Source organism: Capsicum annuum, chromosome 7, assembly GCF_002878395.1.
Source record: "Capsicum annuum cultivar UCD-10X-F1 chromosome 7, UCD10Xv1.1, whole genome shotgun sequence".
In the NCBI taxonomy this organism is placed as follows: domain Eukaryota; kingdom Viridiplantae; phylum Streptophyta; class Magnoliopsida; order Solanales; family Solanaceae; genus Capsicum; species Capsicum annuum.
In genome coordinates, this window is record NC_061117.1 from 21,427,938 (window position 1) to 21,500,026 (window position 72,089).

Sequence of the window (72,089 nt, forward strand, 5' to 3'; positions counted from 1 at the left end):
ACAGACAATATCTTAAACACCCCTGTCTTTACCAATGGCCATAGAAATATAGGTGTTAGGATTAGTCGAGTAGTCTTAGAGTCGTTGGAAGAATGCTCGATAAGGGATTTAAACCTATAACTAATAACTCTTGAAAACTAATATATGTCAACTGGATTGTTGGAATCGCCAAGACCCTAGACTTCTCTCTAAAATTGTCTTTAAACCTAAACATCTATACAGTTTGAATGATATTTTCAAGGCGTTCAAGTTAATCATAGCATAGATAAATCTAAAAGAGTTGTTTCTTTTCTTGAATAGTGAAATAAGAATTTGAATTAGACAAGTGATCTTCCAAGTCTCTATGGGTACAATGTCTGGAATTAATATCTTATACTACTTGGACAGCCACATGCACTTACGTACACTATTGGACGCAACAACTACCCCTAACTGAGGAAAAATATTAACCTTTATCTATCCTTTACTTTAATATTATTTAAAAATACTTGTACTCCTCAATGAGGTGGCTTATAGGTTGAAGAGATAAAGTGGCAACCTTAGAAACAGAGAGACCATAGTACATAAATTTTTTCACTTGCCAAAGTCTTGGTGGATAGAGTTAACTAATACTAATGCAAAGTGATAGGTAATAGATGGATTAGCAAGCTCCGATACAACCACTATCCTAAAAGAAAACAAAACCAATAAACAAAAATTTATCTAGGAATACGACCCTGGAATGTGGCCAAGTAATCAATGGAAGACAACAGTTTGAATCCAACATATGCAAAAAAAGCTAGATGATTTCTTTATATTGAAAGGAATGTTGATGAGATACCTTGATGCATGGAGTTAGATGGAATTTTTATCAATTAAAGAGTGCATGTATATGGTGCAATGGTTGAGGTGTGCAAAATGACTCTGACATTATCATTATAGAAAAAGATTTTCTAGAAATACCTTGACCAATAAGTAATCTAGAAATTCTTTGTAGCTATCAAAAGTATTCTAAAAGATATTTAATTGCTTAAAAAAACTTTGATATAAGTTGAAATGTGGCACTCATTATCCTCTGAAATTTACACTGATGTCCCTAAGAACCACATGTGACTCGGAGAAAATTTCAAGATGAGAATTTAAAGTCTACAAATTTCACAAAGTACCAAACTGATGGAGTGTTAGAAAAATCTAAGCTGGTAAGCCCTATATCATCCTATAAGGAACCTAGGATGTCTATAGAAGAAACTGGATTAAATACATACATCAATAACAGAACATATAATACAATTGTTTTTTCTTTATATACAGGCGTCACTACCTGAGACTACCCCCTAGTCGTAATATAGTTCTTAGAGCCACAAGTGACCCCAACCTAACTTATGGCCTGGCATAAGCAAAGAATGCCGAAGGAAAGTCATAAACACTGGTCGAAAGCTAACTGAAATAATCTAGTGATGAATAATAGTAAAGTCAATGCCAATACTGTATGAAATACTTAATGAAACTGAAAATCAAAACATTTGTCTGAAAGCCTCTAAGCATGTTGAGTTGTTGGAACGGGTCCCTAACTAACTCTGACTAATTGAAATAAAGGCAATACTGAAAAATAAACAACTGACAACTTGTCCTCAATTGATGAGGACTCACCAAGACTACATTTGAGTGGCGTATGGATGTGCTAAGAACGGTCTAGGTACTGTGTGTTCGAACCTATATTATGAGATAATATAAAGCTAAAGAGTATGCGATCAGTACTTTGAATGTAGGTAGTATGCGAGTTGGGAAACTATCAAATATGTATAAACTGAGCATGAATGCATGATCATGTAATCTAAATGCAAAACCAGGTAAAATCATGTGCTGAATAAAATGAATAAATAGATAACTAAGTAACTGAATATTGAACACTTGGTCAAGCAAACCTGAACTAAACATAACTAAAATTGTACTGAGGACTGTGGGAGCTAAGAATAACCAATATGCCCTATCTTGAGATAATCAGGGTTCAACCTGTAATCCTAGTTAGAAGGGTGTAAATACCTTGCCAAGGGTAACAACACTGGATGGTGTGGATCCACTAAATTAATGTCTAAAAGGACAAGGATGACATGCCTCTACTGATAGAGGACCCTTATAACCTATGGTGATGCTGTAGTTCTGGAACTTAGGGACTACTACTAATGGTCTCATGACTAAATGATGGGGGAACCTGTATCCCTGAGTTCACTCGGTGCTAAGTATTACTCTCATCTGAATGACACTAAAGTATAACTGAAATAGGAACAGATAACTGATTTACTCAAGTCATGGTATTTTGAAAATAATAATACATGTATAGTATGAACTACTTAATAACATCTAAGAAGACATATACATAATTTCCTAGGTATCGGGTGTTCATAACCCACCGACATAGACTAATGCAACTGAACATGATAATGTTTAAACTAATCATAGTACGAAAAGTCATGAATAATACTCAATATTTAATAACTGATCATGATATCGAAATTCATAACTTAAGAACTATGGAGACACAATCCTTATGGGGGAACCATGTTTTCATGGTTCATATATACAATAAAGTGGAAAAGTTAACCGAAACTCATATTTAACCCGGAACCTAATTTAAGAGGAAGGGAATTTCGGCTTGAGAATCAAAGATTTCTTGGGACTAAATGGGTGGAAGTGACTCACTGATGAAATTCCACATACTTGAAGGTAAATTTCTTGGAGAATTTCTTGGAATTCAGCTTGAACTTAAAGAACCCTAATTACGACTGGTAACGGGTCATTAGCTAATTCGTCGTCGCTGACAGCTGACAGACTGTTAGAAAAACATTTGCATAACTTTTTTCCACACTATTGGATTAAGGCGATATTTTTGGAATTGGAAAACTAATTAAATGGACTATGTTTTGATGGGTCTAGAGCTTGGAAAAATTAGGGTATTACAATATCCCCTCTTGGGGTCATTTGTCCACGAATGAAACTAACTAAGCTGGAGCATTTTGGGGAAAAGCTGAGATTTTTGCAATAAGCACTTTTGATCTGGAACATAGTTAATATCTGAATCTGTGACTGATGCATGGACTGAGTTGAATTTATGACTGCATGTTATTATATGAGGATATAGATGGATGGACCGAGATAGAAATAAAAGAACTAATTAATTAAGGAAAACTGTTACCTCAAGCTGTGACTGATCTCAAAGAAAAAAGATGGGGGGTACTTGGATCGCATATCTACCTCGGCTTTCCAAGTGGCTTCCTCAACTGACTGATTTTTCAACAGAACTTTCACTAAGGAGACTTCATTCCTTAGTCTATAAGCTGGTGATCAAGGATCTCAACTGGGACATCTTCGTAAGAGAGGCTATTTTCCACACCAATGCTTTCTAAAGGAACTACTAATACTCGGTCACTAATGCATTTCTTCAACAAGGAGATATAGAAAACTAGATACACTAATGCTAAATGTGTAGGAAAGTCCAACTCATATGCTACCTTACCAAAGCTGCTCAAAATCTTATATGGGCCAACATAACAAGGATTGAGCTTTCTCTTCTTACCAAATCTCTTCACCCCTTTCATGGATGAAATTTTCAAGTAGAAAAAATCTCCAACATCAAACTCAAGCTCTTTGCTTCTCGCATCTACATAGGATTTATGATGACTTTGAGCAATTTTTCACCTTTCTCTAATCAGCTAAACTTTCTCTATCACCTCATGCATCAAATCTGGCCTTATTAAAGCAGCCACACTGACCTCAAAACAACCAATAGGAGATCTACATTGTTGACACATAATTTTTACCCTCCACGACTAAGTTTAATACTGAGTTTCTTCAATTTCAAATAAATTTAAATATTTATTTCATCGGAAGAATTCTTTCTAAAATATCCATTTGGGTAAAATTTATCGTTATGTAACTAATTATATATTTTTGTATTCACGTATACGAGAACGTATAATTTTGTTACTTACATAACTATTTTACTATGAGATTTTAATCAAGGGACATCTCGAAAATTAATTTACTTGGGCAAAATATCGATTCGAATATAAATTTGGTTTTAAAAATAATTTATTTGGAAAAATATTTGTTTAATTTTATTAGACCAAGAAACTTGAGATTAAATTGTGGTTAATTTGTTTCAATTTCAATTAAATTTAGTAGATTTATTAAATTTGACCTTAATTAATATCAATTTGATCGCAATTGCAATGCAATTGAGCCAATTGATTTTTAAATAGGTTAAGATTTAAACATAATTGACAAAATCCCTAAAAATTAGGCTATTTAATAAATAGTATAAACATAATGTACCTATCCCCTTTTTCTTCTTTTTGGGCCAGCCGACCCAGCTGCCTAGCCTATTCCAGCGCCGCTCCATCTCACCTCAACCGACTTATACCCGACCCAATTTCCTCAATTCCTTATCCTTTAAAAAATAACAGCAGATCAGTAATGACTTCAATCCAACATTCAACAACAACTTCAATCGAACCTCCAATCAACAATGGCAATACCTGATCCAACTTCGACTCAAAAAAATCCAACCAATCCACACCAGAATCCGGCAAACCTGAACCCTGTAACCCAACATAAACAACCCAAAACTGCAAATACAACAGCTTTAACGACACATTTTCTTTAAATTTTCAAATTCAGACAAACACAATACAATTCCAACAAACCTTATCCTTATTGGAAATCCTGAAATTTCCCTCATATTTTTTTCCTAAATCGGCAGAAAGCTGAAAATCTACCCCAGCTAGCTTCTATATAAATGCTCTTAATTTCATTGTTCATGGAGGTCATGTTGAGGCAACAACCCCATTGTGAAAGCATTCATAAGTCATTGATAAAATAGGCTAGCCTTATGCATGCTCCTGAATGATTATTTGCTCCTAATGTTGCCTTAATGACATGCTCTTCTTTAAGCAGATGTCTTGTTTGTAGTTTAGAAGGTTGTAATTTAGTGAAGGCTTTAAATAAAAAATCATCATGAAGGAGATTTTCTGTTTTGCTTACAAGTATAGTGAATTGACCAAATTTGGATCTTTGATTTGATATATTCCAAGTTCATATACTAACTTTGAACTTGTGTATCTAGCTTGAGTTGGTCACTAATCTTTATTTTTCTTTTGAGGCATGTGAGACCAACCCGGGTCCGAATGGACTACCTCTTGTATCTTCCCACGTAACTAAGTCCCATTCTTTCTAGTTAAGCTCCATCAAGTCCGAAATGGATTAAAATCATGAAGAAACATGGTTGTATACAAGGATATACATAAAATATACATGGAATACAGGTTATATACAAGAAACAAAGTGCTGATATTCAGCTAGAGGAATCCAAGGATGTGTATATGATTGGTTTCCAGTCATGTATACGCAAAATATACACAAAAATGCAGTAGATAAAGGCTATGATATACAACTGAAAAAGGAGCTGAAAAGGCCTTAAAATGGGCCCAAAGGGCTGGCCAGATTTAAAAAGGGTAAAATTCAAAAATAGCATACTTATCTCTTTAATTATGAGTTTTATAGTAACAGTTTCATAATTACATAATATAGAAAGTTGTATTTTGTCTTTTTACAAACTATTGCTACAAAAATACAAATACATATGATTTTTACTATCCTTATGATCGATATGTATTTTGTATCTTTGCAAATTATTGCTACAAAAATACAAATACATACATACATATTCTACAAAATGTAATTTGATACAAGTGTTGTTATTTTTTATAATTTAATACTTAAGTATGCTACTTTATGTATTTTTTTCTTTTAAAAATTGGCTAAAAATGGGCCCAAATCTCAACTTTTCTCCCTTTATTCCTTGTATTGATTTGTTTATTTGTTTGTATATTTAATTTAATATTGATAAATTCTCGGGGAGTAAATTATATTGAAATAATTCACTTATGTTGGTTATTTAATATTCTTAATTTTAAGTCACTCTATTATGCAAACTTAAGCTCGTAGAATAACATGGGAATTTTTTCACATCCCTTCATAGTTATTAAGTAGCTTATAAAATTTAATTCAAATTCTTAATCCAGATAAATTTGTCAAAGTTAGAATTATTTTGAAACATTGATGTTTAGTTTATTAAATAGATTATTATCAAATAAATTCAAGATTTTTCTAAAATAAGTTCAAGAGTTTGATAACTTAATATTTTTTTTCAAAATTGGCCAAACAAGTTAAATTCGTCGGGAACCACACTTGGTGAAATTTTGAAAATGCCTAACACCTTCTTTCGAATTTACTTGAACCCTTACCTAGACTCTGGTTATATTTATAAAAGGTTTTCTTTAAAAATTTACATTTGTTAAATGGTTTTCTAAATTTTCTAAAAAATTAAGTAGTGACTCTAAATTATCTTTCAAAATAAAATCAATAGAATTCTCTTCTTTATATTCTCCACGAAGTTATGAAATGTTTTTGATTATTTTTTAAAACGGATCGTAATAGAATAACGACTCTTCTAGGGATTCATCTAGGTTCTAACCTTAAGAATTTCATGTGTTTGACTAATATTTGTATTATTGTTACTTTTGTAATTATGTGTCTAAATTTTTATAATTAATTAATTGTTGCATTTCATGGCATACTTTCCATTTGAAATATATAAATTGTTTGGGCTTTCATGAATGTCCCGGCCCTTATTATTCAATTTCAAATAAAGTATTGGGAATACGACGGTTTATCTGCACATGAGGCGTCCAATGGCTATTAATATTTCCAAACCTAAGTCATCCATTTGGGAACCTGGGTTCAAATCTACTCTAGACACCTAGGATAGAGAGAAACTAAAACCCTGTTTAGGCATGAGCCTAGGACGATCGAATGTCTGAGGGGGTATTGGGCCCATTAAAAAATTTGCCTTACGTCTATTTGACCACGAGTAATAACAGACGATCATTCTTTATGTGTTAAATTGAATGATATAATGTTAGATTGTACAGGCCATTGTGTCACGACCCAAATGGCCATGAGTGACACCCACACTAATCTTCCTATGGGGAGAACCATCTAAACGAAACCATTACCCAATAACTTAATCAATATTAAGATGATATTATTATAAAATCAACATAATAATAATAATTCGGGACTAATCATTATTAATGGGAAGTCAAAAAAACTATTTAAGAAAATCACGAAGACCCGAAAGTCATCGGACAAGAACTACTAACAAAGATCATTTCCAAAGAGATATCCAAAAATAAAGTAAATAAAGAATGTTTCATTGCCCGAAAGATGGAAAAAAACAAATAAGATGACCCATGGTAGCCTAGAGAGAGTGCTCACCCTTGGATCAAGACCTACTATCAAACTTGTAGGATCCCACAAAATCATGTGTCAAAATTCAGCTTCGTAGGCTCTTTAAAAGATCCAACACATAGAAAATTTTAGCGAAGTGTTCAACACTTAGTCTCATTTTATTCTTCAAATTTTGGAGATTTATTTCATGACCTTTTCGACCTCCATTTTTTGATTTTCAAGTTGCGTTATGATGGGGCAAGTCAATAGTACATTTCGGGTGATTTTTGGAATTTTTAGAATTCATTTATGGCATGTTTGGATTTCAAAAAAGTAGCATCATGCTATTAGTATGTGACACATGATAATCTCACAGGCCCTATCATGCGATAGAGCATGCGACACATAATCCAGCGCGGAGGACTAGAGCATGCGACACACGCTTCATCGCACGTTGTCGAATTTTTTTCAGCTTCCAGTTCAGCATATTTGGGGGAAAAATGGTCATTTCCCTACCCCTATATATATACTCAAAAGCACGGGATTTAACCCATTTTTAACCAAAATGCACCCATTTGTCTCAAAATCCACTCAAGAACACCTTAGGGTTTCAAATTGGAGGTTTAAGTTCAAGCAAGCTTCTCTGTTAAATCTTCAAAAATTTTTCAACTAAGGTATGTGTTGTGTTGATTTATGGATTCGTTTCATCCATAAATCTTAAGACCCCTATTTTAAATTGTGAATCATGTTATTATGTTGTGGGTTGATTATGTTTATGTGATTGATGTTGTATAATCCCCAAGTTAGGATCTTTATATGTATTTATGAAACTACGTTAGCATATGAGTTGAAAATCCATGAATTTGGGTGGTGTTGAATTGTTAAATTGATGATTACACCTATGCCTTAAGTGGTGCATGTAAGGTGTTTTATAAAATATCTAAAGGGATATAAAGTATGCCTTATAGCTAAATTGTGATCCAAATGACCAATGCATGTTTTATCTTTAAGCTCAAAGGACTTCCATGCTATTAGTGTACCTTGTAAATGTTGTTGGATTGTTCATGAATTAGCTTTATGAAATTATGCCATGCTTACATGAAAACCTATTCATGTACAAGATTATGACAACTATGTACTTCATAAAAATCCCAACTTATTATATTATGGATTGTTGATATTGATCTTGTACTCAAGAATGTCATGTCCTGTCAGTTTCATGCTACCGAGTCCTGGGGTTAGTTGTACTCAAAAATTTAGCAGTGTGCCTAGAGCCATGTCATATTTTCATGATACTCTCAGTCAATCCATGATCCTTAGACTTCAAACAATTTTAGGACTCAGGAAATCTCAGTAATCCCATAAACTGAGTCAGTTGTCATAAATCAGTAGTATTCAGTCAGTCAACGAAATTCAGTAAACTCAGTCTAAGTTCAGATCAGTTAATCACGTTCAATGTCAATTTATATGGGAGTAGGATTTAATACCGAGTGAACCCAAGGATGGGAACTCACCTGATAGTAGAGGGTGTGATTCTTAGAAGCAATCCTTGCATTTCAAAACTACGTCGCCAGCGTAGGTTGAGACATCATACTTGCTAGTTGAGGGTAGAAAAGGTGGCTTGACCGCTAGTTGAGGGTTCCTACCGTTCTCATTAGAGTAACGTGCTAGTTGAGGGTCACTTGCATGTTGTCCTTACCAGTGGTGCAGTATTGGCACCCTTTCAGTCAGGGCATAGATTGGACCCCAATTCAGCTATAATGCATCATTTGGGGCATGTAGATTAAGTGACTACCTCCTCAGTTTCAATATCAGTCTTAGTACTAGAACTCAGATAGTTCTTCAGATTTCAGGACTGTCAGATACATTCAATTTAGATATAGTACGAAACTCAGCTAGTTCCTTCATATTCAGTACTGTTAGATACAGTCACTCATGTTATCAGTTATATCAGTTATCAAAACTCAGTTATCAGTCATGTTAGTTATCAGTAAATTCATGTTATCACAATCTCAGATATAGGTACTATGTATTTATGCATGCATTCTCATATTCATGTTATTCAGTTAGCCAGTATTGTTCATGCATATGAACCCCATGCATTTAGCCTACCTCACATACATACCAGTACATTTAATTGTATTGATGCATTCGTGCTGTGGTGTTTTATACCATAGGTTCAGAGACACGAGCTCCAGAGCATCAGTAGATTCCAGATATCAGTAGTCAGTTAGCAGTGAGTCCTCATCCTTTGAGGATGACATGATTTGTTATTTCATTATTTCAGTACTTAGTTATTTTAGTTGTCGGAGTTATTTGGGGAAATGTCCCATAAACTCTTTATCCAGACAGTCATGTTTTAGAGGCTTTTCAGACTACAATATATTCAGATAGTATGTCAGTTTTGGGTGTTCTATTACCCCACGCAGATGTTATATTTTATCAGTTATGCAGTTTTAAACCTTATGGCCTTTCAGCCTCTATTTTTGTATTATATTTAGTATGTTATGCAGTGTACAGGTACATATCTCAGTCATGGGTTAGCTTCTGGTCCTTCGGGCTCGTGAGAATCGTGTAGCATACCGGGTACTAGATTTGAGGCATTACAAACTTGGTATCAGAGCCTAAGGTTCAATAACATCTTAGGAAGTCTGAAAGCCGTATCTAGTAGAGTCTTATACATAGGTATGTTGCGCGCCACATTTATGTACAGGAGGCTATAAGATATTTTAGGAACAATTTTCCTTTACTTTTTAGTAATCATGTCATGCCAGTGAGCATAATTTCAAGTCAATATCTCAGTCTAATCCATTTCTCCTCTTTATTTTAGAACATGCCTCCCAAGAGAAGAAATTAGCCTGTCTAAGATGATCCCTTGGATGAACATGTTTCTTAACTAGAGTTCAGAGCTGCATTCACTACTTTTTCTTAGTCAGTTGCTACTCATAATAAATGACCAGCTGTCATTCCGGCCAACCCAGTGGATAATCCAGCTGTAGCCAGGAATCAGGAATTCACCCGAATGAATCCTCCATCCTTTTTTGGGTCTAAGGAAGATGAGGACCCTTAGGAATTCCTAGATTAGGTGCAAAAGGTTACACATATAATGGGGTTTACTTATATTAAGAGTGCCGAGCTAGTTGCATATCAGTCATAGTATGTTGCTCACACTTAGTTCAAGCAGTAGAAGTCAGAGAGGGCAGCTGATGCAGGGTCAGTTGAGTGGGAGGAGTTTGCCTCTGCTTTTCTTTATAGATTCTTTCCCCTAGGGATAAGGGAAGATAAGGTGTTATAGTTTATCAATCTCAAGTAGGTAAACATAATGGTAAAAGAGTATTATCTTAAGTTTATTCAATTATCCAGATTGCCATTATATGGTTGCAGACAGTAGGGCCAAAATGAGTAAGTTCATTTCAGAGGTGAATGATATCGTGGTGAATGAGTGCAGGTCTGCGATGCTAAATAGTGACATAAAAATAGCTAGACTTATGACTCATAATAAGCAGATAGAAGAGCAAAATATTAAGATGAGGGAGAAGCAGAATAAGAGAGCAAGGTCAAGTAGTTTCAACTTTACTTAGCCTAAGTTAGAGGGAGGGGATCATTCTCAATTCTTTCCTAAGTCATCAGTTCTAAATTCTTTGTCATCAACTTATTTTCTACCTTCGGGCAAGGAAAACGATATCTAAAGGATGTGTCTATCATTTTTTTAAGTCAAGGACTCTAGTTCTAAAACTGTCAGTCTTGATTCAATCCCAGTCATGAATGAATATTCAGATGTCTTTCCCGAAGATCTTCCAGGAATTTCTCCCGAAAGAGAAATAGACTTCGGCATTAATCTTCTTCCAGACACTCAACCTATATCCATTCTGCCATACAGAATGGCACCATTAGAACTCAGAGAATTGAAAGAATAGTTGAAGGATCTCTTAGATATGGGATTCATCAGGTCCAGTATTTCCCCATGAGGTGCACCAGTCTTATTCGTGCGAAACAAAGATATTTCTCTCAGAATGTGTATTGATTACCGTACGCTCAATAAAGTCACGGTCAAGAATAAGTACCATTTCCCAGAATTGATGACTTGTTTGACCAATTTTAGGGTGCCAGTTATTTTTCTAAGACAGACCTCAGATCTAGCTATCATCAGCTTGGAGTCAGAAAATCTGACATTCCAAAAATAGCCTTCTGTACTCGGTATGGTCAATTCAAGTTCCTAGTCATGTCCTTTGGTCTTACTAATGCCCCAGTAGCTTTCATAGACTTGATGAACCGGGTGTTCAAGAAGTACTTAGACATGTTCATCATAGTCTTTATTGATGATATTCTGGTCTATTCCTGCAGTGAGCGTGATCATGCAGACCATCTCAAAATCGTACTCCAGACCCTCAGAGATCAACAGTTGTTCGCTAAATTCAGTAAGTGAGAATTTTGGTGAAGCTTAGTAGCATTCCATGGTCATATAATTTTCGGTGATGGCATTAGAGTATATCCTCTAAAGATCGAAGCGATAAGAAACTGGCCTCGCCCTGTCTCTCCATCAGATATCAGGAGTTTCTTGGGTTTGGCAGGCTATTACAGGCGGTTTGTAGAGGGATTTTCTTCTATTGTATCCCCAATAACCTTCAAACTTTGGGGATTTAATTTACAGCCTTCCCGACCTCTGTTTTTCGATTTTCAAGTTGCATTATGATGGGGCAAGTCAATAGTACATTCCAGGTGAGTTTTGGAATTTTTGGAATCTATTTAAAGCATATTTGGATTTTGAAACAGTAGTATCATGCTATTAGCATATGACACATGCTAATCTCGCAGGCCCTAGCATGCGATAGAGCATGCGATGCATGCTCCAGTGCGGAGGGCTAGAGCATGCGACGCACGCTCCATCGCACGCTACCGAATTTTTTCTAGCTTTTAGCTTAGCGTATTTAGGGGCAAAATGGTCATTTCCCTACCTCTATATATACTTAAAAACACGGGATTTAACCTATTTTGAACCAAAATACACCCATGTATCTTAAAATCCTCTCAAGAACACCTTAGGCTTTCCAATTAGAGATTCAAGTTTAAGTAAGCTTCTCCGTTAAATCTTCAGAAATTTTTCAACTAACGTATGCATTGTGTTGATTTATGAATTACTTTGATCCATAAAGCTCAAGAACCCTATTTTAAATTATGAATCATGTTATTATGTTGTGGGTTGATTATGTTTATGTGGTTGATGTTGTATAATCTCCAAGTTAGGATCTTTATGTGTATTTATGAAACTACGTTAGCGTATGAGTTGAAAATCCATAAATTTGGGTGGTGTTGAATTGTTAAATTGATGATTACACCTATGCCTTAAGTAGTGGACGTAAGGTGTTTGATAAAATTCCTAAAGGGATATAAAGTCCGCCTTATAGCTAAATTGTGATCCAAATGACCAATGCATGTTTTATCTTTAATGTCAAAGGACCTCCATGCTATTAATGTACCTTGTAAATGTTGTTGGATTGTTCATGAATTAGCTTTATGAAATTATGCTGTGCTTACATGCAAACCTATTCATGTACAAGATTATGACAACTATATACATGAAAATCCCAACTTATTATATTATGGATTGTTGATGTTGATCTTGTACTCAAGAATGTCATGTCCTGTCAGTTTCACGCTATCGAGTGCTGGGGTAACTTGTACTCAAAAATTTAGCTGTGTCCGTAGAGCCATGTCATGTTTTCATGATACTATCAGTCAAGACATGATCATTAGACTTAATACAATCTTAAGACTCAGGAAATCTTAGTAATCTCATGAACTCAATCAGTTGTCAGATATCAGTAGTATTCAGTCAGTCAATGAAATTCAGTAAATTCAGTCCATGTTCAGATCAGTTAATCACGTTCAATGTCAATTCAGATAGGAGTAGGATTCAGCACTGAGTGAACCCAAGGATGGGAACTCACCTGGCAGTAGAGGATGTGATTCTTAGAAGCAATCCTTGCGTTATAGGACTACGTAGCCAACGTAGGTTGAGACATCATACCTGCTAGTTAAGGGTATATGGAATGGCTTAACCTGCTATTTGAGGGTTCCTATCTTTCACATTAGAGTAACCTACTAGTTAAGGGTCACTAACATGTTGTCCTTACCAATGGCGCGGTATTGGCACCATTCCAGTCAGGGCACTGATTGGACCCTAATTCAGCTATAATGCATCATTTGGGGCATGTCAGTTAGGTGACTACCTCCCACAGTTTCAGTATCAGTCTCAGTACAATAACTTAGATAGTTCTTTAGATTTCAGGACTGTTAGATGCAGTCAATTCAGATACAGTACGAAACTCAGCTAGTTCCTTCAGATTCAGGACTATCAGATACAGTCACTCATGTTATCAGTTATATCAGTCTTCAAAACTCAGTTATCATTCATGTTTGCTATTAGTAAATTTATTTTATCATGATATCAGATATAGTTACTATGTATTCATGCATGTATTCTCACGTTTATGTTAGTCAGTTAGCCAGTATTGTTCATGCATATGAACCCCATACATTCAGCCTACCTCACATGCATACCAGTACATTCAATCGTACTGACATATTTCCGTTGTGGTTTTTATACCATAGGTTCAGAGATACGAGCTCCATAGCATCAGTAGATTCCAGATATTAGCAGTCAGTCAGTAGTCAGTCCTCATCATTCGAGGATGATATGATTTGTTATTTCATTATTTTAGTACTTACTTATTTCAGTAGTCGGAGTTAGTTAGGGACATGTCCCATTAACTCCTTATTCAGACAGTCATGTTTTAGAGGCTTTTCAGACTACAGTATGTTCAGAAAAAATGTCTGTTTCGGGTATTTTACTTCCCCACATAGATGTTATATTTTATCACTTATGCAGTTTTGAACCTTATGGTCTTTCAGCATCTATTTCCGCATTATATTTAGTATGTTAGGCAGTGTACAGGTACAGATAACAGTCATGGGTTAGCTTGTGGTCCTTTGGGGTCATGATCACCATGTAGCTTTCTGTGTACCAGATTCGGGGCATTACAAAACTCTAGAGGAAAGGTCACGTCTGAGCCTCTAGAACACTTTCTGTACTTAACAAAAGAAGAGAAAAGGGTAATATCCGTACAAACTAGTATGTACTGGTAGGTATCATAGGCCAAGTCAATTTAATAGCATGTATACAACATAAATCAAATAACTAGTAGATTGGCATCGTCACATAAAAAAAATCAATAAATCAACAATATAGGACCAAACAGGTCAAACAGTTCTTACAAGCAAGTCACATAAGTATCAACCATACAGTAAACATCCTCAGAATCAACACAAATATGTACACACATGCTATGAGACTTATTTTTTCCCAAATAGTCATGACTTGCAGGGAGCAATCTTTGTTCATGTATCGTGCCAGCAGTGTACCCGATCCACCATATACATATCCGTACCGACGTGATACCCGATCCAACATATACAAACCCGTACTGGCATGGTACCTAATCAAACATATACATATCCTTACTGGTGTGGTACCCAATCCAACATATACATACCTGTACCGGCGTGGTGCTCGATCCAACATATATACATTCGTACCGGCGTGGTACCCGATCCAACATATACATATCCTTACCAGCGTGGTACCCGATCCAACATATACATAACCATACCGGCGTGGTACTCGATCCAACATATACATATCCGTACTGGCATGGTACCCGATCCAACATAGACAAATCTGTACCGGCGTGGTATCCACCCTAAACAAGTAATATCAATATCAAATTTATACTACCTTACATCATACAATACGATGTACCAAGTTTACATGTACACTTAAAGTTATAAGACAATTCCATCAAGTAAATTTTCAATAAGTATTTATACACGCCCAACAATCGAAACATCATTAATTTTAAGCATATCCGAATAACAATCAACAAGTATCCAATATAGGAGCATACACACAATTAAATAATGTCTAAACTCCAATTAAACCGTAACCTACCTCAACCAAAAAAACCAAAAGCAAACTACTTTGCAAGGGTCTTGCCCTTTCGTAAACTTTTGAATGGTTAAAATCTGTTCAAATATATAATCTCTGTAAGAGCATGAACGAGTACGTCCAATTTTAATTAAAATGGGTAGGTATGTTATCTAAAATCCTTGATCCCAAAACCTAAATCTGTTATAATCGGCCTAGTCGAAAATCTGATTATTTAACGCTAAGTGCAAACATAAAACTAACCAATGCATTACTTTTATACGTACAGGAAACCATTAAACAAAACCTTCAAACAACATTGCCCAATGGTTAGCAATCCCATCACTTGATTATTTTCTTTTTCTCATGATTGCCTAATCATTAGTTGTTGTTCACTAATCCAATAATCACCTAAGGTGGTAATGTTTTTACACCTAACAATTTTAACCCACCTGAACACCTCACTGCCACAATTTCCATTATTTAATCATCTCCTTAAATCATTATACTAGGAACAAGTAACATCCTTAATATCATTCCATCTACGTGTCACAATATGCACCACGACCTAATTACCAATTACTCCTAACCCCACTAGTTTACACATAAGATTCAGTTCGTAAATTCAAATTCACCTCATATCAGTGTTGCGTGGGTGTAGCAGTAACAACAAATTCACAAAAATATAAACAAATCTAAAGCGGTAGTGAAGTGAAAATAGGGTTGTAACTAGCGTACCCCTCTTGCTTTAAACTTATGACTCTATTATTATTATAAATGATAAACCCTAACCACTTACTTTTATTCTTATATTGATCACATAAGTTAATAAATTAAAACTTTGACCCATTAAATCTCTAATTAAATTCATTATTTAAAATACCCAAGACTTTGAATAGATCATCGAAATTTATCGGGACCTCGGGAAAATAATCCACTAATAACTTAAATCACTTTCGTACATCTCAAAAATTGATACTACTCATCTCGCGGGGCATAAATTTACGTACACAAACTATGGGGAGAGCAAAAGTGCAAAGGACCAGTAAAATTCATGAAACGACTAGGAGGGTTGTTATATCAGATACCAATTAAACAATTGTTCGTCCCCGAATGGAAAAACAAGTAACAAGAAAGGAAACTAAAGAATTACCTGAATCATAAAAATATGTGCATACTTGCTACGCATGTCTTCTTCGGTCTCCTAAGTGGCCTCCTCAATAGGACGATTCTTCCACTGGATCTTCACTGATACAATCTCCCTAGTCCTCAACTTACGGAAAACCAAATACCTAGCCGAGGCTATGTGTACCCCTACCTCCTCAACTCGGAAGGTTTAATTAGTATACAAGAACACAAGTCATATTCTTCAACCATATATATGAAACCATCCTATACCAACTGATAAATATAGGTGCATACTAGTGATAGGCGATGACATACAGGAATGAATCCAAAGTACATAATCACTAAAATAACTCATCATAACTGTCCTCATCAGGACCATCATCATCGTAATCAACCTCCGGTCTTATCGGATATCAACACATCATCAATAGTATCCGCTAGCCTTGCCGGGTATCAACATATTATAAATATATCATATGACCTTGCCGGGTATCAACATGATTACAATAGTATCCTTCGGCCTTGCCGGATATCAACATATCATCATAATAGTCATTACCCAATAACATACACTAAAAATACACATAAAAAATAGTCATACCACCATAGAATATCTATCTAGTCAATAATTCCCAACTACTCGTTATTAGCTAACCAACACTTCTTATAATAGAACTACTAGCTTACTGGTCATCACATAACCTCTAATTATTAGCCTAAATATTATCCATCACATAATCCTTATTCACGGGATAGCAACTAACCACTATTTATTAATAGCGAACATCTAACATCTAGTTAAGGTTCATCACTAGACCAAAACCACCAGTTATCCACCATTCATTATTATCAACTAATCATCCTATATTTGTTAATCATTACTAGACAACACATTAGTACTTGTCACCTAACCATCTTTTATTAATTGACTCCATTCATTATCTAACCATCGTTTACCAACTAATCCTCGCTTAACTATTCATTAGTTAACCATTTAGCAACTATTCAAAGTTATTAACTAGTCATATCTTATTACTAACATCTCTTATTATCTAGCCTCATTAACACTCAACTCCTCGTTATCGACTAATCGACATCACAAACTTAGTCATCAATGCCAACTAATCTTCCTTTATGCTAGACCCGACCTCACCATAAGTCACACATTAACCATCACTAGCTACCATGTTTTAACTAAGCAAGATTTATTAACTAATAAATTAGATTCCTAGCCATCACTTGTATCCAATCAATAAGGTGGTAAGCAACATACCGTATCTTCCTCCGTCCCATATTGGAGATATATGTATACAAACATATAAGTATTCATAAACTGTAATTGTATCCTTTACACTGATAAATACTCCTCAAATATTCAATCATTATCATAACATAACCCTTGGCCCATTAATTTATTTGGAATAGTCACAACAACATAATCATGGCCTTAGGCCCATATACATATTTGAAACTCATACCGATAATCATATTTATAAGTCGTAGCATATCTCTAATCATCTCACATATAAGAGGTATCTCACATATTGGAGGCATAATATAGACAGATATGTAATCGTCTATAGGATATCTTGTATCGATAGGTCATACATCATGACTACGAGGAATATCAGCTCTCTAGGTCAATTTGCATATCTAAGAGGAAATAACATCTCTATAGGCCAATCATCAAGTTTAAGAGCAAATAGTATCTCTATAGGCCACATAATGTATCTATGAGGAATATCATCTCTAAATGCCCAAAATCGCTTCCACAAGAAGTATCATAACTATAACTCAAAATCCACAACCCGATAACATCAATACAAGTTACCAAGTTATGAAGTAACCTTATTCTAAGGTTTACTAGCCTCATCTATGTCTACCATATGCAACTAAGTCCATAAGACTTAACATAAGTTTAGTCCTAAGTGGGCCAAACGATCCCACTTCTAATCCTCAATTTTCATAAATAGGCACACTATACCCCAAACTAGACTAAGGTATCTAGTTCATCTTCTAGATGTCAAGTAATATATATTCAATCCTAAGATAGGAACTTCGACTAGAAACAAAGGTACTCTAGTCAACTCAACCCAACTTACAGTTTCAAGCCTACCATACTAGCCTAATAAGGCTAAATATACAAATCATGCTTCAAATGCTAAAACATATTCCAAACGTAGGTTTACATCATAACCATGCTATAACTAATCTAAACTAGAGAGGGAAAGCAATAGGATTCAAAAAGAGTATAAACATACCATTTTACAGGTCCCAATCCCACATCTAAAATCCAACCATCAATAATCGAGGACAAGTTATCCTACTCATAATCAAGCCTAACATCCATATCCATACGCAACATATATAACACATTATCTATGAAGAAAAGCAGACAGAAGCCTTCTAAATTTGATACTTAGAAACTTCGCATCAAGCTTTTTCTCTTCTAACAAACCCAAAACAATCCTTAAGTAATTCTTATGTTCCTTTTTCCTCTTAAAATAAACCAGAATATCATCAATAAATACAATCACGAAAGAATTCAAGTAGGGTCTAAATATCTCATTCATCAAACTCATAAAAGAAGTTAGGGCATTAGTCAGCCCAAAAGACATCATAAGAAACTCATAGTGTCAATATTGGGTTCGAAAAGCAGTCTTAGGAATATCGTCAGGACAAATCTTAAGCTGATGATACCCGAAGCTCAAATTGATCTTACAAAATATGGATTTACCTTGCAACTTGTCAAATAAATCATTGATACGGGGCAAAGGATACTTATTACGGAATGTAACTTGTTCAACTTCCTATAGTGTATACACATACAAAGACTACCATCTTTTTTCTTCTCAAACAGGATCAGAGCACCCCATGGAGAGGCAGCCGAATGGATGAAACCCTTACTCAAAAAATCCTATAACTAAGTCTTTAGTTTTCTCAACTCATACCCAAAATTATATCAAAATCTACCATGTCTAAAATCACAAAATCTGCCCAATTTTGATACCCCATAAACAAAATAGAACAAGAATGATAAATCCTATCAACAATAACAAAATCACTAATAAGAGTAGACACGTGAATTGGAAAGTCAAGTAAATCTCACACCATGTCCAAAACCATAACAAAATTGATAGACACATATGAGAAAGAAGAACCAATATTAAATAATACAGTGGACATCCGATCACAAACAAGAATAGTACCTGTAATGACAACGTCTGTTACCTCTACCTCAGTCCTACCGAGAAAAGCATAAATATGGTCCCTACTACTATTTTAAGCATCATTTTTATCAAGTTTATAACCATCTCGATGAGGTGGATTACCACCCCTACTTACCTGATGACCACCACAACCACTCTTTGAATGACCTCTAGCCTTACTACCCCCTCATACTGGCTAGAACTAGAGCTCGAGGAGCCTACTGCTGGCCAAACTAACCATAATACCTCAAATTAGGACAAAACATACAATTGTAACTCACTCCATCACACTCATAACATATTCATACAAGTAGAATAAGAGCCACCAAAACTACCTCCTCTGTGGGCATTCTTTATAACTGCCTTAGCATAACTCTCTTGCTTTACGCCCTCTACCTACTTAACAAATACACCATCACCTAAGAAGACTTACCTTAAGATGCCATCTGAAGAGAAGAAATCTAGAGAACTATATTCAAACCCTTCACAAAGAGAAAGATCCTCTCCTTCACAATTTTCAGCAACTAAGGTGCATACAAAGATAATGAATGTAATTTGGCCTCATAGGCCACAACTGACATGTTCCCTTCCTAAGATTAGTAAACTCAACCCTTTTTCTATCTCTCAAAGTACAAGAAATGTACTTTTCTAAAAAAACTGAGTAAAACTGAGTCTAAGTCAAGGAAGGCAAACCTGTATCCCTACACTCTACATAAGTTGTCCACAATATTTTGGATCCCCTTGAAATTAGAAGGTAACCAATTCTATACCATACCTCTCAACCACACCTATCATTGATAGTAAGAATGAAAGAAGTAAGATACCAATTGGAATCGCCAGATACCAATTGAAATCAAGTAATAACACGTAAGAAAGAAGAATTTGAATTGTTCTAGTGTCCTATAGCCTCTCATAGAAAAGTATAGATGTCTTCGTACCATTCCATAAGACTCTACTAGACATTTTCTTGTATGATGAGATCGACGAACCTAGAGCTCTGATACCAACTTGTCACGACCCAAATGACAATAAGTGGCATCCATACTAATCTTCCTGTGGGAGAACCATCTAAATCGAATCGTTACCTAATCATTTAATCAATATTAAGATGATATTATTATAAAATCAGCATAATAATAATAATCTAGGACTAATTATTGTTAATGCAGAATTTAAACAAACTACTTAATAAAATCACGAAGATCCAAAAGTTATCGTACAAGAACTATTAACAAAGATCATGTCTAAAGAGATATCCAAAAATAAAGTAAATAAAGAATGTTTCATTGCCCGAAAAATGGACAAGAACAAATAAGATGACTCATGGCAGCCTGGAGAAGGAGTGATCACCCTTGGATCAAGATCTGCTATCAAAATATAGAGAAAAGGTCATGTCTGAGCCTCTAGAACACTTTTTGCACTCAACAAAAGAAGAGTACAGGGTAGTATCAGTACAAACCACTATGTACTGGTAGGTATCATAGGCCAAGTCAATTTAATAGCATACACATAACATAAATTGAATAACAAGTAGACATGCATCGTCACATAACAAATATTCAATAAATCAATAATACAACAACAACAGGTCAAACAATGCTTACAAATAAGTCACTTAACAATCAAGAGTATCACCATACAGTAAACATCCACAGAATCAACACAAATATGTACACACATGCTATGGGACTTATTTTTACCCAAATAGTCATGACCTGCAGGGACCAATCAATGTTCATGTATCGTACCGGCGTATTGCCCAATCTACCATATATATATCTGTACCAGCATGGTACCTGATCTAACATATACATACTCAAATTGGTGTGGTACCTAATACAATATATACATATCTATACTGGCATGGTACCCGATCCAACATATATATATATATCCGTATCGGTGTGGTACCTGATCTAGCATATATATACCCATACCGGTGTGGTACCTGATCAAATATATATATATATTCGTACTGGCGTGGTACCCAATATAACATATACATATCCATACCGTCATGGTACCTGATCAAATATATACATAACCGTACCAGCATGGTACCCGATCCAACATATACATATTCATACCGGTGTGGTACCTGATCCAACATATACATATTCGCACCAGCATGGTACCTGATCCAATATATACATATCTGTACTGACGTGGTTTCCGATCCACCCAAAACAAGTCGTATTAATATCAAATTTACACTACCTTATAGCATACAATATGATGTACCAAGTTTACACGTACACTTAAAGTCATAAGACAATTCCATCAAGTAAATTTTTAATAAGCATTTATACACGCCTCAACTATCCAAACATCATTAATTTCAAGGATGTTTGAATACCAAGTAACAAGTATCCAATATAGGAGCGTACACATAATTAAATAGTGTCTAAACTCAAATTAAACTGTAATCTACCTCAACCAAAGAAAACAAAAGAAATCTAATTTGCAATGATCTTGCCATTCCGTAAAGCTTAAGAATGGTTAAAATTTTTTCAAATATATCATCTTCGTAAAAGCATGAACTAGTACGTCCAATTTCAATTAAAATGGGTTATTATGTTATCTAAAATCCCTGAACGTAAAACCTAAATCTGTTAAAATTGCACTAGTAAAAAATCTCTGTATTTAATGTTATGTACAAAAAGAAAAGTAACCAATGCATTACTTTTATACGTACAAGAAACTATTAAACAAAACCAGCCAAACATCATTGCCCAATGGTTAGCAATCCCATCACTTGATCATTTTCTTTTTGTCATGATTTCCTAATCATTGTTTGTTGTTCAATAATCTAATAATCACCCAAGGTGGTAATGTTTTTACACCTAACAATTTTAACCCACTCGAACACCTCACGACCATAATTTTTATTATTTAATCATCTCCTTTAATCATTATACTAGGACCAAGTAACAACCTTAATATTATTCCATCTACGTGTCACAATATACACCATGACCGAGTTACCAATTACTCCTAATCCTACTGGTTTACACATAAGATTCAATTTGTAAATTCAAATTCACCTCATATCAGTGTTGCGTGGGTATAGCAGCAACAACAAATTCACAAAAGTATAAATCAACCTGAAGCGTAGAAGATCTCCTATGAAGCGGTGAAGTGAACACTAGGATTGTGTCACCCCTGGCTTTGTAACTTTATAGATTTCTCACGTTCAACCAATCTATTATATTATTTTGCATGTAAAGTCTGCAATATATATATTATCAGCCGTTTTGTGAACATGAAGATAAATCTCACCCTTTACTAGTTCAGTCTCAAGGTGCCACCTTATTGCTCCTTGCTACGACCTTAGTTCACTATCACCTTTTGGGATCAAGTGATTAGATGAGATGGTGGGGACTATAAGGTGGAGGTGAATCCCAAATTACTGTCCTAATCTTCTTTTTCCAATCACATACTCCCTTGTGAAGATGAATGTGAACACAGGCTATCTGAAGCTTCTGCAGCAACTCAAAGACTAATTATTGCAAAGAAAATTAAGATACATGAATAAAACTAGAATAGATGAATATCTCACTAATCCACCTGGATTCCCATAAATCTCATCAAGGATATTAGCCGCTCATATTTATGAGATAAATTTTGGAATCCATAGACAAAATTACAAAATCAATCTCAAAATAATGAAAGATAAATCCCAAAGTCTTAAATTGAATAACAAAACAAGAATAATAATCAATTTATGAATGAATTATGACTAAATTGGAATAATTAATACAAAGCATAAAGGGTATTAATAGATTACAAAAATCAAATCCTAAATAAAATAGGAAAACTCTAGAAATCAACTCCTAAATAAAATAAGAAAACTCTAGAAATCAAATCCTAAAGAAAATAGGAAAACTTAATTACCCATACATAATAGGACTTAAAAAAAATCATATGAGTGTAATTAGGATAAATGAAAATCCTAGGAAACAAATCCTAACTAAAATGGAATAGGAATACTAAGTTAGCCAAACTTACAACTCGTATCTTCATCTTCAACTGAGCATAAATTTTTGTTTATTTAAAATTTTTTATCTGAAAACACACCAAAATATAGACAATTGAATTATATTTCCAACAATACCAATTTCTCCTTAATTCGATATCGGGGTGAAAGATTATGGGCAAAATACTAAAGCACTATTGAAATACGACTTGTAAGGTTTGTCCAAGATACAACTCATATAGTCTCCTTATGGGTTGTTAGGAGATGTTGTAAGTTGGAAAGTAAAGGATGAAAATGGGTTTTTGACTATGACTCAAGCCACTTTTCAAAATTCTTCTTGAATTTAGCATCCCAAAACCTAATTCCCTGCAAAACACTTCCAAAAACACATCAAATCTAACAAAATAACCTTAAGTACATACATATTGTCATAGTTCAATCATCGTAAGTTCTATATTACTATAGCACATCAAGACCCTCAACTTAGAACATTGCATGTCCTTAGGCAACAAAACATAACAAAACAATATGAATATGCTTAACCAAGAGAAATGTAAGATATCTATGACAGTCAATCATTAATTTTAGCTCAAAACACATTACCTTTTCTAAGTTCAATCACTTTAAAACCAACTGTGCGTATTAATGAAGAGAAACCATGTTACACAAAGGAATCAAGCTATGATATTCATTAGCAACAAACAACCATGAATATATACAAGTTACTCTACCCAATCAAGTAAGAAGCTAACAATACTACCCATGTGCTCTCACAACAAAGAAGTCCATCCTCACTTATATATGAAATCAAGAATGTCAATATTGGGACGGTCAAGAGACACTCACTCTCAGAAAGAAGTTCCAATCAATGCATGTCAAATACCATAGGCTTTCCCTTATTTTCTTTACCTAAGCTTTCAGACATTTAAGTTATGATCACTATAGGACTTTTCTTTGGCTTGTAATGTAGTCTTGGGGCTGGTATGATACGTATAGATATTTAAAGTGACTAAGCCTCCTTGGAACTACACTAACGTTTGGGATCCACACTTATCCAGTTTTTCACTTTATTTTTGCTCTTATTTCTCCCTTTTATTTTAAAGCATATTCAGGTTGGGTGTGGTTTTTTAGTTTTTTTTTCCCTTATTTTCACAATTTTTTTTCTTTTTCTACCACACTCAGCCTTACTTTCATTTCTCTTATTTTATTGTTCTTTATACCCATTTTACATCACACACCTCTATGATAGCCACCCTCAACTTAGGCGATTTGCCTGAGTTGAAGTGTGCAATGTCCAAATAGGACTAGGACCAGAACAGGTTCATTGTAATACAAATGGAAAGGTGTTAGGTGTAACAAGAAAAATAGGCTGTAAGGCTCAAAGATTAGGATCAAAGGATACCAATTCACACATGGAAGGTCAATTGGGCTAAAAGTGGAATAATGTCAAAAATGGCCCATGATCCTTTCCTAACTACTATCCTACGACCTACAAAGACTAACGGGGCAAGTTCTGGATTTAACACATAAAGAAAACTAAGCAGCATCTCACATACACATGACACAGAGTCAATATTGTAAGTTACCACCTATACGATTCATGCACAAGTTCACAATGATTATTATTTCCCTAATACTAATTCCATAAGAAGATTTACAATAGTCACATATGTATACATATCACACACTTAAAAATATACAATTGGAGAGGTATTTATCATTTATCTCAAAAATTAACAAAAATATGTCAACTATCCTAGATACTTATTTTTCGCCTAAATATGTCAGCTCTATTAGGAACAAGACTCAGGAGAAAAGAGACACAGCAACAAAAACCACAAGAGGACATCAAGACCCACAAGTAACCCCATCCTCAATTTGAAATCATGCATTATTCCCAATGCATCAAACCAAAACAAGAGAGTTAGAAACATATCTGTGGCACCATATGTGCAGAGATCTAACGTCAATCATGAAATACGAATACATACAACAAAATACCTTGGGTTTCCTCTCAAGTAGGGCTTGATTTTACATCGCGGCATGGCACGGCTTTGTTGGGTACTCAGAGTTCCCTGTCAAGTCCATGGGTACCTTGATAGAGTTCCCTGTCAAGTCCATGGGTACCTTGATTACTCAGACTTCATCAAGGTATCCCTATACTTGGCCTTCAAATTTCTCTTTTCTACTTTGAACTTATGAATTTCACCCCTAATTGCTTTTCTATATTCCCATTATGCTCATGGGGCGGAGGTATAAAAATAAAGGACCCAAGAAATAGATGTGGCATATTGTACTTCTTGGCCGTTACGTGAGAAATATAGTTCTTTGATTTTTGCTCAGCAAATTCAAGAATATAGACATAGTTTCCTCCTCTTTGCATTTTTGTTTAGGCTAGGATGGATCGATCAAGATCTGACTATCCAAACACAATGTGAAAAAATACTTAGAATGAGGTCCAATATGCCCCAAATTAGGATTTGCAGTCTTATTTACATCCCCACACAACTCTAATATGCTCTCCTTAAGAGTAAAGCTATCCAAAAAAGCATGAACATTTTTTGACTCCTCTAATATTAGATCATCAAGTTGTATTTTCATAATTCTTTTAGTCTCACACCTTCCATAACTAGGTTGTTGGGCATTAAACATAACAACTTTTGCATCCAATTCTACTTGTAAGTGGTGAATATCCAATCTAAAACTATCAAACTTTTGAAAAAAGTATTGTCTTTCTTTTTACAGGAGTGCCAACATGTCAAGCATGCTCTCATTATGTTCCAATAATATATTTATCACGCTCCTGGAATAATGTATCATATAAAAAGAAAAAGCATAAACAAATAAGAAGTCATCATCACTCCACTCTTCCTCTGGCTAGATTGTCATCTCTAGAAGAGTAAGTCAAAAAAATAAAAAAAAATAAGAAAATAAAATACAATAACTCCAACAACTTCAATCAATCATTTTGAGACCGTATTCCCTGGCAATGGTGCCAAAATTTGATGTCGCCAAAAATACACCTCTAATTGAAGGTTAAAGCAGTCATTTTCAAATATAGTAACCCAACTAGGTTGGGGTCGAATCTCAAGGGAATGCGCTGGAAATCTACCTCAATTTTATTGAAATCACCGAGAAATGTGTAAAAGTAAAAGGGGCCTTGCCGTCATAGGAGACCGCATGCATACGACAGATGAAAACATAATACGCCTCGAGATGAGACTACAAATGCTTTTTGTTGCTGTTGGAAAAAGAATAAGTCCTGCTCCTATTAACATAGAGACTGGAAGTGGAATGAAAGGTATGATCCACGCATATTCATATGTCCATTCCACAAAAAAGTTTTGAATTCTTAATTAATTCTAATACTAATATCATTAAATAGTGATTGCAAATATTGTTAATATTTTATTTATTTTTATTTTCAATTTGAATGGTAAATATTCTTTTTTATTTCTTTAGCAAATCCAACTAGAAAAACTCATATTGGGCTTAGCAATAATCAAACTCAAACTGATGACTTTCACCACGTCAAGGTGACACTCTACCACTGAGTTATATCCCATCCTCTCCCCATCGAGAGAGAATTAGCCCATCTTTATAAATTGGCTTTCCTTGCATCAAAGATTTTCGGTTCTCTTCCTTTATAAAGAAAGGATAGGCTTGTTATTGACAAAGAAGATCTTTAGACTGTTCATCCTAAGAAAAGAAGTTTTCACTCGGCACAACTATTTTATTCCATTTTCTCATATTAGCAATGTACAGTGGCCAAATTGGATCATTTTCATCTCGGGACCTTTTACTTTTTTCATCATGTAGGAGTTAGAATTAATTCTTATTTATCTACTTCTAGCTATGTGAGGAGGAAAGAAACGTTTGTACTCAGCTACAAAATTTATTTTGTACATGGTGGGGGGTTCTGTTTTTCTCTTAATGGGAGTTTGGGTGTCGCTTTATATACATTTCGATTAGGGTCATACTCTATGGTTACTATTCTATCATATACGTCTTTTTCATTCTGTCAAAAATCACTTTTATGGTAGGCCCTGTCCCTGGTAAAAAATATAGTGAAATAACCTTTCCTATTCTTTTTTCGGACCCTACTACTAAGAAAGGGATTTGTTGAAATAGAAAAAAGAGAAGAATCAGTTTCTCTTGGTTATAAACAATGTAAAATGAATACTAGGCTTGTGTTCTCCTATCTTGGAGGTGAATCCCAAGTTGCTATCCTAATCTTCTTTTCCCAATCACAAACTCCCTCATGAAGATGAATGCGAATACAAGCTATCTCAAGCTTCTGCACCAACTCAGAGACTAACTATTGCAAAGAAAATTAAGATACATGCATAAAACTAGAATAGATGAATATCACACTTTCTCTACATAGCTAATCCAGCAGGGTTCCTACAACTATAGTCAAGGAGATTAGCCACTCATATTTATGAGATCAATCATGAAATCCATATACAAAATTACAAAATCAATCTAACAATAATGAAAGATTAAATCCTGAAGTTTTAAATTGAATAATAAACCAAGAATAATAATAAATTTATGAATGAATTAATAACTGAATTGGAATAATTAATACAAAGCATAAAGGGTATTTATATATTACAAAAATCAAATCCTAAATAAAATAGGAAAACCATAGAAATCAACTCCGAAATAAAATAAGAGAACTCTAGAAATTAAATCCTAAATGAAAGAGTAAAACTTGATTACCCATCCACAATTGGACTTAAAAAAATCATATGAGTGTAATTAGGATACATAGAAACCATAGGAAACAAATTCTAACTAAAATGGAATAGGAACACTAAGTCGGCCAAACTTATAACTCATATCTTTGTCTTCAATCGAGTATAAAATTTTTTTAATTTAGAATCTTTTATCTTAACACCCACAAATAGATAGACAATTGAATTAGCTTTCCAGCGATACCAATTTCTCCTTAATTCGATATCGGGGTGAAAAGTTATGGCCAAAATGCTGAAGCACTATCAAAGATGTGCCAAATCTGTCCAAGATACAACTTGTAAGGACTGTCCAAGATATAAATCATTTGTTCTCCTTATGTTTTGTTAGGAGGAAGGTGTTAGTTGGGTAGTAAAGGATGAAAATGGGTTTTTGACTACGACTCAAGTCACTTTTCATAGTTCTTCGAGAATTTAGGATCCCAAAACCTAATTTCCTACAAAACTATAAGACCTCATAAACTTTCAAGCCTAACTCAGTCCTTTACAGCATATAAAGAGGCCCTAGACTTAGAAAATTTTAAGCAAAGTATTTACACTTAGTCTTATTTTAGCCTCGATATTTCCGTGAACTTATTTTCAACCCTTATGACCATAGAATGTCAATCCTTAGGTTGATTCATGATCAGGAATGTCAGTAGGTGTTCTCGAGTGAGTTTCAAATTTTTTAAACATCATTTGAGGCACGTTTGGAAGGCCAAAATAGTGAATCGATGCGATATCGACGCATCGCATCACCTATCGCATCGATAGATATTTTTCCTAGCTCCCAGTGCAAATTCTAATGAGCTGATGCTATCTTAATAGGTCGCGTCAGCCATTACATCGACCCCATCGATGCGGAAAATCGGTATGTGCATCGCTGGATGCAAATTTTATGTAATTAAAAATCTGTATCCCAAGGGGTAAATGAGTTAATTTTCTCACTCTTATTCCATTCAAAACATACAATTTAACCCCAAATAGCAAAGATACGTCATTATTCATCTTTTTCATATCTAATAACAAAACCCTAGCTCTAAGAATCAAGAACAAATTTCATAACTCCTACTCTAATAAAACTTATAATCTAAAGTTTTGGGTTCAATAACTTCAAGAGGAAGCTTCAAGAACACCATTACAAAGTCAAGAATCAAACTTTTATATTCAAATTCATCAACAAGGTATGTGCGGTTTTCAATAAGGATAATTCTATCATCCTTGTGCCCTAAATTTTATTTAAAGTTGATTTTTATATGAAATTACATGATTTTTAGTTTGGGTTTTACACCAATTTATCACCAATTAAAGTTTATGAGATTTGACATATTGTTGATGTTGAATTACATGTTTTCTTGCATATTTTTATGCGTATTGTAGAAATTTCTAGATTTTGAATTGAATTATTAATGTTTACATTATCAAGCATGAATATTATGATGTTTTGACATGGATTTGAAGTATGGATTATTAGGCCATAGTTTGTATGTTAATATTTTGAGAATGACTATGTTTTAAGCATCCTATCACTAGTTTATTTTTAATAAAGAATTGATCTTTTAATCTGCTGATAAGATTTAGAATCCACTTTATAGATTTATTTCAGATTACAGAACTCAGATTAGCTTTATTTACAGATTGAATCATATAAATGCATAATTGATTTCATAATAAACCCTTATTCTAGTTTTTTTTAAAGCGGACTTCCAACACAATGAGCATACAGATTATAAGGAGTAGTAGTTAGCATCGAGCGGGAAGTATGGGATTAGCGTACCCTAACTTCCACAGAAATACATAGCCAATGTAGGTACAGATTCAGATTATTCCCATTTCTCTATGGATGACAAATACAGATATGATCACTTAGATTAGGTTATACTTCTTGGTAAGAGTATGATACCTCTCCCCATCGTGAGGTTTTTCCCATAGCGGAACAAGACGTTGGACTCCATGTTAGCTCATATGGTTTATGTCGGTTAGAAAAACCTCCCTTACAAAACATTTTTTAAGATAATTCCCTAAAAGAAAAAAGGGGACTACAGAAAGGAATAACAGAAAAGATTTTAGTAAACTAAGCGTAAAGGCTCACAACTTTATTCAGATTATGCTTTACAGAATGACATTAGTTATAAATTTCAGCTTTTATATTTCAGATACAAAAGTGAGTTCTTTTTTTATACTTAGATAGCATGGTTTACAGGCAGAACACTATTACAACTTTTAGAACTAAATGTTATGAATCACTATATTCATTCAATATGTTTTACTACTCATGATTACAGATTTCAGTTTCTTAGCTACTCAAGCATATGTGAGTCATTTATATTTGACATGCATTATTTTATAAATTTATTAATGATGAGATGATGTTTTACTTATGCATTCACCCTCATATACTCAGTACATCCTCAAAGTACCGATCCATATATATGTCTATGTGCTATATTGTCTCATTATGTACGTTTAGGTGCTCAGTTTTCACAGCGTGAGTGATTTCAAGCATCTTCATCTACATCCGACAGCTTAGATGATTTAGTATTCTTTTCAGACAGTTCGAGTCAGCTGGGGGTCTCTAGTTATTATTAATAGAGGCTTGTCAAACTGCTAAATTTGATTCAGACTTATAGTATTAGGTTTTCAGAGATTATATACAAATTATTCCAAGTTATTTTAGTCGAATTTCCACATTTAGTATGAATTTTATGTCTATATTTCCATTATTATAAGATTCAGACTTTGCAGAAGGAAAACAGGGTTATCTTAAGGCTACTCGTAGTCTTAAGTACCATGTGACATCTCAGGACAAGGTTTTGGGGCATTACAAACTTGGTATCCGAACCTAAGGTTTATAAGAGTCCTAGGGAGCCAGATAAGCTGCGTTACATAGAGTCTTGATCATAGGTGAGAAGCATGACACATTCCTGAACAAGAGGCCATAGGACATTCTAAGGAAATCATCTCTTTCTTTCATGATATATAGTACTTATGGTATATCTATCTGCTTTTTAACTTGTTCTCTCTCATGACAGTTGTTGAAAATGCCTCCTCATCGAGATAACACTCATAGAAATGATAACCAGCCACCTTAACCTGCTGACCCCTTGAAAGAGAATGTATCCCATATCAAATTTCAAGCTTCCTATCAGATGTTAGCTCAAGCTATGACTTTAATGTTCAGGACAATAATCAGGCTATAGTTCTGCATCAGCAAAAGGGTGATTTAGCTGCAGCCAAACTTTGTGACTTCATGAGAATGAATCCACCTTAATTCTTTGGGTCAAAGATATGTGAGGACCCACAATTGTATCTTGATGAGGTGAAAAAGATCACCCAAGTTATGCAAGTTATTGAAGAGGAGCATGTCGAATTGGATTTTTATAGGCTGAAGGATGCTACTTATGAGTGGGTGGTTGTGTGGAATAAAGGTAGGGCTCAGTGACAGTGATAGAGTACTACCTTAAGTTCAACTAGTTATCTAAGTATGCTCCTGAGTTTATAGCTGACACTAGATCTTGTATGAGTAAGTTTGTTACTAGAGTGTCTGGACTGATAGTCAAGGAGTATAGCACTGCCATGCTTTCTGATGATATGTATCTTTATAGATTGATGAATCATGCCCAACATATTAAGGTAGAAAAGTTGAAAGAGAGATATAGAAGCAATAAGAAGGCTAGAACTGGGTAGTTTAAGTATGGTCAGTCAAGGTCTATAGGGGGAAATCATACATAGTTTCAGAATCATTCATCTATGGAAGCACCATCATCAGATAGTAATCCCGCTTGCAAAGATAGGTAAGAGTAGTGGGGTAAGTCTTCTATGTCCAAATCTCAGAATAGTGTGATTGGAAGACCTAATTATCCTCCACATGCTAAGTATGGTAAGAATCATTCTGGTGAGTGTTTGATGGTACAAAAAGGTTGTTATGGTTGTAGTAAGTTAGGTCATGGAATTAGAGAGTGTATGCATGATAAGCAGGGGAATAGAGATGTTCATCCCTAGACTCAGGCTAATAGTACACCAACCTCCACAGCTCGCCCAATCCCTTCTTAGGGTGCATCATCTAGTACTGGTGGCGGTCAGCGCCAGAATCGGTTCTATGCCTTATTGTCAAATCAGGAGATGAAAAGCTCTCCAGATTTTGTTATTGGTATGTTTCACATCTTTCATCTTGATGTTTATGTGTTGTTAGACCCTGGTTGATACAAGCATGAGAAGCACCAAGTGCACAAGATATTGTCAAAGGATCAAGCCTCGAAATTGACAAGTGTTTGAAGTTCTTTGGGAGCATTTTTGAAGCCTTGTTCAAGAAAATCTAGGAGGAGAAACTTTACACTTAAGAGGTGCCTCAAGTGAAGGGTATAGAAGACAGTTTACACCCTAAAGTGACACTCAAGAGGTGCCCTATTTCCCTTATTCATTAAGGGTATTTTTGACATTTACAATGTAATAGTATAAATAGACATTTGAGCTCTTGTTTTCATTAGACTTTGATGAATTGATGAGTACTACTCAAATTGTATTTTCGTTCCTTAGTGTAGGGCTTGGAAGTGTAGGTTTTGGAAAAGACATCAAATCTAGGGATTAATACATTTGATGGATTTCACTTATGTCGATCAATTGGCAAAAAAGTGTGATTGAGGAGTGTGAATTCCTTTGGTCCACCTAAGAATGTGGTGTTATACTTTAATTAAACCGGTCAGATGTCAAGTTCTCAAGCTTCCCTTGACATTAATATGGTCATTTTTTATCAACCTCTACACATCTCTTTTATTTTTCAACATTGAGGATTATTTAATCTTCTCTGTTAGTATCCTCTCTATTGGTGTTATGTGTCTTGGTGTTTGATATATACCTTGGTTCTATTCATTGGTGTAGGTATATGTCTCATTATCTATCCTTTTATTTTTATGCTATTTTATCTTGTTTTGTGTTAAAGTCGTGTCTTCTACTCTATCTCCCTTTCTTATAGTTGCTGATTTTTAGGTTCTTAAGGTTAATTTCATTTTTAGTGGCTGATTCTTATATAGTCGTTATCAAAGCCTTGATTAGGGTTGTTCCTGCATCCCTAAATCTTGGTTTTAGTGTCCTTATTAAGAAAATTGCAATAAAAAAGAGTCAAATCCAAAAGAAAATCACATAAAATGGTGTCTAGTTGTGTTATGTTGTAGATCCGAAACTTGAACACTAGATCTACACATTTTTATTTTGTTTTGGAAGTTTATCGTTCTTGATTCTTGTTCCCTAGCACCTAGGGAGTCTAGATCTACTCTTGGAACAAGATTTGGGCGATTTTGAGCTAAAACTCCAAGAATATGGCATGTTGAAGCTTCTAAGCTTTAGATCTGTGTAGTTTTTTGCATTGTGGATGTTGGTTGTTGTTGGTTTGTTGATATTTGAGTTCATCTTGGCCTAAGGAACCTAGATCTATAAAAAAATTGAAGGTTAGGGTTCATTTGAGTGAAGATCAAACTTTGGTCAACCCTTGAATATTTATCTTGTTCTTCTATATTCATCCAATCTTGTTGAAGAAGAATGTTCAAGGAAGGTGTTTGTTACAAAAAAAGAGAATAAAGAGAGTGTACTTAGTGTTTGTTAAAGAATATTCCTTGGCATATTCATTGTCATCCAAAAGAAAGAAGAGACAGAGGAATAATTAAAGTACAAATTCAAGTACAAAGGGGGGGGCATTGTTTTTGAATTAAAATTGGAGCTTGAAAGGGATCCAAAACTTGTTATTTCTCCCTCAAATCATCATCTTTCTTCCCCAAAGTGTGTTAGGACGAGACTTGGAAATTTTGGATTGAAAAATTTGAAATCTGAACGTCCCATCAATTATTGCCACATCACCACTTAGTAAACGGCCAAATTGCGTTCCTAAGTAGATTTTCCTAGTTTCTAATTTTTTATTCTAGTTTCTTTTAAGTTAATTGTATCACTAATTAGCAAGCTAGTAAGTTCCTACTAGATTGGTAATTAGTCTAGAGTTCGTTTATTTTGTGTCTTCGATTTTTGTATGCTTTACTCATTTTTAATTGATAGTTGTTTGTTGGTTCAAGTAGGTACATCATTTTATTTGAGTCATATCAAACAAAAATCAATTCTGGGCCAAAGCATATTTGATAATTCTCAAACTACACCTCTCATGTGAGAATGTAAGCGATTGTTGTCAATAGATAACCCAACTAGGTTGGGGTCGAATCCCACAAGGAATATGGTGTGAAATTAAGTTGTTTGTGTTTTAATCAACTGATAGTTGGATGTTTCCTGAAATGGGGGTTTTGGAGATTAGCAAATAATTGTTGGTAACTTTAGTTTTAGTGTTTGTAATCAAGAGTTTATGTAAAACCAAAGTTATGTTCACTATGGGTGTTGGGATTTGACAGACGCTAGTAACGATTCAAGATTCTTGTGGTAGGTAGGAACAACAGATTATCCTGGTTGAATTTATGCCTAAATGTCTCTCGACCCACTTAAGAATTTAACCACCTAATTCTCTCGAACTTAGGGAGTTTATATTTCATAATAGGATGTTCTCTCAGGTTAATTAATCTTTCTACAACATTAATTATTAAACGGAAGGTTGGTAGCTTCTAAGTCCCTATTGATAACTCACTTCTTACTAGGGTTGATTTCTTAGTTCAAGAAAATTACTAGTAATCAGGACCTATTGTTTACAACCAATAGATAAAGTGTAAAGAAGAGAGATTACCAAGAAGTTACTACCACCATCAGAATCCTGAGCACTTAGTTGCATTACAAACCCAAACCATAGATCCCAAAACTTGGGTTATGGGGTTTAGCTACTCATACTGTAAAGAGCAATACAGATTGTTGAATTCATAATGCTATGGAATAATACTTAAAGTAAAAGGGAATATCAACAATTGTATCTAGGATTAAATTGTAGTAGAAAAATCCCCAAAAATAATATGATAATATCTCCAAAGCTAACTGTAAACTTGTATAAAAAAACTAGAGAGGAAACACATGAAGTTCAAGTCCAGAATATCGAGTACCAGTCCCCAAGAAAACCCTAAACAATACTTTAAATAGTTCACCCTAATTATGGAAATAAAACCACAGAGTTCAGTCATTTTTTGGACAAGTGACGATATTTTATGACGCCTTATCAGGAGTCTGACGACTTATCACATATGTTGTCAGTTCCTCTTCATTTTTGACATTCATTGCCTTAGGCTGACGATGAAGCATGAAGACTTATCAGATATTTGATGACTTATCACAATGTCATCGATGATTTACTTCCGGTCTCATGTTCTGCCTTAGGCTAACGACGATCTTGATGGCTTATCACAACTCTGACGGCTTATCACATATCATCCTTAATTCTTCCATCTGAATTCCATTCTCTTTTTAAGGATGAAGATGAAGCTGATAACTTATCAGAGTGCTGACGACTTATCAAGAATATTGTCAGCCACACTTCTCTTCTATTTACTTCAGATTTCAACTCTTTTACTTCCATCATTGTTGGTTCTCTTGCATCTTGACTTCCACTGTAAAATCAAAGATAAAACAATCAAAAATGACAAATTTTGCTTAAGACTTTTCAATTATCCTTAATTAAAAGCCTCAAATGTGTTAGCATCTGCTCACACATCAACACCCTCAACTTAAAACAATTGTTTGTCCTCAAACAACTAAAACAAAACCAAGAGGATACAAAGTTTATTTGGCAGTCAATCATCTATATTATCAGAAAGCCATCTTTACCTTCTCCAAGGTCAATTAATTCCAAATCAACTATGTATGCTACTGAAGAACAACACTGGGACACACAGGAATTAAGATATGGCATCAATTCAGCAACAACAACCATGTATGTATCAAGCTTACACTATCCAAACAAGTTAGAAACTAGTAACGTAACCAGTGTGCCCTTACTACAAAGAAGTCTCACTTCACTTGTATCAAACATTACATATGTAACCATGGGGACAATCACCAGACACTCACTCTTAGAATGAAGTTCCAATCAATGTATGCCAAATACCATAGGCTTGCCCTTATTTTCATTACCAAGACTTTCAGACAGGTTATCTACGATCACGATAGGTCTTCTCTTAGGCTTGTAATGTAGGATAGGGGCTGGTATGATACTCGATGATATTTAAAGTGACTAAGCCTCCTTGACACTACACTAGCTTTTGGGGTTTCACTCATTAGAATTTTTCTATTCTTCTCGTTTCTTGATCACACTTATTCAGGATGGGTGCGGTTCTTTTCTACAATCACTTCTTTTTTTCCACAACTTTTCTTTTCTTGCTCTTTTCCACTATACCCAGCTTTTTATTCTGTTCTTTTACTCTACCTTTCTTCATAGTCATTTTACATCACGCACTCTTATGATAGCCACCCTCAACTTAGGCCATTTGCCTAAGTCAAGGTGCACAGTATCCAAGGAGGATTAGGGCCAAAATAGGTTCATTATGATATAAAAATGGGACGATGATAGGTATCATAAAAATAAATAGGCTATTGAGGATCAAAACAGGGATCAAGGGATATTATGTATACAGGGAAGGTCATTTAGGCTAAAGTGGGCTAATATCAAAACTACCTATGATCATTTCCTAACCCTTATCCTTCAACCTAGGTAAGACAAACTGGGCAAGTTTGGAATCCAACATACAAAGGGAACTAAGTAAAATCTCACACGCATATGGCACACAAGTATATCACAAGTTACTACTTATCCTATTCATGCAATTATTTTGCAATGTTTATTAAGTTACTAGAACTAATACCATACAAAGATGAACAGTGGTCACAATTAGATGCAAATCACACATTTAAAGAATTAGACCACTTGAGAGGCGTTTACAAAATAACAAAACCATGTTAACTGCCTCAGGTATTTGTATTTCTCCTAGTCAACTACAAAATATTACAACAAAAACTCACCCTACACCCTTAACTTAAAATCAAAGAAAAATTAAACTAAGGGTTAGGGTATACCTGGAGTAGATCAAGCACTAGAATCATGGGTTGCCTTCTATGCAGCACCTGATTTAACATCGTGGCACGACTCGATTAACTTGACTACTCAGACTTCATCAAGATAACTTGCTGATACCTCTTTACCATCTTCATAGAATACATCCACAATTGAGAAAATACTCATCTCCTTTTGTTGTGTCATGGGTGAGTGCATTGTGAATCCTGCTTATTTTTTATTGAGCTTGAACTTCAGCTGATTCAGCTCCATATTTACTATCACTCTACCAGTTGTGAGGAATGGTCTACCCAAATAATGGGTACTTCAAAGTACACATCACAGTCAAGGACTACAAAATCAGCTGGAAGTATAAAGTCAGCCACCTTTACCAATACATCATGTAATATTTCTACTGGCTGCTTTACAGATCTATCCGCTATCAGCGACCGTATGTTTGTCGGGGTAGGATCCCCCACACATAGCTTTTTATACATGGCTAGATGCATCATATTAATGCTCATGCCCAGATCACATAAGGCCTTAGCAAATTCCAGAGACCCGATTGTACATAGGATAGTGAATGCTCCAGGATCGGCCTTCTTCTGCACCAAGTTCCTTATAGAAATAGTGCTACAATGATGGATATTATCCTTCGATTCGTAGCTCACTGCTCTTTTATTCTTCACAAAGTCCTTCATGAATTTAGCATACCTTAGCATTTGCTTAAGTGCCTCCAGCAAAGGCACATTTATTGTTAGCTGCTTCAATATCCCCATGAATTTACTAAATTTTGTGTCCTTGATCATTTTTTTCAATCTGTGAGAAAAGGGAGGTGGTGGTCTTGGGAGAGTTTTCACCACTGCTTTCTTTTCATTCTCTTTCTCTTTTTTCGAAGCATCATTAGAACCATCTAACTTCTCAGACTCCACCAGACATTCTTCTTTGGGTTCATTCTCTGCTTCAATCACATCTTCAATCAAACTTTTACCCACAGAAGGTCCAGGTAATATCTTACCACTTCTAGTGGTACTCATCATATATGAGCCATCATTCTGCAGATTCTGGACAATGTCACTAGGTAATGTTCCACTCTTCTTCTGGTTCAGTGCTTGGAGAGTTGACTCATTTGCTATTCTAGCTGTTTGATTGCAGTGGAGTGCGAGTTTACCAACTAACTAATAGAAGACAGATCGGTCTTTATGGTAGTCATACCTAAGTTGGTAACCTCCACTCCTTTTAATAATTTAGCCATCATGTCTGCATGGACATTTATTCAGAACTTGTTGTAGCAGCCTCACAATTTCCAGGAGGGACATATAGCCCGCTCTTATCATTATTGATCCTCTAATTTCCTTGCTCCTAATTCTTATATACAAATTTATCATAATAATTCCGACCTTGATTCTCTTGACTATTGCCTCAGAAACCCCACTGATTATTAACATAATTCACCTCTTCTTCTGGATTAGCATCAACTCTATCTTGAGATCCCATAACTTTCACCTTCTCAGTCTTGCCTGATAGCAAATGCTTAGTTAGCAAGTCCATCTGCATTTTTAGGTGAGCCATGTCTTGGTCACACTCCTTGTCTCTTCTGCTTTGTTCCACAGTCATGCCTATAAAAACAGTGGGGCTTGCTACCACAGAGTCTCTGGTATGCCATACCCGACTCTGTTTGGTCATTTTCTCTAGCATTTCTGAACTTCTGGGAATGTAAGATTAACAAATGAACCACCACCAGCATTATCTACAATTGGTTTTGTCACAGAGTTAAGAGATCTGTACAAAGTCTTTATCAAGTGTATGCCCATTATATTGTGGTTCGGACACAGTGTTAGCTTCTTTTTGAATCTCTCCGAAGTTTCATGCAAAGCTTCGTTCGGGAGCTTTCTGAAGTTACTGTTATCGTTCCTCAATTGTACCCTCCTGGAGAGTGGAAAGAACCATTCTAGGAACACATCTTTCAACTATCTCTAGTTGGTTATCGAATTGGGCATCAGCTCATTTAACCACATTGTTGCCTTCCTAGAAAGAGACAATGGGAACAATCTCAAGTGATTTGCGTTTTGATCAACTCCTGGGTTATCAAAAGATTTGCAAATGGTGACATAGTTCACGAAGTGCATATTCGGATCATCGCCAGGCAGGAAACCAAACAACCCCTTTAGATTAAGGAGTTGAATCATAGTACTTATAATACTGAACTTTGCCCCTGGTGCCAATGGATGAGGAATAATTGCACCCGTAGAACCTGCTCCATCCATTCCATCATCATCATCATTGAAATCATACTAGATAGGCTGGCGATCTTGCCTTGCTCTGAATGAACGATTTCTATTGGCATTATGCTGTACTGGTGCAACTATTTGTTCTGCACGCCTTGGGTTACCAGGGTTTAGCAACTTCTTATCTCCCATATCTTCATCCTCAAGATTTGTATGCCGTACTTATTTACCGATATTCTGCATATTCACCTGAGCTCTAACTAAGGCTGCAGCCTTCTGCTGGTCTGTCATTCTGCCAATTAGTTATGGTTCCAAATTAAATGGTAATAATGGTCCTCCAGAGCTTCCGATTTTTGGTATACACCACAAAGTCCTACAAAAAACAAAAACAACAAATAAACATAAAACTAGGAAACTTAACTAACAGTCAATTAGCACACACAAACTTCGTCAATGATGCCATTTTTTATAATGCTCAAACTACACCTCTCATGTGAGAATGCAAGCGATCGATGCTAATATATAACCCAACTAGGTTGGGGTCAAATCCCATAAGGAATATGGTGTGAACTTAAGTCATTTGCGATTTAATCAACTGATAGTTGGATATTTCCTAAAATAGGTGGTTTTGGAGATTAGAAAATAATTGTTGGTCACTTTAGTTTCAGTGTTTATAGTCAAGAGTTTATGTAAAACTAGAGTTATGTTCACTATGGGTGTTGGGATTTGATAGACGCTAGTAACGATTCAAGATTCTTGTGGTAGGTAGGAACGATAGATTATCCTTGTCAAATTTATGCCTAAATGTCTCTCAACCTACTTAAGTATTAAAATACCTAATTCTCTCGAACTTAGGGAGTTTATATTTCATAATAGGATGTTATCTCAGGTTAATTAATCTTGCTACAACATTAATTATTAAATGGAAGGTTGGTAGATTCCAAGTCCATGTTGATAACTCAATTCTTACTAGGGTTGATTTCTTAGTTCAAGGAAATCACTAGTAAGCAGGACCTATTGTTTGCAACCAATAGATAAAGTTTAAAGAAGAGGGATTACCAAGAAGTTACTACCACCGTTAGAATCTTAAACACTTAGTTGAGTTACAAACCCAAACCCATAGATCCCATAACTCAGGTTAAGGGGTTTAGCTACTCATACTGGAAAGAGCAATATAGCTTGTTGAATTCATAATGCTATGGAATAATACTTACCACAAAAGTGAATAGAAACAGTTGTATCTCGAATTAAATTGTAGTAGAAAAATCCTAAAAAAATAATATGATAATATCTCCAAAGATAACTGTAAACTTGTTTAAAAAAAACTAGAGAGCAAACACATGAAGCTCAAGTCCAGAATGTCGAGTACTAGCCCCCCAGAAAACTCTAAACAATACTTTAAATAGTTCACCCTAATTATGGAAACAAAATTACAGAGTTCAGTAATTTCTCGTATAGGTGATGATATTTTGTGATGCCTTATCAGGAGTCTGACGACTTATCAGAGATGTCGCCAGCCCCTCTTTGCTTTTGACATTCGCTGCCTTAGGCTGACGATGAAGCATGATGACTTATCAGATCTTTGATGACTTATCACAGATGTCATCGATGATTTACTTTTGTTCTCATGTTCTGCCTTAGGCTAACGATGATCTTGATGGATTATCACAACTCTGACGGCTTATCACATATCGTCATTACCTCTTCCATCTGAATCCCATTCTCTTTTTAAGGATGATGATGAAGCTGATATCTTATCAGAGTACTGACGACTTATCAAGAATATCGTTAGCCACACTTCTCTTCTATTTGCTTTAGATTTCAACTCTTTTACTTCCATCATTGTTGTTTCTCTTGTATCTTGACTTCCACTTCAAAATCAAAGATAAAACAAACAAAAATGACAAAAGTTGCTTAAGACTTTGCAATTATTCTCAGTTAAAAGCCTCAAATATGTTAGCATCTGCTCACACATCAATATTCGCCATTCATTCACTTACCGAGTATTGCCAAGTTTTCAGCACTTGTGAGACCAAGTATAAGGTGAGTTCTGAGTGTGAGAGTGGTGAGGATTTTGAACTGACTTGTTTTTTTGTTTAGTAGGTGTTGTCTTTGCTATTTTTTTTTGCTTGTTCTTAGGTACTTTAACCATGTAATCCGAAGGTACCACATCCCAGCCTTTGGGAAATGATGTTTTGGGAGTCTTGATGGCTCGGTTGGATGCACTAAACCGAGACTTGAAGGGTGATTTGGACATTATAAAAAGTGACTTGAGATCCATGAAGGGTGATGTAGGATCCATGAGGGGTGATTTTTTATCCATAAAGGGTGACATGATTAGAGTTAAAATAGGGGTCAAGAGTGACTAAGTTCCTAACACTTAGTCATATTTTCAGGTTCTAAGTGTCTCAAGCAAGTACTAGGGGATGAGCTAAACTAGAAACCTATGGGTATTACAATAACTCCCCCTTGGGAACATTGGTCCTCGAATGAGATTAATTAAGCTGATGATACTGAGGGACTGAGATTACATGTTAATTTTGCATAACTGAAAATATGATTATACGTAATACCCGTACCTTTTTCCTAGCTCGAAATCATCTTAAAGATGTTAGAACTTGCTTTGAAATACAAATTCATTTTTGTACATGTGGTATTTTTAAGATTTTCACTTTCTATCACATGGGAAATTGAATAAGATTTCCATCGATACGAAGTTCATCAAAATTCGGTGTCAGATAAGGAAGTTATGGCTGAAATACAGAAGGCAAACAAACTGCCCAGGTGTGACGGTGCAGGCCGACGGACCATCAGATAAGCGACGGACCGTCGACCACAACCGCTATATCAAGGAAGTGAGTCAGATTTCTGGCTATGTATGACGAAGAGGTCCGACGGACCGTCGACCCAGCGATGGACCATCGCACCCCACCGTCGTACAAAGGCAGTAGGTCCTACTTCTGGTCCCCATCGATGGAGAGGTCCGACAGATCGTCGGACTAGCGACGGACCATCTCATGACCCGCTCAGTTAATTTAAGTCATTTTAATAGTGGTATTTTAGTGATTTACGACCCACTTATATATACCCAGTTATATCCGACCTCGGTTCATTTATTCATTATTATTGCATAATAACAAAACTAGGACTTTCTCTCTAAGATTAATCCCAAGAACAAAAATCCAAATCTTCTTCAAGAACTAAGAGATGCAAATCCCTCAAGTTCAATAACATCAAGAAACTCAATCCAGGTATGTATAGTGTTCATTCATGGACTCCTTTCATCTATGAAGCCTAAGAATCCCTTTTTGTAAGTTCAAGTTTATGGATTTCCTTTATGAATTTTCATGATGGGCTACTTTCTTTCATGTTGATATTGAGTAATTAAATTCTATTCCATGTTGGTGATAAATTATATGTGGGTTTGATTAGTACTGATATAGATTCATGTAAACCTACAACTAAACCCTTGAATGATGTTATTAGAATTGAATCATGATGTTTAATTATTGTATAATGTTGTTTACACATACTATGCCTACCATGTGTTTGATTAAATGCCTAGATGAAGGAAAATGCCCAACTAGCATGATATCATGAAATCCCGATGTATGTACAAGTTTATGCATATCACATGTTTGATGAAATGCTTTGATAAATGTATTATGGATTATGATGTTAGTCATGTGTTCAAGTAAGTCATGCTTTGTCAGTTTTCTTCTATCAATTTCTGGGGGTACTTGTACCCGAAATATTAGCTGTGTTCTTAGAGCCATGTAATGTTTTCACGATACTCTCAGTCAAGCTATAATACTTAGACTTCAGACAGTTTTATGACTCAGGAAATCTCCATAATCTCATGAACTCAGTCAGTTGTCAGATATCAGTAGTATTTTGTCAGTCAATGGAATTCAGTAACTCAGTCCATGTTTAGTTTAATAAATCATGTTCAGTATCTATTCAGATAGGAGTAGAAATTAGCACTGAGTGAACTCAAGGATGGAAACTCACTTGTTATATGAGGGTGTGATTCTTAGAAGCAATCCTTGCGTTCCAGAACTATGTAGCCAGCATAGGTTGAGACATCATAGCCTGCTATATGAGGGTAGATGAGGTCGTTTAACCTACTATATGAGGGTCCCCACCATTGTCACTAGAGTTACCTGCTATATTAGGGTTACTCACATGTTGTCCTTACCAGTGGCACGGTATTGACACTTTTCCAATCAGGGCATAGATTGGACCCCAGTTTAGCTATCATAGCATATATGGGACATGTCGGTTAGATGACTATTTCCTATAGTTTTAGTATCAGTATCAATTAAGAACACAGATAGTTCTTCAGATTTTAGGACTGTCAGATACCATCAATTCAGATACAGTACGGAACTCAACTAGTTCCATCAGATTCACGACTATCAGATACAGTCACTCATGTTATCAGTTATATCAATTATCAATATATTATGTATCAGTATTCAGATTTAGTAATCATGTATTCACGATATCAGTGTTAGTTATTATGTCTCATATATGTATTCTCACGCTCATCTTAGTCAGTCTTTTTTTATTATTGTACATTCATATGAACCCCTAGCCTACCTCACATGTATACCAATATATTCATTCGTATTGACACATTTGCACTATGGTGTCTTATACCATAGGTTCAGAGACACGAGTTCCAAAGCATCAGTAGTTTCTAAATATCAACAGCCAGAGTTAGCAGTGAGTCCTCATCCTTTAAGGACATGATTATTTCTCTATTATCTCATTAATTAGTTTATTAGTTGGATTTAGTTGGGGACATATCCCATCAACTCCTTACTCAGACAGTTCTGTCAGTTAGAGGCTTTCTAGACATTATATTCAGGTAGTTATTTCAGTTGTTTTGGGTATTTTATATCCCATTTATATGTTATGTTTTGCTTCAGTTATGTGAACCTTATGGACTTTCAGTTCATGTTTCCGCATTATTCAATATTTTATGCAGTAAAAAGGTATAAATATCAGTCATGGGTTAGCTTATAGTCCTTTGGGGTTATGAGCACCGTGTAGCATTTTGGGTACTAGATTTGGGGCATTACAAACTTGATATCAGAGCCAGGTTCAATAGAGTCCTAGGAAGTCTGAAAGCCGCATCTAGTAGAGTCTTGTACATGGGTGTGTTGCACACCATATTAATATACAAGGTGCTATAAGATGTTTTAGGAATAGTTTTTCCTCTTTCAGTATTCATGTCGTGCCAATGAGCATAATCTCAAGTTAATCTCTCAGTTTAATCGATTTCTTCTCCTTATTTCAGAATATGCCTCGTAAGAGAAGAACCCATCCTGTTCAAGAAGATCCCTTGGACGAACATGCTTCTCATGCGAAGTTCAGGGCCATATTCATTACTCTTGCTCAGTTAGTTGCTGCTCAAAATGAGTGACCAACTATTGTTCCGGCCAATCAAGTGGCCAATTCAGCTGCAGCTAGGATTTGATACTTCACCCAAATGAATCCTTCATTTTTTATTGGATCCAAGGCAGATGAGGACCCTCAGGAATTCTTAGATCAGGTGCAAAAGGTTATAGACATAATGGGGGTTACTTTTAGTGAGAGTGCTGAGCTAGCTGCATATCAGTTGTAGGATGTTACTCATACTTGGTTCAAGAAGTGAAAGTCAGAAAGGGAAGATGATGCAGGGTTAGTTGAGTGGGAAAAGTTTGCTTCCGTGTTCCTTGATAGATTCTTTCCCCTAGATCTTATAGAAGCTTAGGTGCTAGAATCAATCAACCTCAGGCATAAAAATATGACAGTGAAAGAGTATTCTCTTAAGTTTACTCAATTAGCCAGATATGCCCCTCATGCGATTGTAGCTAGCAGGGCAAGATGAGTAAGTTTGTGTTAGGGGTGAATGATAGTGTGGTTAATGACTGTAGATCCTCCATGATAAATAGTGACATTACTTTAACCATGCTCATGAATCATGCTCAGCAGATAGAGGAGCAGTAGATTAAGATGAGGGAGAAGCAGAATAAGAGAGCAAAGACATGTAGTTTCAACTTTTCTCAGCCTAAGTCAGAAGAAGGAAACCATTCTCAGTTTTATCCTAAGTCATCAGTTCCAGCTCCTTCTTCATCCAATGATATAGTTCCTAAGTTCATAGAGTGAAACAAAGAAAGAGCGCTAGGCTCTAAGTTCCAGAGAAGTGTTAGTATTGCCCGCACCTATCTTCTTTGCCAGATTTGTGGCAAGCACCATCAAGGTATTTGTAGAGCTGGCAGTGGTATTTGTTTTGGATGAGGCAAGCCAGGACACAGAGTCAGAAACTTTCCTTATCTAGGTCTTCAGGTTTAACAAAATTGCTCCTCAGCTCAGTTCGATCGCCCAAATTAGCAGGGTGCCACTTCCAGTGCTACTATTGGGCAATACCCAAATCGTCTCTATGCTCTTTAGTCCCGACAGAATCAGAAAAATTCTCCCGATGTGGTTATTGGTATGTTACAGATCTTTCATGTGCATGTTTACGCTTTGCTAGATCCAGGAGCTTATTTGTCTTTTTTCACTCCTTATATAGCAGTTGATTTTAGAGTCAGTCTTAAAATTCTAGTAGAGCCCTTTTTAGTCTCTACCCCAGTGGGTAAAACCATCATAGCTCGGTGGGTATACAGGAACTTCCCGATTATGATATTTCAAAAATTCACTTCATCAGACTTAGTTGAATTAGAGACAACTGATTTTGATGTCATTCTCAGCATGGATTGGCTTCATTCCTGCTATGCCATAGTTGACTGCAGAAATAGAATAGTCCAATTTCAATTCCCAAATAAACCCATCTTAGAGTGGAAGGGTAGTGTATCCGCTTTCACATGTCAACTTATTTCATACCTTCAGGCAAGGAAAATGATATCTAAGGAATGTGTCTAGCATCTTGTTCCTGTTAAGGACTCTAGTTCTGAAACTCCTAGTATTGAATCAGTCCCAGTGGTAAATGAATATTGAGATATCTTTCCCGAAGATTTTCTAGGAATTCCTCTTGAAAGGGAAATAGACTTCGACATTGATCTTCTTTCAGATACTCAGCCCATATTTATTATCCCATTCAAAATAGCACCAGCAGAACTCAAAGAACTAAAAGAGAAGTTGAAGGATTTCTTGGATAAGGGATTCATGAGACCCAGCATATCCCTGTGGGGTGCACCAGTCTTATTCATACGCAAGAAAGATAGTTCCCTCAGAATGTGCATTGATTATTGTCAGATCAATAAAGTAACAATCAATAATAAGTATTCTCTTCCCAGAATCAATGACTTATTTGGCCAACTTTAGGGTGCCAGCTACTTCTCTAAGATAGACCTCAGGTCCAGTTATTATCAGCTCAGAGTTAGAGAGTGTGACATTCCAAAAGTAGTTTTCGGTACTTGGTATGGTCACTTCAAATTCTTAGTTATGTCCTTTGGTCTTACCAATGCCCCAGTTGCTTTCATGGACTTGATGAATCATGTGTTCAAGCAGTACTTGGACATGTTGGTTATTGTCTTCAAAGATGATATTCTGGTCTATTTTCGCAGTGAGTGAGATTATGTAGATCATCTCAGAATAGTACTTCAGACTCTTAGAGATCATTAGCTATTCCCCAAATTCAGTAAGTGCGAATTTTGGCTAAGGTTAGTAGCATTCCTTGGTCATATCATTTTCGGTGATAGCATTAGAGTAGATTCTCAAAAGACCAAAGTGGTAAGAAATTGGCCCAAACCTATCTCTCCATCAGATATTAGAAGTTTCTTGGGTCTGGCTGGCTATTATAGGTGGTTTGTTGAAGGGATTTCTTCTATTGCATTCCCTATGTCCAGATTGACTCAGACGAAAGTCAAGTTTCAGTGGTCAGATCCTTATGAGAAGAGTTTTTAGGAGTTGAAGACTCGACTCATCTCAGCTTCAGTCTTAGCTTTTCCAGATGGTTTAGATGGGTTCGTAGTGTATTGTGATGCGTCCACAGTAGGCTTAGTTTGTGTCCTTATACAGCATGGTAAGGTCATAGCCTATGCCTCCAGACAGCTTAAACCCCATGAGAAGATTTATCCTACTCATGATCTTGAGCTAGCAGCTGTAGTTTTTGCCTTAAAGATTTCGAGGCATTATCTATACAGTGTTCATGTAGATGTGTTCACAAATCATAAGAGTCTTTAGTATGTCTTTTCACAGAAATATCTCAATCTTTGTCAGAGAAGGTAGTTAGAGTTCTTGAAAGATTATGACATGAGTTTCCTTTAACATCCAGGCAAGGCCAATGTAGTGGAAGACACCCTCAGTAGACTGTCTATGGGTAGTGTTTCTCATGTTAAAGAAAATAAGAAAAATTTAGCTCAGGAAGTCCATCATCTTAACAGACTAGGCGTTCGCTTAGTTGATTCTTTGGAGGGTGGTGTATGCTTTTAAAGTAGTTCAGAATCATCTCTAGTTTCCAAGGTGAAATAAAAGCAATATAGAGATCCCAGAATAAGAAAATAGAGGTTTTCTCCTAAGGGGGAGATGGTGTTCTGCATTGTCAGGGTCGTCTATGTGTTCCTGGTGTAGATGACTTAAGGCAGCGAATTCTTCCAGAAGTGCATGATGCGTGCTACTCTATTTATTCAAGGGCCACAAAGATGTATCGAGACTTGTGGGAGATCTATTGGTGAAGTGGAAAGAAGAAGGATGTTGCAAAATTTGTGGCTAAGTGCTCTACATATCAGAAGGTTAAGATAGAGCATCAGAAGCCTAGTGGTCCTATGCAGGAGTTCATTATTTCTACTTGGAAGTGGGAAGAAGTGAACATGGACTTCGTGATGGGTTTGCCTACAACTTATCTCCAACATGATTTAGTATGGGTCATTGTAGATAGAATGACCAAATCAGCTCACTTCCTTCCAGTTCATACCTCTTATTTAGCCGATGATTATGACAAACTCTACATTAAGGAGTTGGTCAGATTTCACGGTGTTTCACTATCTATAATCTTAGATAGAGGTACCCAGTTCACCTCTCATATCTGGAAAGCATTGCAAAAGGGTCTTGGTACCCAAGTTCATCTTAGTACATCCTTCCATCCTCAGACAGATGGTCAAGCATAAAGGACCATTTAGACTTTAGAAGATAAGATAAGGGTGTGTACAATTTATTTCAAGGGTAGTTGGGATGAGCACTTGCCTTTGATTGAGTTTGCATACAACAATGGCTATTATTCCAGTATTAAGATGGCTCAATTTGAAGCTCTCTATGGTAGGAGATGTTGATCTCCAATCGGTCAGTTCGAAGTTAGTGAGGCCTCAGTCATAGGGATTGACTTGGTATTCGACGCCTTAGAAAAAGTCTAGTTGATTAGAGAAAGACTCTGGGATGCTCAGAGCTAACAGAAGTCTTATGCAGATATTCATAGAAAGGATCTCATGTTTGAGATTGGTGATTATGCCTATCTAAAGATCTCTTCCATGAAGGGAGTGAAGAGATTCGGAAAGAAGAGAAAGCTCAGTCCCCGATATGTCAGTCCCTTTAAGATTCTCAGTTGCTTTGGCAAAGTAGCTTATGAGCTCGAATTGCCTTTAGATCTAGACTCAGTTCATCCAGTTTTCCATGTCTTCTTGTTCAAGAAGTGTATAGGTGACCCAACAGTTGTAGTCCCTATTTAGAGCATAAATGTTTAGAACAACCTCTCTTATGAAGAGATTATAGTCAAAATCCTAGACTATCAGACTCGTAGACTATAGAACAAAGAAGTCCCTCTAGTCAAAGTTCTTTGGCAAAATTATTTCGTTGAGGGAGATACTTGGGAAGAAGAAATAGACATACGTATCATGTATCCTCACCTCTTCTCTACCAACTCATATCAAGCTCAAGGTAACAGTTCTCCTTAAGCTTACTCATTTTCATGTTCAGTGTTCATCACAAACTTGGTACCAAATATCATTGCATATTCAGTCATGCATTCATGTATTAGTTCAATTATATAATTATACATCAAACATGCATTCTTATTGTGAGAAAATTTAGTTCCTTAGAACAGCCAGTCATGCATTCATGAATCAGTTACACATGCATCAGATATGCATGTTCAGTATGTTATGTTCATCTTATCAATCATGTCAGTCATGAGATCATGTTCTAGTTATTCATGTTTAGTATGTATGTCAGTTTAAGTTCTTCCCCTCACTCTCAGTCTCATTCAAGGATGAATGTTCTCAAGGGGGAGATATTGTAATACCCATACCTTTTTCCTAGCTCGAAATTATCTCAAGGATGTTAGAACTTGCTTTAAAATACAAATCCATTTTTGTACACATGGTATTTTTAAGTTTTTCACTTTTTATCACGTGGAAAACTGAATAAGCTTTCCATCGATACCAATTCCATCAAAATCCGGTGTCAGATAAGGAAGTTATGGATGAAAAACCGCCCAGGTGCTACCGTGCAGGTCAACGAACCGTCCAACAAGACACGGATCGTCGACTATAACTGTCACATCCAGGCAGTGAGTCAGCTTTCTATCTATGTATGACAGACAGGTACGACGAACCTTCTACTTAGTGAAGGACCATCACACCCTACCATCGCACAAAGGCAGTAGGTCCCAGTTCTGATCCCTATCGACGGAGAGGTCCGATGAACCCTTGACTAGCGACGAACCATTGCACCCCACTGTCGCATGACCCTCTTAGTTATTTTAAGTCATTTTAGTAGGGATATTTTGGTTATTTACCACACACTTATATATACCCAGTTATATCTGACCTCAGCTCATTTATTCACTATTATTGCACAACAACAAAATTAGGGTTTTCTCTCTAAGATTAATCTCAAGAACAAAAATCCAAATCTTCTTCAAGAACTAAGAGATTCAAATCCATCAAGTTCAAGAACATCAAGAGACTCAATCCAGGTATGCATAGTCTTTATTTATGGACTCCTTTCGTCCATGAAGCCCAAGAATCTCTTTTTCTAAGTTCAATTTTATGGATTTCCTTTATGAATTTTCATGATTGGGCTGCTCTCGTTCATATTGATATTAAGTAATTGAATTCTATTCCATGTTGGGTGATAAATTAAATGTGGGTTTGATTAGTATTGATACAGATTCATGCAAACCTAGGACTAAACCCTTGAATGATGAAAATAGAAATAAATCATCATGTTTAATTGTTGTATAATGCTGTTTACACATACAGTGCCTACCGTGTGTTTGATTAAATGCCTAGAGTAAGAAAAATGCCCAACTAGCATGATATCATGAAATACCCAAGTATGAACAAGTTTATTCATATCACACTTCATTACCCATACATAATAGGACTTAAAACAATCATATGAGTGTAATTAGGATAAATGAAAACCATAGGAAACAAATCCTAACTAAAATGGAATAGGAACACTAAGTTAGCCAAACTTACAACTCGTATCTTTGTCTTCAACCGAGCATAAATTTTTTTTTATTTAGAATTTTTTATCTCAAAACCTACTAACAGATAGAAAATTGAATTATCTTTCCAATGATACCAATTTCTCCTTAATTCGATATCGTGGTGAAAGGTTATGGCCAAAATACTGAAGCATTGTCGAATTTGTCCAAGATACAACTTGTAAGGTCTATCCAAGATATGACTTATATGGTCTCCTTATGGGTTGTTAGGAGAAAGTTGTAAGTTGGGAAGTAAAGACTGAAAATGGATTTCTGACTATGACTCAAGCCACTTTTTAGAGTTCTTCTTGAATATAGCATCCCAAAACCTAATTTCTTGCAAAACATTTCCCAAAACTCGTCAAATCTAACAAAATAACCTTAAGTACATGCATATTGTCATAGTTCAAGCATCATAAGTTCTATATTCCTAAAGCACACCAAGACCCTCAACTTAGAACACTGCATGTCCTCAGGCAACAAAACATAACAAAACAATATGAATATGTTTAACCAAGAGAAACGTAAGATATCTATGGTAGTCAATCATTAATTTTTTCTCAAAACACATAACCTTCTCCAAGTTCAATAATCACTTTAAAACCAACTGTGTGTATTAATGAAGCACAACCAGGTGACACAAAAGAATCAAGCTATGGTTTCATTAGCAATAAACGACCATGGATATATACAAGTTACACTACCCAAACAAGTAAGAAACTAACAATACAACCCATGTGCCCTCACAACAAAGAAGTCCCTCCTCACTCATATATAAAATCAAGAATGTCAATGTTGGGACGGTCAAGAGACACTCACTCTAAGAAAGAAGTTCCAATCAATCCATGTCAAATACCATAGGCTTTCCCTTATTTTCTTTACCTAAGCTTTCAGACAGTTAAGTTAGGATCACTATAGGACTTTTCTTTGTCTTGTAACATAGGCTTGGGGCTGGCATGATACATATGGATATTTAAAGTGACTAAGCCTCCTTGGAACTACACTAACGTTTAGGGTCCACACTTAACCAGTTTTTCACTTTATTTTCACCCTTATTTCTCCCTTTTTATTTTAAAGCAATTCAGGTTGGGTGTGGTTATTTTGTCTTTTTTTTACTCTTTTTCACAAATTTTCTTTTTTCTCATTTTCTACTACACCCAGTTTTACTTTATTTTCTCTAATTTTATCATTTTTCATACCCATTTTACATCACGCACCCTTATAATAGCCAGCCTCAACTTAGGTGATTTGCCTGAGTTGAAGTGCATAATATCCAAGAAGGACCAGGGCCACAATAGGTTTATTGTAATACAAATGGGAAGGTGATAAGTGTAACAAGAAAAATAGGTTGTAAGGCTCAAATATCGGGATCAAAGGATACTAATTCACATATGGAAGGTCAATTAGGCTAAAAGTGGACTAATGTTAAAAAAGGCCTATGATCCTCTCCTAACTACTATCCTATATCTTAGAAAGACTAACGGGGCAAGTTCTGGATTTAACATACAAAGGAAACTAAGCAGCATCTCATATACCCATGACACAGAGTCAATATTGCAAGCTACCACCTATACGATTCATGTACAAGTTTGTAATGATTATTATGTCCCTAATACTAATTCCATAAGAAGATTCACAATAGTCACATATACATACATATCACATACTTAAAAAAAGAAAATTAGAGAGGTATTTATCATTTATCTCAAAAATCAATAAAAATATGTCAACTTCCCTAGATACTTATTTTACTCTCAGTTAACCACAAAATATCACAAAACAAAACACAATACGCCTAAACATGTTAACTCTACTAAGAAAAAGACTCCAGAGAAAAGAGACACGACAACAAAAATCACAAGAGGACATCAAGACCCACAAGTAACCCCACCCTCAACTTGAAATCATGCATTATTCACAATGCGTCAAACAAAAATAAGAGAGTTAGAAACATATATATGGCACCATAGGTGCAAAGATCTAATGTCTATCATGCAATACAAATACAGACAACAAAATACCTTAGGTTGCCTCTCAAACAAGGCTTAATTTCACATCGCAGCATGACAGGACTTGTTGGGTACTCAGACTTCCCCATCAAGTCCATGGGTACCTTGACTACTCAGACTTTATCAAGGTAGCTCAATAGTTGGCCTTCAAATTTCTTTTTTCTACTTTGAAATTATTAATTTCACTCCTAATTTCTTTTCTGTATTCCCATTATGCTCATGGGGCGGAGGTATAAAAATAAAGGACCCAAGAAATAGATACGGCATGTTGTACTTCTTGACCATTACATGAGATATGTAGTTCTTTGATTCTGACTCAGCAAATTCAAGAATATAGACATAAGTTTCCTCCTCCTTGCATTATTATTTAGGCTAAGATGGATTGATCAAGAACTGACTATCAAAACATAATGTGAAAAAATTCTTAGAATGAGGTCTAAGATGCCCCAACTCAGGATTTGCAATTTTATTAACATCCCCACACAACTCTAATAGCTCTCCTTAATAATGAAGCTATCCACAAGAGCATGAGAAATTTTTGATTCCTCTAATTTTAGCTCATCAAGTTGGCTTTTCATAATTCTTTTAGTCTCACACCACCCATAACTAGGTTGTTGGGCATTACATACAACAACTTTTGCATCCAATTCTACCTGTAAGTGGTGAATATCCAATCCAAACCTATCAACCTTTTGAAAATGCTTTTTCCTTTCTTTTTCCAGGAGTGACAACTTGTCAAGCATGCTCTTGTTAATTTGCAATAATATATTTATGACGCTCCTACAATAATGCACCATATCAAACGGAAAAGCATTAATAAATACGAATTCATCATCACTCCACACTTCCTCTGACTAGATTGTCATCTCAAGAAGAGTAAGTAAATAAAATTAAAAAAAAATAAGAAAATAAACCCCAATAACTCCAACAACTTCAATCAATCATTTTGAGATCATATTCCCTGGCAACGGTGCCAAAATTTGATGTCGCCAAAAATACACCTCCAAGTGAAGGATAAAGCAGTCGTTGTCAAATATAGTGACTCAACTAGGTTGGGTTCAAATATCAAAGGAATGCATCGAAAATCTATCTCGATTTTATTGAAATCACCGAGCAATACGGAAAAGTAAAAGGGGGGATTTGTTGAAATAGAAAAAAAGAGAAGAATCAATTGCTCTTGGTTGTAAACAATATAAGATGAAAACTAGGCTTGTGTTCCCATTGCTTGGAGGTGAATCCCAAATTGCTGTCCTAATCTTCTATTCCCAAACATAAACTACCCCGTGAAGAGGAATGCGAATACAAGGTATCTCAAGCTTGTGCACCAGCTCAGAGACTAATTATTGCAAAGAAAATTAAGATACATGCATAAAACTAGAATAGATGAATATCACACTTCCTTTACGTAGCTAATCCATCAGGGTTCCCAAAACTCTAGTCAAGGAGATTAGCCACTCATATTTACGAGATCAATCATTAAATCCACAAACAAAATTACAAAATCAATCTCAAAATAATGAAAGATTAAATCCCAAAGTCTTAAATTGAATAATAAACCAAGAATAATAATCAATTTATGAATGAATTAATAACTGAATTGGAATAATTAATACAAAAGAATAACGGGAATTTGTATATTACAAAAATCAAATTCTAAATAAAATAGGAAAGCCATAGAAATAAACTCCTAAATAAAATAGGAAAACTCAAGAGATAAAATCCTAAATAAAAGAAAAAAACTTAATTACCCATAAATAACAGGACTTAAAAAACATCATATGAGTGTAATTAGGATACATGGAAACCGTAGGAAACAAATCTTAACTAAAAATCGAATAGGAACAATAAGTCGGCCAAACTTATAACTCGTATCTTCATCTTCAACCAAGTATAATATTTTGTGTTTTTAGAATCTTTTATCTCAAGACTCACCAACAGATATACAATTGAATTACCTTTCCTGCGATACCAATTTCTCCTTAATTCGATACTGAGCTTACAAGTTATGGTGAAAATACTGAAGAACTATCGAAGTTGAGTCGAATCTGTCCAAGATACGACTTGTAAAGTCTGTCCAAGATATGACTCATTTGTTCTCCTTACAGGTTGTTAGGAGGAAGTTGTAAGTTGGGTAGTAAAGGCTGAAAATGGGTTTTTGACTACGACTTAAGTCACTTTTCATTGTTCTTCTTGAATTTAGGATCCCAAAACTTAATTTCCTATAAAACTATAAGACCCCGTAAACCTTCAAGCCTAACTCAGTCCTTTATAGCATAAAAAGAGGCCACAAACTTAGAAAATTTTAAGCGAAGTGTTTACACTTAGTCTTATTTTGTCCTCCATGAACTTATTTTCTACCCTTACGACCTTAGAATGTTGATCCTTAGGTTTATTCATGATCAGGAATATGAGTAGGTCTTCTCGGGCAAGTTTCAAATTTTTTGGAACATTATTTGAGGCACGTTTGGGAGGCCAAGATAGTAAATCAACGCGATCTCGATGCATCGCATCACCTATTGCATCGATAGATATTTTTCCTAGCTCCCAATGCAAATTCCTTTGTGCCGACGCGATCTCAATGGGTCGCATCGGCCATCACATCAACCCCATCAATGCGGCGCGTCGGTCTATGCATCGCTGGGTGCAAATTTTTTGTAACTAAAACTCCGCATCCCAACGGGTAAATAAGTCAATTTTCCCACTCTTATTCTGTCCAAAACACACAATTTTAGTCCTAAATAACAAAGATACCTTATTATTCATCTTTTTCATCTCTAATAACAAAACCCTACCTCTAAGAATCAAGAACAAATTTCATAACTCCTACTTCAAGAAATCTTACAATCTAAAGTTCCGAGTTCAAAAACTTAAAGAGGAAGCTTCAAGAACACCATTGGAGAGTCAAGAATCAAACTTTTATATTTAAATTCATCAACAAGGTATGTGGGATTTTCAACAAGGATAATTCTTTCATATTTGTGCCCAAAATTTTATTTAAATATGATCTTTGTATGCAATTACATGAATTTGAAATTGGGGTTTATACCCATTTATCACCAATTAAAGATTATGAGGTTTGAAGTATTGTTGATGTTGAATTGTATGTTTTCTTGCGTATTTTTATGCATAATGTAGAAATTTCTAGATTTTAAATTGAATTATCAATGTTTACATTATCAAGCATGATCATTATGATGTTTTGACATGAATTTGAAGTATGGTTTATTAGGCCCTAGTTTGTATGTTGATATTTCAAGAATAACTATGTTTTAAGAATCCTATGACTAGTTTATTTTCAGATTTTCAGTAAATAATTGGTATTTTGATCCTTAGATAAGATTTAGAATCCACTTTACAGATTTATTTAAGATTACAGAACTTATATTATCTTTATAAATGCATAATTAGTTTCATAAGAAACCCTTATGCTAGTTTTTTTTAAAGTGGACTTCCAACAGAATGAGCATACAGATTATAAGGAGTAGTATTTAGCACCGAGCGGGAAGTGTGGGATTAGCGTTCCCTAACTTCCATAAAAATACGTAGCCAATATAGGTACAAATTCAGATTATTCCCATTTCTATATTGATGACAGGTGCAGATGTGATCACTTAGATTAGGTTGTACTCCTTGGCAAGAGTATGACATATCTCCCCATCGTGAGGTTTTCCCTATAGGGGAACAAGACATTGGATTCCATGTTAGCTCACATGGTTTATGTCGGTTAGAAGATGTAACGCACACGGTGCTTATGATCCTGAAAGACCACAAGCTAACCCTTTTTCTGATATCTGTACCTGATTACTGCATAATATAATAAAATACATGCGAAAACTGGCTAACACTTGCCATACGGTTCAAACATCTAGAAATATACAATACCTTAAACCACACACTAATACATCTGTCTGAAAAGCCTTTACACTGCCTGAACTGTGGAGTTGAAGGGACAATTCCCCCAACTAACTCCATCTACTAAAATCAAATACTGTAATAACAACATCCTCGGATGATAAGGACTCACTGCTGCACCCATTGCTTCTATAAAAGTGACTTCTAAGATGCTCCAAGTTTCACTCCTGTGAACCTATGGTTCCCCAAAATAAAAGAAGACCATAGCGCGAATGCGTCAGTACTAAGATGTACTGAGTATGCCAAAAGGGAAGGCTAAATACAAGGGCTTATGCATGAACATTTAATCAATACGATAATCATGAGAATAACGAACGAGTACACATATATGAATACACAGTTCACAACCACTATAACAATTATAAAGACTCCAGATACCACAGCTCGGATACCACTTTACTGTCATCAGAACTCACTACTGTACTGGGGTACTGCATTACTGAATCACAGGATACCAAACTGATCAATCAAGTACAGTCACACCCCTGAGTCCTGAAGATTTATACTGACACAGAAACCGTAGGAAGTAGTTACATAACTCACCATGACTCCTCATAAGCAACTGAAAATGTGGGGGTGCACGCAATAATTTGAATAATATATTTGATTTCGTAAAACTTATGTACGGAAAATGAAGACTCACATGGCTTGAATTTCATTATCCATACTTATCATAATATTATAGAGAAGAAAACATAAGTAAAATCCCATAAATCATCATAAAATCATCAATATTCATCACAAATTCTCATGACTCATCATAGACAACCAAACTCCTCAACTCAAGACCCAGAGAGACTAGATAGTTCAAGAAACATACTCTTATGGACAGGGGAGTTTCCTATAACCGACAACCCCACATGAGCCGTGTGGAATACCAACATTTGCTCTCTTTGGGAGAGCACTCCCATTGGCGGAAGTGTGGTACTCTTGCCAGGGAGTACAACCTTAAAACTTTCATAATCACAATTCAGCTCTCTGGCCGACAATATCATCATCAACAACCCTACGGTGGCATATAGGTTTGGAAAAGTACCAAATTTCCCTCTCCGTGCTAAATAATACTCCCCGACTAGCTCAGAACGCTTTAGGAAATCCACCACAACATCACAAGGGTCTATCATAAAGACCAAATCAAATCTCTTTCTCATTTATCAAATTATATCAATTTGTGAATTCCTAACTCAAAACATTTTAATTTTCCTCAATATCAACATGGTATCAATAACACATCATTTCATCTCTGCAAGCTTAAAATCAATATAAATCATCCCGACTCTGCGGATGCAAATCAATAGTCTCAAATCATCATTCTTTCATTCCAATATTCAAATCATGACAATAGCTTTTGAAAAGCATTTAAGATCTTCAAATCATAGTAAGATTTTGTATGTCGTAATGTAACTCAAATCATGGCTCTTATATCAAGAATCCTCAAAAAAATAATTTCATAGTAGTGGTATGCAATTTATGGCATAAAATCTCAATTCAAGAAAACAAGATAATAAGGTTATTATGTATACCAATATTGGACGATTCAAAGTTCCATAAATCATATATTGAAAACACTTGAAATATCAACTCATGGTAGAAATATGAAATTCACCATATCAAATCATAACTTGGGAATAATAAAGTAATCATGTACATCAAAGCTTAAACAATTTATATTTTTCATAACCTCAAAATTCGTCATTAAAACATCTTGGGTATTTACCCACTTTACAAAATCATAAAATTCTAATGATAAAATCAATTCTTTGGGCACAAGAATGAAAAGATATTCTTGTTCAAAACCCCACATACTAAGTTCTCACGGAATTCATGTTAAGTTCTCAAATCATCGAAAATTCATCGATCGCAGCACGACAAAGATTATCGCGGAACTGACTTAGCTCTAGACCAACAGATTATTTCGGGCATATGTACCCCCAGCAATCAATAACATAAGTAATACATTGTATAGAACAACACATACTCACATGCCCATAGGCCATCGTGCACTATGCAGTCATTAACACCTCACACCAATCATTTGAAGATCATATTCGTGTACAAGTATTGGGATCTAATGCCATTACATCGTAGATCATTCAAAAAGGATGCATACATTTTAGGAAGAATACAACATAACATAGTTCATCCAATTGGGATACACACAAATAACATACATTCAACACATCATGGTTCACTTCTCAAGGTTCTTTCCTTTAAGATCTTGATATATGCAATTCGACCCATAATTAGACATTTCACACTTAGCGTGGCCTAATGGCCATACCATTTCCCTCAAGCATCATAGTAAACACGTAGCATAAAAGTATGGCATGAACTCATCACTTCGATCACAAGGGGTCATACGATCCATTCTTCTTCAACTAGGCATTTCTACAATTACCTTGCATGCACCACTTAGGCATAGGTCAGTATGAACAATTACATGTGCTACAACACCATCATTCATCTTAATTCCACCAACTAAATCCGTCGTTCGCACTTACAACCATATCATAAGCCTTCCACACAACATTCCCAATTTTAGACAATAACATGGAGTTTATGTTGAACGTATACATAGAAAGTAGTCTAGTCATTTAGAACTTATTATATCCTAAGAACGTAAATTTATAGCCTCTTAGAGAATTCCACAAACACCTTACATGCACTTTTAGGCATTGGTGAATTCATCAAATTCTCATGTTTTCCGCTACCCCATATATCTCATCCAACACACATAATCATCACATGCATGTATCAACCAACATACACCATCACCACACATAAATATATATCAACCAACATGCATAATCATCATATATATATATATCAAGTAACATACATAATCCTCATATATATCTCAACCATCAAATATCAATCAACATATAGATATATACATCATCAAAGTCTAGAATATATATATATATATATATATATACATAGACACACATAACTGGAACTTTCAAAAAGGGATTCGTGGACTCTATGGACGAAAGGAGTCCATAGATAAACACTTGCATACCTTAGATCTCGTGGCCGGAAGAGATTGACGGAAGGAATTCTTGAATCAAAGCCTCCAATTAATTTTCTCCAATTCAAAACCCTAACCCTAACTTGATATATATATATATATATATATATATATATATATGCATACATATAAGTGAAATGAGAGAAAATAATACAATTACTCAGCTCAATGGGGTATTTATAGAGGTTTAAAAGAGTGGTGAAAGACCAAAATGCCCCTAAGAAACAAATAAAAGCCGAATCTGTCCTTCAGTGATCTATCCGATACTGAAGTAAATTGGCTATAACTTTTTACTCCGATGTCCAAATTGGATGAAACCAATTTCATTGGAAAGAAGACTCTCAGGGCTTTCCGTTGATATAAAGGATCTCACACAGTTCATTATGTACAAGGAGTTATGATCATTCAAAGTTGACCAAAAAATCGCCTGGCTGCAGTATTTGTTTTCCTGCATATTTTACTGTTCACAGTTCGATCGGAATGGTCGTAGTTTGATCGGAATGGTCGTAACTCATCGCTCGAGTGTCCTCTTTGGGTGATCCACATATTGTTGAAAAGATTATTCGATGATGTACGAAATGGTGGGTCGAAATCCAAGAAATAACACACAGAAAAATTATAAATCATTCTCAAAGATAGGATCCAATATGTTTACGCACAAAATTTCGACGAAAAATTTTCTGGGGTATTACATCATCTCACCCTTGGAAACATTCATCCTCAAATGTGAAGGACAGATCAAGAACACTAATCGACTGGGTTTATTCAAGACAACAACACATCTCAAAACATAACCACACGACTGAAGCAACCAATACTCTGCGTACGTTCACTACTCATGCACATCTATCGCATAAAACATTCAACAACCCACTCATGGGTAAATTTTCACAACACACATGCATCCCAAATACATAGAATCATAACCCAACCAATCTCTTCAATAAATGTTCAAACATGCCCACAATTCGAGTTCCTTTCTATTGAACGTGCATATTAAATATGAATATACCTAATATACCAAATTCTCGAAAGCATAACTAGAAATACAATGAACGATGATGTTAAAATCATAGAAAAATCATGGACATGCAATTATTATAACATTATGGGATATCTCCCCCTTGGGACCTAAGGTCCCTCTAGACATATTTCACTGAAATAAGAATGGGTCGGGAACTGTCTCCCTTTACTGCTTTTCTATACCTACGAGCACCACTACCGGATTCTGAGGGTCTGACTTTTCACTTTCTCTTTCATCCTCCTCTTAGCTTTAATTCATCGTCAGATAGTTTTGAACACTTGGCTAAACCCCGAAATAAACTACAACCAATGTACTCTAGTATCTGAGGCACAACGGTGCACAAAATGATAACTTAATTCATCCAGAAAGACTACACCTGAAAACATAAATTCAATAACAATGCTACTTCTTCGAATACAACTCTTATCTTTCCTTAGTCTCTACAATCATCATCATATACATGCAATCTTTTCAACACCTACTTGTCTCACTAAACACATTATCTGCTTCGATTTCTTCATAGGCTACTAATACCACACTCACATCTTAATACTTAGTTTGGAGTCCACAAACTTACACACTTCAAAGATTCAAGCTTAGCTTCTAAAACATAACATGAATACCCACAAATCTTTAATAAACATACTATTCTCATTCTAGCCTTCAAATATCACATCTCTTAAACTTATACTTCTCCACACCATGAGAATCGTAGCTATATCTCTATCAATCAACACATATAATTCCCAACTTCCACACTTAGATTCTCACATATATAATTTCAAGCCTTTTCATTCACCATATAAACAGCTAACCCCATAAGGTATACTCTGCTCACTTTAGAGAACACTGTCCCAAAACTATCTGCGGGGACCGTCAGAGAAAGTTCTATTGAAAGACTTTAGCTTCACTACTTCTGTTACCTTAAGAGTAAGGTAAATCTAACATAAGTAGATCATTACAAGAGTCTACATAACTCTCTTGGAAAATCTTGCTATAGCAAAATTTGGAAAATGAACAAACGAAAACTCTTCTAAACATCCCATAGCCTTCCGTACATGAATATGGAGCGCAACACACTCTTGTACAAGACTCTACTAGATGCGGCTTTTCAGACACCCTAGGACATTGTTGAACCTTAGGCTCTGATACCAAGTTTGTAACGCCCCAATTCCCGAGAACCAGAATGCCACACGGTGCTTATGATCCCGAAGGACCACAAGCTAACCCTTATTCTGATATCTGTACCTGTTCACTGCATAATATAATAAAATACTTGCAAAAATTGGCTAACACTTTCCATAAGGTTCAAACATCTAGAAATATACAATACCTTAAACCACATACTAATACATCTGTCTGAAAAGCCTCTACACTGCCTGAACTGTGGAGTTGAAGGGACAATTCCCCCAACTAACTCCGTCTACTATAATCAAATACTGTAATAACAACAACCTCGGATAATGAGGACTCACTACTGCACCCACTGCTGCTATACAAGTGACCTCTAAGATGCTCCAATTTTCACTCCTCTGAACCTGTGGTGCCCAAAATAAAAGAACACCATTGCGTGAATGCTTCAGTACTAAGATGTACTGAGTATGCAAGCAGGGAAGGCTAAATGTAAGGGCTTATGCATGAACATTTAATCAATACGATAATCATGAGAATAACGAACGAGTACATATATATGAATGCACAGTTCATAATTACTATAACAATTATAACGACTCCAGATACCACAGCTCGGATACTACTTTACTGTCCTCGGAACTCACTACTGTACTGGGGTACTGCATTACTGAATCACAGGATACCAACACTGATCAATCGAATACACTCACACCCCTGACTCCTGAAGATTTATACTGACACAGAAACCGTGGGAAGTACTTACATAACTCACCATGACACCTCATAAGCAACTGAATATGTGGGGGTGCAAGCAATAATTTGAATAATATCTTTGATTTTGTAAAACATGCATATGAAAAATGAAGACTCACATGGCTTGAATTTCATTATCCATACTTCTCATAATATTATAGAGAGGAAAACATAAGTAAAATGCCATAAATCATCATAAAATCATCAATAGTTATCATAAATGCTCATGACTCATCATAGACGGCCAAACTCATCAACTCAAGACTTAGAGCGACTCGATAGTTCAAGAAACATGCTCTTATGGACAGGGGAGTTTCCTATAACCGACAACCCCACGTGAGCTCGTGGAATACCAACGTTTTCCCTCCTAGAGAGAGCACTCCCATTGGCGGTAATGTTGTACTCTTTCCAGGGAGTACAACCTTAAAACTTTCATAATCACAATTTGGCTCTCTAGCCAACAATATCATCATCAACAACCCTACGGTGGCACATAGGTTTGGGGAAACACCAAATTTCCCTCTAGGTGCTAAGTAATACTCCCCGACTAGCTCAGAACGCGTTAGGAAATCCACCACAACATCACAAAGGTCTATCATAAAGACCAAATCAAATCTCTTTGGATATCCACCACAACATCGCAAGGGTCTATCATCAAGACCAAATCAAATCTCTTTCTCATTTATCAAATCATATCAATTTGTAGATTCCTAACTCAACACATTTTAGTTCAAAACACTTTAATTTTCCTCAACATCAACATGGTATCAATAACACAGCATTTCATCTCTGCAAGCTTAAAATCAATATAAATCATCCCGACTCTGCGGATGCAAATCAATATTCTCAAATGATCATTCTTTCATTCCAATATTCAAATCATGACAATAGCTTTTGAAAAGCATTTAAGATCTTCAAATCATAGTAAGATTTTGTATGTCGTAATGTAACTCAAATCATGGCTCTTATATCAAGAATCCTTAAAAAAATAATTTCATAGTAGTGGTATGCAATTTATGGCATAAAATCTCAATTCAAGAAAACAAGATAATAAGGTTATTATGTATACCAATATTGGACGATTCAAAGTTCCATAAATCATATATTGAAAACACTTGAAATATCAACTCATGGTAGAAATATGAAATTCACCATATCAAATCATATCTTGGGAATAATAAAGTAATCATGTACATCAAAGCTTAAACAATTTATATTTTTCATAACCTCAAAATTCGTCATTAAAACATCTTGGGTATTTACCCACTTTACAAAATCATAAAATTCTAATGATAAAATCAATTCTTTGGGCACAAGAATGAAAAGATATTCTTGTTCAAAACCCCACATATTAAGTTCTCACGGAATTCATGTTAAGTTCTCAAATCATCGAAAATTCATCGATCGTAGCACGACTAAGATTATTGCGAAACTGACTTAGCTTTAGACCAACAGACTATTTCGGGCACACGTACCCCCAGCAATCAATAACATAGGTAATACATTGTATAGAACAACACATACTCACATGCCTATAGGCCATCGTGCACTATGCAGTCATTAACACCTCACACCAATCATTTGAAGATCATATTCGTATACAAGTATTGGGATCTCATTCTATTATCGTAGATCATTCAACAAGGATGTATATGGTTAAGGAAGAATACAACATAACATAGTTCATCCAATTGGGATACACACAAATAACATACATTCAACACATCATGGTTCACTTCTCAAGGTTCTTTCCTTTAAGATCTTGATATATGCAATTCGACCCATAATTAGACATTTCACACTTAGCGTGGCCTAATGGTCTTAAATTTCCCTCAAGCATCATAGTAAACACGTAGCATGCAAGTATGGTATGAACTCATCACTTCGATCACAAAGGGTCATACGATCCATTCTTCTTCAACTAGGCATTTCTACAATTACCTTGCATGCACCACTTAAGCATAGATCAGTATGAACAATTACATGTGCTACAACACCATCATTCATCTTAATTCCACCAACTAAATCCCTCGTCCGCACTTACAACCATATCATAAGCCTTCTACACAACATCCCCAATTTTAGAGAATAACATGGAGTTCATGTTGAATGTATACATAGAAAGTAGTCTAGTCATTTAGAACTCATTATATCCTAAGAACGTAAATTTATAGCCTCTTAGACAATTCCACAAACACCTTACATGCATTTTTAGGCATTGGTGAATTTGTCAAATTTTCATGTTTTCCGCCATCCCATATATATCATCCAACACACATAATCATCACATGCATGTATCAACCAACATACACCATCACCACACATATATATATATCAACCAACATGCATAATCATTATATATATATATATATATATATATATCAAGTAACATACATAATCCTTATATATATCTCAACCATCAAATATCAATCAACATATATATATACACATCATCAAAGTCTAGAATATATATATATATATATATACATAACTTGAACTTTCAAAAAGGGATTCGTGGACTCTATGGACGAAAGGAGTCCATAGATAAACACTTGCATAACTTATATTTCGTGGCCGAAAGAGATTGACGGAAGAAATTCTTGAATCAAAGCCTCAAATTAATTTCCCCCAATTCAAAACCCTAACCCTAACTTTATATATATATATATACACATATAAGAGAAATGAGAGGAGAGTAATACAAGTTCTTAGCTGAATGGGGTATTTATAGAGGTTTAAAAGATTGGGGAAAGACCAAAATGCCCCTAAGAAACAAATAAAACCCGAATTTGTCCTTCAGTGATCTATCCGATAGGCTGAACTAAATTGGCCATAACTTTTTACTCCGATGTCCAAATTGGATAAAACTAATTTTATTGGAAAGAAGACTCTCAGGGATTTCCGTTGATATAAAGCATCTCAAACAGTTCATTATGTACAAGGAGTTATAATAATTTGAAGTTGACCAAAAAAATCGCCTGGATGCAATATTTTTGTTCCTGAACATTTTACAGTTCACAGTTCGATCGAAATGGTCATAGTTTGATTGGAATGGTCGTAACTCATCGCTCGAGTGTCCGTTTTGGGTGATCCACATATCATTGGTAATCATATTCAATGATCTACGGAATGGTGGGTGAAAATCCAAGAAATGACACACAAAAAAATTATAAATCATTCTCGAAGATAGGATCCAATACGTTTACGCACAAAATTTTGACGAAAATTTTTTTGGGGTTTTACAGAAGAACCTCCCTTGTAAAATAGTTTTTAAAATAATTCCCTGAAAGAAAAAAGGGGACTACAAAAAAGAATAATAGAAAAGCTTTTAGAAAACTAATAACAAAAAAGCTTTTAGAAAACTAAGTGTAAAGGCTCACAACTTTATTTAGATTATGCTTTTCAGAATGAAATTAGTTACAGATTTCATCTTTCAAATTTTAGTTACAAAAGTGGGTCCTTTTTTTACACTTAGATAGTGTGGTTTACATATGGAATACTAGTACAACTTTTAGAACTAAATGTTATGACTCACTAGATTCATTCAATATGTTTTACTACTGATGATTACATATTTCAGTTTCTCTGCTACTCAAGTTTATCTGAGTCATTTACATCTGGGGACTTAGTCATTAAGTTTATTTTCAGCTCATTAGTCTAGATAATTTAGTATTCTTTTAAGACAGTATGAGTCAGCTGGGGGTTTGTCCCAGTGACTCTCTAGTTATTAGTAGTAGAGGCTTATCAGACTGCTAGATTTGATTCAGACTTATAGTATTTGTTTTTCAAAGATTATATACAAATTATTCTCAGTTATTTCAGATGAATTTCCACAATTAGTATGACTTTTATGTCTACATTTCCATTATTATGAGATTCAGACAGGGTTAGCTTAAGGCTACTCATAGTCTTGAGCACCGTGTGACATCTCGAGACCAGGTTTTGGGGCATTACAAACTTTGAATCAGTGTCTAAGGTTTAGAAAATTCCTAGGGAGTCAGTTAAGTTGCATTACGTAGAGTCTTGATCATAGGTATGAACTGTGACAAATTCCTGAGCAAGAGGCTACGAGATGTTCTTAAGAAATTTTCTCTTTCTTTAGTGATCTATCATGCTTACGGTATCTCTATCTGTTTTTAACTCATGCTCTCTCATGAAAGATATTGAAAATGCCTTCTCATTGAGCTAACTCTTGCAAAAATGATAACTAGCCACCTCAACCTACTGACCCCCTGAACGAGAATATATCCCATGCCAAATTTTGGGTTGTCTTTCTGATATTATCTCAAACTATGACTGCGAATAATCAGGCTAATAATCAATTTGTAGTTTTGCATTAGTAAGAGGGTGATTTTGCTGTAGCCAAACACCGTGACTTCATGAGAATAAATTCGCCTAAATTCGTTGGGTCAAAGTTAGGTGAGGACCCATAATTGTATCTTGATGAGGTGAAAATAATAACGCAATTTATGCATGTTACTGAAGAGGAGAGTGTGGAATTGGCTTCTTATAGGTTGAAAGATGTTGCTTATGAGTGGGTGGTTATATGGAATAATGGTAGGGGTAAGAATGCAACTCCCATGAGTTGGCAGGTGTTTTAGGATGCTTTTCTAGACAGGTTCTTTCCACATGAGTTACGGAAAACCAAGATTGAGGAGTTCAGAAACCTGAGGTAGGGCTCAATGACAGTGAAGGAGTACTACCTTAAGTTCAACCAGATATCTAAGTATGCTCTTGAGTTGATAGCTGACACTAGATCTCTTATAAGTGTAGGACTACCATGCTTATTGGAGACATGGATCTTGCCATATTGATGACTCATGCCCAATAGATTGAGGCAGAAAAGTTAAAAGAAAAGACAGAAGTAATAAGAAGGATAGAATTGGGCAGTTTGAGTATGGTCAGTCAAGGTCTACAAGGGAAATCATACACAGTTTTAGAATTATTCATCTATGCCAATAATATTTTAAGCTAGTGCTCCCACTCCCAGATCTAGGTAAGAGTAGTGGGTAAGTCTTCTATGTCTAAATCTCAGGATAGTGTAAGTGGAAGACCCATTTATCCTCTGTGTGCTAAGTGGAATTAGAGAGTGTCTGCATACTAAGCAGAGGAACAAGGATGTTCATACCCAGACTCAGGTTACTAGTGCACCAGCTCCCATAGCTTGCCCAATACCTCCTCAGGGCGCATCATCCAGTACTGGTAGCGATCAGCACCAGAATCAGTTCTATGCCTTACCATACCATCAGGAGTAGAAGAGCTTCCCAGATTTTGTTACTGGTATGATTCGCATCTGTCATCTTGATTTTTATGTGTTGTTATACCCTGGTTCATAGAAGCATGAGAAGCACCAAGAAAATAAGATATTGTCAAATGTTCAAGCTTCAGAATTGACAAGTGATTGAAGGCCATTTGTGAGCATTTTAAAGCCTTATTCCAGAGAAGCTAAGAGGAGAACCTTTACACTCAATAGGTGCCTCAAGTGAAGGGTATAGAAGTCATTTTACACCTTAAAGTGATACTCAAGAGGTGCCCCATTTCCCTTATTCACTAAGGGTATTTTTGATATTTATTATGTAATAGTATAAATAAATATTTTAGCTCTTATTTTCATTAGACTTTGATGAATTGATTGAGTATTTCTCAAATTGTATTTTGTTTCCTTAGTGTAGGGCTTGGAAAAGACATCAAAACTAGGGATTAATACATTTGATGGATTTCACTTGTGTTGATTAATTGGCAAGAAAGGGGTGATTGAGAAGTGTGAATTTCTTTGGTCCACCTAAGAGTGTGGTTTTATCCTCCATTGGTGTTGTGTTTCTTGGTGTTTGATACATACCTTGGTGCTATTTATTGGTGTAGGTGTATGTCTCACTATCTATCCTTTTATTTTTATGTAATTCTATCTTGTTTTGTGTTAAATCCGTGTCTTCTACTTCATCTCCCTTTCTTGTAGTTGCTTTCTTAAGGTTAATTTCATTTTTAGTGGTTGATTCTTGTATCACTTGTTATCAAATCCTTGGTTAGGGTTTCTCCTACATCCCTAAGTCTTGGTTTTAGTGTCCTTATTAAGAAAATTACAATAAAAAAAGAGTTGAATCCAAAAAAAATCACAAAAAATGGTGTCTAGTTGTGTTATGTTGTAGATCCAAAACTTGAACACTAGATCTACCCATTTTTGGTTTGTTTTTGAAGTTTCTTGTGCTAGATTCTTGTTCCCTAGCACCTAGGGAGTCTAGATCTGCTCTTGGAACAAGATTTGGGCGATTTTGAGCTAAGAACTCCATGGATATGGCTTGTTGAAGCTTCTATCCTTTAGATTCGTGTGGGTTTTTACATTTTGGACGTTGGTTGTTGTTGGTTTGTTGATATTTGAATTCATCTTGGCATAAGGAACCTAGATCTATAAAAAAATTTAAGGTTAGGGTTTATTTGAGTGAAGGTCAAAATTTGGTCAACCCTTGAATATTCATGTTGTTCTTCTATATTCTTCTAATCTTGTTGATGAAGAATTTTCAAAGAAGGTGTTTGATCCAACGAATTAGAAGAAATAGAGTGTACTTGGTGTTTGTGAAAGAATATTCCTTGGCATATTCATTGTCATCCAAAAAAAAAGAGACAAAGGAATAATCAAAGTACAAATTCAAGTACAATCCAAGTACAAAGGGTGGACCATTGTTTTCGAATTCAAATTGGAGCTTGAAAGGTCTCCAAAAAATGTTATTTCCCCCTCAAATTATCATCTTTCTTCCCCAAAGGTGTGTTAGGTGGAGACTTGTAAATTTTGGATTGAAAAAATTGAAAACTCAGCATCCATTCAATTGTTTGCGTGTCACCACTTAATAAACAACCAAATTAAGTTCCTAAGTAGATTTTCCTAGTTCCTAATTTTTTATTCTAGTTTCTTGTAAGTTAATTCTATCACTAATTATCGAGTTAGTAATTTCCTACTAGATTGGTAATTAGTCTAGAGTTCATTTATTTCGTGTCTTTGATTTTTGTGTGCTTTACTCATTTTTAATTCATAGTAGTTTTTCGGTTCAAGTCCATACATCATTTTGTTTGCGTCATATACAAAAAAAATCGATTCCGGGCCAAAACATATTCACCATTCATTCCCTTACCGAGTATTGCCAAGTTTTCAACACTTATGAGACCAAGTGTGAGGTGACATCTGAGTGTGAGTGTGGTAAGGCTTTTGAACTAACTTGTTTGTTTGTTTTGTAGGTGTTGTCTTTGCTATTTCTTATTTTTCTTGTTCTTAGGTACTTAAAGTATAGAATCCGAAGGTACCACATCCCAACCTTTAGGAAATGATGTTTTGGGAATCTTGATGGCTTGGTTGGATGCACTAAATCGAGAATTGAAGGGTGATTTGGACCTTATAAAAGGTGACTTGTGATCCATGAAGGGTGATGTAGGATCCATGAAAGGTGATTTGGGATCCATAAGGGTGACATGATTAGAATTAAAATAGGGGTTCATAGACTATGTCCACCAAAACCTCCACAATATTCAAACCACCAAGTTCCAAATCCACTTGACCAAAGACCCTACACTCCACAAAATCCCATGCTACCAATTCAAATCCTTCCTTGCCAAACCTGGTTTCCCCTCTCCAAACTTCCCTAAACCAAACTCAATCTATCCAAGTAGGAGAAGTGGGAGAGTTAGCACCCAATTAGAATGAGGCTAAGCCTCAAGATGGAGAGAAAATGAATGGTGAGGTACAAGAAGGATGTGAATAAAGGAGGGGAAAGGAAAGGGAAGCCACAGATAGTGAAATTGGAAGGGAAAAAGAACACTTGATTATGGATATTGTCCACAAAGAATCCTTGCTATTCACTAAACTTAATTCTAGCACTTTTTCTAGCATTGATTCTTCTTATGTACAGGTTTAAGATCATATATTCTAAAAGAAGAATCCAAAAAGAGTTCCACACACACACATCATTGATGAGTTAATGGAACCCTTGGCCGAAAGTTCCAATCTTGGAACAAGTGATGAAAAAATGAATTCAAGGGGATATATTGATATATTCCATTGTGATATGGAACATGAGGGCTTCCATGGTGCAAAACCAAGTGAAGAATACGCTTCCCATGATCTAAAAGGTAGTAAAGCTATCTTCTACACCCCTAGAAACTTAAACTGTTATGATATGGCTAGTAGTGGCCAAATTAGTGTAGTTTCAAATTTTATTAGTATAGAAGTGAATAAATCTTCCTTTTGTGATACTCTTAGTGTTTTTGGGTTGCATAAGGACCAAACTATGGTTGTAAGTACACAAGCACTAGTTGATCCTTTAGATGAAAAAATCAATTCTTTTCGTAAAGATGATTTGTGTCCATCTAGTGCTAGCACTTATAACTTGAATAAGGTTCCATTACCAAGTGGAAAGAGTATTCACATACTAGTTTACCCTTGTGAAAACCAAGGTTAGTCTATTTTGGTATTTGAATTTCCAACAACTAGTTAGGGTGTACAAAATGATCAATTGAGTGGAGTTGGCCTTGATTTGCTAGAATGTTTAGGAGACCTGAATTGTGATTGTACTTGTGCAAATGGTTTTGATTGTGCTACCTTTGCTTCCCGTTATGGTTTGAATATGCATGTGTGCTACTCTCTTGAAATAAAAGGTGGTATTTGTTTAGGTATTCCATCTACTTCTTCTTTGTGTGTTTTCTATGATGAGCATACCAATGGTGATGAGCTTAAAACTAGTGAGTCCATGCATAAGGACACTGATACGCCTAAATTACAACTCACATTAGAGAGTTTAAGTGGTCGCTGTCAAATATAGAACCCAACTGGGTCAGGTGTCGAATCCCACACGAAATACTGTGTTATCTAAGTATTGTGGTTGTTACTAGACTGTTGATTGAAGGTTCCAGAATAGAGGGGAATTTTGATTTATCAATTATATTCAAATGCTTGTCACAGAAAGTAATCCAACTGTAGGTTATATTACTAATAGTAATTCAATAAGAGAAGTCAAACTAGAGTTATGGTTACCAAGATGCGTAAGCAACTAAGGTTGTGAACTATGTTGGATTCCTAATGAACAATTCTTATTGCAAGAGTAATTGAAATCTATGGTTTACTCATTAGTTTCTCAACATAAAATTAGTAACTTATCCCTTAATTCTTTCAAACTTAAGGAACATAGTATTAATTCAACTATAATCTCACATGGGTTGATTCGGTTAAGGCATCTATCCTCTATCCGAAGGTTAAAGCCTTTAGATTTATGTAAATCTTTTATTTTCCCAACAAGCACTTTTCTATTTGAACAAGTGTTGTTCTTGGGCTTACTTTTCAAGTTT